This window comes from Scardinius erythrophthalmus (assembly GCF_964197995.2).
Source record: "Scardinius erythrophthalmus genome assembly, chromosome: 18".
NCBI classification, from domain to species: domain Eukaryota; kingdom Metazoa; phylum Chordata; class Actinopteri; order Cypriniformes; family Leuciscidae; genus Scardinius; species Scardinius erythrophthalmus.
This window is the reverse complement of record NC_138238.1, coordinates 2106361-2175697: the sequence shown is the minus strand read 5'-3', so window position 1 is coordinate 2175697 and position 69337 is coordinate 2106361. Positions and strand designations below refer to the sequence as shown.

General features: G+C 37.6%; 3 protein-coding genes and 3 long non-coding RNA genes across 9 annotated transcripts in view; all 6 read right to left on the bottom strand.

Annotated features, from left to right (window-relative positions):
- Positions 1-6436, bottom strand: part of dlg5b.1 (discs, large homolog 5b, tandem duplicate 1) — a 64381-nt gene extending 57945 nt beyond the window's left edge. For all 4 annotated transcript variants that reach the window (XM_081393610.1, XM_081393612.1, XM_081393611.1 and 1 more), the window contains exon 1: positions 5781-6436. In XM_081393610.1, the coding sequence (XP_081249736.1) occupies positions 5781-6075 (295 nt within the window). In that variant the 5' untranslated portion in view covers positions 6076-6436. The remainder of the gene's footprint in view (positions 1-5780) is intronic.
- A 3607-nt stretch (positions 6437-10043) lies between these two features.
- Positions 10044-26751, bottom strand: anxa11b (annexin A11b). The gene is made up of 15 exons (XM_081393617.1): positions 26611-26751; positions 22146-22455; positions 20550-20584; positions 20278-20436; positions 18768-18855; positions 18563-18657; positions 18366-18479; positions 16487-16577; positions 16308-16387; positions 15330-15386; positions 15137-15230; positions 13571-13666; positions 12531-12589; positions 12184-12306; positions 10044-11306 (listed from the first exon to the last, which is right to left on the bottom strand). Exons 2-15 carry the CDS (start codon positions 22444-22446, stop codon positions 11247-11249), a joined length of 1452 nt encoding a protein of 483 aa, XP_081249743.1. The 5' UTR covers positions 22447-22455; positions 26611-26751; the 3' UTR covers positions 10044-11246.
- Positions 26752-28091: 1340 nt separating this feature from the next.
- Positions 28092-33468, bottom strand: LOC308707289. The gene is made up of 4 exons (XR_014032150.1): positions 32772-33468; positions 31392-31552; positions 28280-30425; positions 28092-28243 (listed from the first exon to the last, which is right to left on the bottom strand). It is a non-coding gene; the product is annotated as an uncharacterized lncRNA (long non-coding RNA).
- A 3612-nt stretch (positions 33469-37080) lies between these two features.
- Positions 37081-40856, bottom strand: LOC308707291. Its single transcript, XR_014032152.1, has 3 exons — positions 40807-40856; positions 38907-39055; positions 37081-37924 (listed from the first exon to the last, which is right to left on the bottom strand). It is a non-coding gene; the product is annotated as an uncharacterized lncRNA (long non-coding RNA).
- Positions 40857-53694: 12838 nt separating this feature from the next.
- LOC308707288 (zinc finger CCHC domain-containing protein 24-like) lies at positions 53695-59380 on the bottom strand. Its single transcript, XM_081393622.1, has 3 exons — positions 59240-59380; positions 57407-57571; positions 53695-54704 (listed from the first exon to the last, which is right to left on the bottom strand). Exons 2-3 carry the CDS (start codon positions 57545-57547, stop codon positions 54588-54590), a joined length of 258 nt encoding a protein of 85 aa, XP_081249748.1. The 5' UTR covers positions 57548-57571; positions 59240-59380; the 3' UTR covers positions 53695-54587.
- Positions 59381-65116: 5736 nt separating this feature from the next.
- The window catches only part of LOC308707292, a 10815-nt gene continuing 6594 nt past the window's right edge, over positions 65117-69337 (bottom strand). The window contains exon 3 of the long non-coding RNA XR_014032153.1: positions 65117-66003. This is a non-coding gene — a long non-coding RNA (uncharacterized lncRNA). The remainder of the gene's footprint in view (positions 66004-69337) is intronic.

The window sequence follows — 69337 nt, the reverse complement described above, 5'->3', positions numbered from 1 at the left end:
TTTGTGTTCTGCAAAGGAAAGAACATCCAAAATGTTGCACAGCTGTAAAAGTTTTGTCTGTCTTGTGTTTATCCAGACACGTCCTGATCCGGTCTGATGCGCCGTCCACCTTACCAGCTCTAATCAACTCTCGTTCACACACACACACGGGAAATACAACGGAATATTAAAATACTAATAATCATTCAGGACAACAGTATTAAATATTACACTATGACTGCACTATGGCACTGCACTTGTTTTGTAAGGGATGGTGATGGAAAGAGAAACATGCACTGAATGTACCATAGTAAAGCACACCCATGCTGAGAAATAATTAATACATGAGAGTTAATTAACACCTGAAGTTAATGACAATCGTCACGTATGCGAGGTGTGACAAGGCTCAGCGTTACTATAGCGACGGATCCAGACAGGCTGATAGGAACTGGGTCAACAGACGGGGAACAAGCAGACTGAGAGGTGATGCTGAACGTGCGCAAAAGATTGACTCCTCAAGCGTGCTTCTAAACACACGACGAGCCGGTCTGAGTCGGGCCTGACCAGCAGTCGCTACCAGTACCAGCAAACATTTCATGGTTCTCAGTAGCAAAGCTCTAGCCTATTTTGAAGTTAAAACATATTAAATAAATTAAAAATTAGTTAATCAATGTCGTTTTCGTTAACTAAAACTAAAATAAAAAAATAATTATTTAAATACAGCTGAAATAAAATATTAGATGAAAAACTGAAATATGTTTATGCGGAAGTGCTAAAATTACTAACTGAAATATAACCATCAAAAACTAAGACTAATAAAAATGACAAATCACATTACAAAATTAAACAAAAATTAAACAAAAATTTTAAAGACTTAAAATATAGAAAAAAAGTGTGTGTGAGTGAGAAGAGAGCGAATGTGTGTGAGTGTCTGTGTGTGTGAGTGTCTGTGTGTGTGTGTGTGTGTGTGTGTGTGTGTGTGTGTGTGTGTGTGTGTGTGTGTGTGTGTGTGTGTGTGTGTGTGTGTGTGTGTGTGTGTGTGTGTGTGTGTGTGTGTGTGTGAGTGAGAAGAGAGCAAGTGTGCGTGAGTGCCTGTGTGTGTGTGAGTGAGTGAGTGTGTGAGTGAGTGTGTGAGAGAGAGAGTGTGTGTGTGTGTGTGAGAGAGTGTGTGAGTGCCCTGTTTGGCATTTAAACATAGCGCATGAAGCTTGGCAAAGTACAGACCCTAAACTGGACTTCTCTTTAATTCTCTCTCTCTCTCTCACACACACACACACACACACACACACACACTCACAGCTGTGAGCCGGACAACGGAAACTTGGACCTGACAGAGAAAGGCGCTCAATCTGTTGAGCCCTCTCTATGTGTGCCAGACTGCATGCTGGGTAGAATCTCAGTGTCCTTCATTACTCACAACCCTGAGAAACTGACTCCTCCACCAACTGGACAGAGTCATGACAGCTCATCACACTCACACACACACTTCATTACAGGTCATCTTCATCCGCCGAGACTAATGCGCTCTATATGACTGAAGCACTCGTCCCATCAATCACTACAAATCACATAACTGCATAATCACAAACCATGGTTAACAACTGACAAGGTTTCATATGTTAACATTAATTACCTAACAATGAACAATAGTTTAATTTAAATATTGTCTGTTAAAGGCACACTATGTAACTTCTCACCACTAGAGGGCGTTTATTCAGAACAAAGGCGTAGCTTGATGACGCCGTGATTTCACTGAATCATGGGAGTTGTCGCCACTACAGCCGGTGGAGAATATCATCATAATCATAGATGACCGGTAATGTATTAAAGATCTTATAAAAGTTACGAAAGGCCGCTGGAGTGATTGCTAATGAGAGACGAGCACGAGAACAGGAGGTTCTTCCGGTCATGTGTGTGTGGAAACGCAGCGCTGCTTTATCGTATTATTATTGAGTGTGTTGAAAGTTATGTTACTGCTATGCTATATGAGACACTTGTTGCACACTGCAGTGAGCAAGGTCGATATTAGGCACGGTAAAAACACAGTACTCGCGGTAAATCAAGAAAACGAGATTTAAACAAAAAGATTGTGTTGGGCTGTATAACAATGATTTGTTTTCTTCGATGAATGTATCCACAGTTGCTCACCTGTCTAATAAAACACATCAAATACTGTGTGTAATCGAGGGTAACGAGGGTATGATGTCATTGATAGGCGTGTCCTAAAAACTGCTGGGTAAAAACTGCTTATTTCTCTGGATTTAAACATTCTTAGAAACATTTGTGATAATGCAAGTACACAAGTCAACAAAATATATAACATTGTTCTAGTGGTGTTGGGATATTCTGATCTAAAAATCTTACATAGAGTACCTTTAATTTAAGCCAATGCACTGTGTGTGTGTGTGTGTGTGTGTGTGTGTGTGTGTGTGTGTGTGTGTGTGTGTGTGTGTGTGTGTGTGTGTGTGTGTGTGTGTGTGTGTGTGTGTGTGTGTGTGTGTGTGTGTGTGTGTGTGTGTGTGTGTGTGTGTGTGTGTGTGTGTGTGTGTGTGTGTGTGTGTGTGTGTGTGTGTGTGTGTGTGTGTGTGTGTGTGTGTGTGTGTGTGTGTGTGAACTAACGTGAAAAATGTTATTAACTAACAAAAATGCTGTAAAATGTATTATTAGTTCATATGATCAAGTGTTAGGACTATTAACTAACTTTATAAAAATTATCATTATAGAAGAAAATTTCAGATGGCACTTAGAGGCTTTTGCATCTGAACTCTTCATATATACAGTATATATATATATATATGTATGTATGTATATGTATATGTATGTATGTATAATATTAATATAGTGCTGTCAAATCGATTAATCGCATCAACATAAAAGTTATTTTTTCACACATATACATATATATCTGCTTTGTCCTCAATTATGCAACTCTTCCGGGTTACAGGTGGTCTAGTTTTACCCAAGTATTTGATTATTAAACATGTTTTTAATAACCTCTCACTGAACCTCAGAGCTCATGGCAGCTCTGCTTTGAAAGCTCTATATGTTATCGCTAAAAATCAATGGGCGTCTGTGCTTACGTCACGTTCTATAGGGGTTTATATAAGTGAGCGGTCAGCTGGCCTATTGTGGACACAATCACTCAGGACGAGAGGAGTAACAATATATCGCAATGCAACAAAATGTTTCGTGGATAGTGACAATATTATGTATTGTGTATAGTTCACCCAAAATAAAAATGACTGTGCAAGAAAAAAAAATCAAGTTTACAGAGTTTTAGTGTCAGTACTACATAAAACTACTATACAAAATATTGAATATAATGTATAATAATGCAATGGGGGAATATTTGTGGGTCCTGATAATGCCAAATATCTTTTGTTACCAGTAAAAAGTGGCCTACATTATTTTAAATATATCTAGTGAAAGCACATTCGTCTAAAATAATTCTGTTTTCAGCTTCAGAATCATGAATATTGTTATTCTGGTGTCTCTATTGTCCTGTGCATTGGTTTCCAGCACCAAGTCCAAGACTATTCACTTGTCACACACAATTTAGCATTTTAATCAACAGTACATTTTATTATATGTCTCTTGAGTATCGCAATAATATCGTATCGTGAGTTCAGTATCGTGATATGAGGGTTGTTACACCCCGACTCAGGACCCTATTTATTTAATTGAAGCACGATTAAAAACTGCCCAGAGTCATGGAAACACAAGTGATCAGAGACATAAATCAAGCTAAACAAACCCAACAGAACCCTGCTGTGCTTTATATCGACCACCATCATAGATCTCTAACTGCTCTAATTGATCGGCGATGCTCTATTTAACAGACAGACTCTTATGGAAGGAAAATAATGACAAATGTTTCTGAAAAAAATATGCATTGCATTAATAACCCTACTTGCATTTTAATGCATTGTATTTTCAGGGCTTGCATTTTTATGGGCTGAAATTCAACATGGTTGTAATATTTAAGCTGTGAATATTTCAATTCAAATCAAAGTTTTCATTCTTAAAAATTCAATAATCCATATTCACCTTTCAGATCTCACTTCAAAAATGTTCATTCTATTTAAAAATACAACCTATAATATTCGACAGGCAATTTTCGTTCCATTTTATTGCGCTTTACAAATTAAAATGCAAGTAGGGTTATTAATGCAATGCATATTTTTTTCCAAGTAGTGCAATTCAACAAGCTTTTTTGTTTCGAAAACATTTGTCATTATTTTACTTCCACAGACTCGAAACGTCTGGAACGGCTGCCCTGGTCCAATATCACTCACATGTGTTTCTATGTCATCCAATCATATTCCTGTAACACGGGTTTAATGGCTTTCTAGGTAATGTTATTTGATCCAGCTTTAAGCTGCATTATTTTATAGACGGCAGCTATTTCTGGCTTATGGCAAAATCCCTGCACGTCTGATGAGTTTTTTTGGCCGCAGGAATCTGAGAAACATCTGTAACACATTTACTGTACGATGTTTCGCACGGCAGATTTACACAACAGCTTTGTAACGCTTTCCTCACCGGCGACGGGTTCATGTTTTCTATCAGGACATCTCAGCATCTGTCCAGTGCAGAGAGCCAATACTTCTCATACAGTCAACAGAAACTAGATATACAAAATATACACACAATACCACCAGATATTACAAATGTGGCTCCATCCCCTGTTAGACATTACATGTCATGACATCAATAAATGACAGTAATGTGACAAGCTAAAACTATTTAACATTCTTAACATATTTATTCTGCACATCAAGCCTGTATTTATTTGATCAAAATATTAATTGCAATATTATTACAATGTAAATCATCTGTTTTCTATGTGAATATATAGTAAAGTGTAATTTACTCCTGTGATCAAAGCTGAATGTTCAGCATCATTACTCCAGTCTTCAGTGTCACATGATCCTTCAGAAATCACTCTAATATGAGGATTTATTATCAATGTTGGAAACAGTAGCACCGCTTAGTATTTTTTATAACCTGTGATCCTTTTTCAGGATTAGAATATAGAAATATAAATCTTTTGAAACAATATACACTACCGTTCAAAAGTTTGGAGACAACAATTATTATTTTCTATTTGTTTTTAATGTATGTTGTATTGACTGCCATTGTGTTTTATTTAATTTCACTTATTTTTATTTGTTTTTAATATATGTTATTTTGTATGTACGGACTTTGCAGTTGTCCAAGACAAATTTCCCAGTGATGGGACTAATAAAGGATAAAGTAAAAAAAAGTAACAGTGATAGTAAAGATTGCTATTGTTGGAAATATTTCTATTTTAAATATATGTTGTTCTTTTTAAACTATATATTCAGACAGAAAACAGCTATTTTAAATTGTAATAAATGCAGCCTTGATGAGCATAAGAGACTTCTTTCAACAACAAAAATTAAATAGTAACTTTTGACCAGTATTGTATACATATAGAGACCATTTTGAATATTTCAACTCAAAATATAAGTGTGTGCTGCAAAAAAGTAAGGTACCTAAAAGTTTCAGAATCAGATGCAGACATACTGATGTTAAAAACGTCAAATTGTGGCATATATTATTATACTCATATATGAATGTAAATGTCCCTAGTGTTGAAAATAGTTCAAATCAATATTGTTGGTTCTTGTATTGTTGGTCCTGTTAGTAGCCAGGTTAAACAACACTTCTCTGGATATAATGCTGGAATGACAACAAACTAAACTGAGGTGTTTTGAGCAGTGACCCTGACTGGAGGAGTGTTGTGAAAGTTGTCCCAGTGGATGTGTGCGAGTTACCCGTGTTGTTGTGGTTGTTCGCGGGCAGCAGAGCGCTGAGCAGCACCGGGTGGGTTTTCTCCAGAGCCCAGCAGAACTCCTGGAAATGATCCCTCTCCTTCTTCTCCACCAGAGTCTTGAGGAGCAGATGGACCTTCTCGGCGGAGCTGGAGCAGTTTCTGTCGAGCTCCGCTCGCTCGGCCGGGCTCAGACTCCCCGACTGGGCCAGCAGCTCCAGAACCCGGTCCACATCTGTGACGGACTCCGACAACTTTTCCTGGCACTGCTCTAACAACTCTTTGTGCTTGGGATCCATCACACCCGGTCCGCCCGCTACAGAACGACACAAAGCGCTGAAAACAACGACGCTCCTGTTAAAGAGTTTTTTGTGTGAGATTGAAAGAAGCAAGAAGCCATATTTGCGACTTTAGGAGAGACTCCAACGGTTTTTTTTTTCTTCTTCTTCTTCGGCTCCGGAGAGTCTCACATCTTTGCCAGTTCTCGGTTTCAAATCGATTGACGGTGGTGTGACGGCGCGCGTAACTTTAACTCGCTTTCGATCATTTTAAATTTGTTATAAAGTTTGACAGTTTATCACAAATTCTCGCCGTAACTCCAATGATCAGAGGTGCGGCGGAGCTCCGCCATGACTCCACAACTCCGCAGCTGCTATCATCTGCCAATCAAAGCCTAGCAGAGGGAGGGGCACGGGGAATGGGGCGGGGCTCCCGCCTGCCAATCAAACCGGTTCAACGAGAGGGGAACGAGAAAGGGGCGTGGCTGCTACATGCCACTCAAGGCGGTTAAATGGGAGGGGAACCAGAGAGGGGCGGGGCTTCTGATAAAACACCTAGGCGTTCACTGGCGAGATTATTTCATTATTAACAGATGAGTACAAAGTAACAAAGCACTTTCATGTTGTTGTTTTTTTCTTTTATGCTTTTCCTGTAATCGTCAACTCTTAGATAATGATGTCATCTCTATAAAACTGTTTGAATATAAACACGTGTCCGAATGTTCATATTAAATGCCTGATTATTATTCATTTAAATTTCACTCAGGAAAGATCTGTGACATGCTATAATTCATCTAAAACTATTTTAAAGTTATTTTTACATTTGTACTGTTTAAAAACGGATTAACTCAAAAACTGTATTTAAAAATGGTGGAAAAGTGTATAAAATATAGACATGCATAAGGTGTGTGTTAATGTTAACCTAGAATCCTGGTGTTAAAAATCCGCAAATCCATATGTTTATAAGATCAAGCTGAGAAAATAAAACAACCATTGCTCACAAAACAGAGATTGTTTCCTGTTGCCAAGGGTTATTTGGCATTTTATCTGGTTGTGGTTTAAACAGTAAAGTCCACAAAGCACAGAATATGATATTTAGGACATGATGCTAGATCTAATGTTTGATTTTCCATTGTTAACTCTTGTGTTGTGTAATGTGTAACCTGAACACACACTCACTGTCCACATAAAACACACAATAAAATAAGCATTGCAGCTCATAATAAACCATTAAAGCAAAAGGAAGTATTTTAATAAACAGATTTTAACTTATAAGAAACATATTGACGTTAGCAAACGTCAGTTTGAAGTCCATTTCCATATTTTTTACTTTTTATATCTTTTGAAATATATTTCAAAAATAATATCTTTGGTATTTAGATATTATCAAACTGATCCACGTACTTTGATCAAATAGAGCGACACAAATCAACAAACAACACAAAACATCACAGAATCCATCGAATTCTTACTGATGATGTTGGTGCTGCTGCTGATTTCCCTCCAAAATGATGTCACTTCCTGTCAGGTGATGTCATTAAGGAACTGTGATTTTACAAAAAAAAAAAAAGACTAATGGGATTGAATGCGATATTGAGGACATGGGAAAAGTATACCAATTTAAAAAAATATATATGTTTCAATTAAGGATTTGATTGATTCCATAATTTATTAGTTTTGCATTGATGAAGTTCATTGTGTAGCGCAGCATACAGTGACAAGACAAAAATGAACATCCACTCAAACACAAGTAAAGAAATGATTTCAAACGTTAATATTTCCATGAAGGGACATGAGATTGTAGTTTAGCTCATGGCAGGATTGATCCAGGTGTAATTTGAGCTCACGCCTGAGATAAAACAACCTGACATATGTGCGATGAGGACCTGAAAGGAGCAGTGCTCATGTGAATGTGTTTAGAGATTACATAACCTCACAATCTCACCGGGTGTTTAATTTGAAAGCTCAACGGAGTCTCGACTCCCAGCCTGACTCATGTGAGAGGAGTTTTATTAGCTTTAGCACTGCTGGAACCAACCAATCACAACAAAAATGGCGAGTCCGGGGCAAGTTGTCACACTATTTACTCAAGTGAATACTTCTCAGTGTAGGTTTAAAACATGAATTTCAATTTCTGTACAGATACAAACCTTAAAGTCTTGAGTCTTAAACTGCTGTTTATTGATATATTTATAAATACAGCTAAAGTACAACAAAAACATATCTACGCATTAGATATTTAAATGCTTTTCAGCAAAATAATTATAAAACAGCACAAAAATGTGTTGGCAACTGATACATACTTACAAAAAGCACTAGAAATAGTTTCTGAACACTTTTAAAATGATACATTTATATCAAACCATTGTTTCGGCCAATGTAAATTGCAATAAATCAACTGGCCAACGCTTGAAAGATGTGACAACTTGCCCAAAACAGACTTAATTCTCCTGATCTGGGAACTCAGCTCAACTTTTCTGTCCTCTTTTAAAACTGTAGTTTGTACTGTATTGCATCATTCACAGTGGATTCATCTAAATCCCTGCCGCCACTGTAAACGGAGGCAGAATCTGCCTGATTTGAGAGGATTTGTTGATTATATTTATATTATATTAAGCTAAAGCTTAGAGGAGCTCAATGTGTGCATTGAATGTTTAAATCTGAAACTCAGATTACAGAATCTGCTTCACATAATCTCCATACAAACCCAGATAACAGCGATCGAAAAAGACTGAGTATATGCCTGATCCCAGATGGCATTTGGGAATTGTGTCAGGCAAATGGATTCAAATGATTATAGCCAAAACACACAGATGATGTCACTGTACACTAATGGAGCAACACACACACAATGGAAGGCCTGAGGTCATGAACTCTTGACCTGTTTGTCCAATCAAATCACTTGTTTCACACCAGAGAGAACATCAGCATTGACCAACCAGGGTTTATGTGCTGATAATGGATGGAGAAAATGCCCTGAAAAATTAACGAATGAAGATGTTATCCTTCTTTGTTTATGCTTTGCATCGATGAAAGTGCTTTTGAAATGCAAATTCAAACTATTTTTATGCCACTTGCAAGCGCACACTGCTACAGCTTGCACTTTTAAATAAGCAAGCACGCATAATAAAACATGGAAGCCTTACAATAAAGTAAAAGTTTTTGTTCAAAATTATATAAATAATGAGTCAATCCATCATCAACGATTCTTCCAAAACGTGTTTTTGTCGTACGCTGATCCACAATGGTAAGCGTTTATTTTAAAGAGATGTCGGGGTGGTTTTCGCGGGAAATCGCGTGCATAGGTCACCCGGCCCGTGCGTGTTTCGTCATATCCGTAAACAGAGAAAAGTTGGTCCGGCTGCTTTGAAGCATGTCTGGTGTGGCAGTGACAGAGGTTCTTCCTTGACTTCTTTGACTCTTTTCAAGGAAGTACCGTGTCTATTAATAGCTAAAGTTAAGGTAAAGTCTTCAGCTCTGTCAGCTTGAGATCCTTTCAATCTAAACTATATCTTAAACCTAATAGTTAACGTTTTATGAGCAGTAGGAGAATCATATTCATCCGCACAGTCACGCAGAGACGAAGCACAACCAAACCAATGTTCTTCCGCAAAATGCATACAAGTTTTGTTTCTTTATCATCAGAGGGGTTACAGTGTGAGTTACAGTGTGTTAAAGGTATACATTTAACATGAACTATGAAAAAATACTTATTATTAAGAATGTATTAATCTTACTAAATATGAATTTCAACATTTACTAATATATTACTAAAAATTAAAAGGTGTATCTGTTAACATTAATGGACCCGAGCTAACATGTACAGTAATAAACAGTTGCATTTTTATTAACTAACGTAAACAAAGATTAATAAATACTGTAACAAATGCATTTCTTATTGTTAGTGCATTAATTAATGGGACATTTTGCATACTGTTACCCAAAACACAGCAATTAATCAATCCAAAGTAAGAAAAGTAAGGTGTAGCTAGTCATTCATGAGGTGTTTTTATTAAACAGACACAAATGTTACTAGACAAGATTAGTTGGCTGAGTGAACACATTAAATCACAGGCTAGCAAATCCCTGAAAAAAGTGTAGTCTTCATGTTAATAAACAGTACAACATCAACAGGTTAGAATATCCTGTTAAACTAGTGATTATCAAGATGAAAGATTGGTCACTTTACTGCCATCTACTGCTGCAGCAAAACATATTCATGCTAAAAATAAAAGCATGCGCTCACAAAACTGCTCATATTTCACCCCAAACTCAAATAGTGGAAATATGAAATTAAATTTTGCATGAATAAGAAATAAAGTCTATTTTAGAACCATAAATATGCATTACCATGTTGCAAAAATATTACAATTGTAAAAGAAAATTCTAATTGTATGTTTTTTTTTTATATGTGATGTTAGAATTTAATATTTCATGTATTTTTTTATTACTATAAAACTGCAAAAAAAATATTGTATTGCAGTACTAAGACTTGCTATACAGAATAATGGGAATTACTACAAATGTTTAGATGCGTTAGTCATGGAAATGTAGGGGGAAAACTGATGGGAGAAAAAATGTAATAATGCAAAAAGATCTTAATGTTTCCAAAATAGGCTTCACTTTTTTGATGCAAAATTAATTTCTTGTTTTTAGGGTGAAATATGACACGTTTACATGAGCTTCACTCAACGAGACCTTCATGATGATTGACAGTTTGAGAACTCTTGCATAGAGATCTTAAAGCTCACAATATAAAAACTATGGCATATATTTCAGCACTTCAAGGCATTTGAGATTTCAGTGATGATGTTCATATTGTATTTTTGGTTTGCGAACGACAACCACAGGTTCTGATTCCCCTTTGGCATCAGTTACTGAAGACACTACATGTATATATCGATGCATCAACAGTTACAAAATATATATATTCTCTAGATATCATGCATAGTCTGATTAGATAGCAAAATAAAACAAATAATAAACTATATTATAATAATGATAATGTCTCTAAGGCACAAATGAAATGCTATTTTGGCTGTGAACTTTATAAAGCTGCTAAGAGAGAGATTACTGTATTAGTTAACATGACACTATTATCTGACATTTTAATGCTAATATATATGGGCAGGATTAATATGACAACGCCACATATCCAGTCGTCATGATACGGTGTCTGTCGTCCCGGTTCTTCAGTCACTTCCTCCACACAGCTTCAGCAACAGTTTCTTATAATCACCAGATGTGTCTCCCTGATAAAAAAAAAATACTTCGGTTTATACCAGTGTGATATATTCATAATATTCTATTTCTAGCTACAGGACAAATAAACTCTTTAATTTGCCAATTGATTATACTTAAATATGTATAATATACTCCTCCTAAAATTAAATGACTATAATGTTTTTTAAAAGAGGTATTATATGGCTACATTCATTTTATCAAAAATTGTGAAATAATATTACAATTTAATATAGCAGTTTTCTATGTGAATATATAGTAAAGTGTAATTTACTCCTGTGATCAAAGCTGAATGTTCAGCATCATTACTCCAGTCTTCAGTGTCACATGATTTGATGATCAAGAAATATTTATGATAATTGTCAAATTGTGTTCATATTTTTGTGGAAACTGTGAAGACTGGAGTAATGATGCTGAACATTCAGCTTTGATCACAGGAGTAAATTACACTTTACTGTATATTCACACAGAAAACAGCTGTTTTAAATTAGAAAAATGTTTCACAATATTACTGTTTTCTTTTACTCATATAAATGCCCCCTTGATGCAGCAGAAGAGTAGCCTGGGGAAACCCAGACAACTTCCGGAAAATTTAGATTTGCACTGCAAGTAGTCTGCAAGTAGTCAATGACGATCGCTCTGATTGGTTTTAGGTCTATCCAATTGCGCCCAGAGGCATTTGAGCGACGCCCCTTTGGAAATGAGTTATTAATGAAGCTTTGCCAGACCATAACTCAGTTACTACTGAGAATGGTCTGGTTTTAACCAGGCTAGCAGAAGAGGCTTTTATTTAAAACAATGCAACATTATTCTAAACTCTTGATCTGTAGTGTATGTGCGTCTTATGAATAAAGCATAAGGATAAATGCAGTATTGTGTGTGACTTACAGAGATGGCTGTGTAGAGAGACTTCCCGAACTGACGCAGATACTCCTGTCTGATGTCCAACATGTCCACCTCAGCGCGGGTCACCATGATGCGGATCAGAGTCCTGTCTTTGGTGCCCGCACCCTAAAACAAAGACAAATATCATCATCATCATCATCATCATCATCATCATCGTCATGTATGCAGTGCCACTTTTCTAACAGGGTAAGAGGAAGTGCTTGTACAATATATAATGCTAAGAAAACATAAACATAACCCACAAACAGCCACTTCCGAATGACCTCATACATACATTATCATAGCAAAATATGCCTTTATATATGTATATTTATCAGCACGTTCTTCACCTGCATGGCCTTGTGGAGACGTTCAGCAAAATAGGCAGCGGTGTTTTTAATGCACTTCACTGAAACACAACACAGACAGAGCATGATTATGAGCTTAAACTAAACATTACCTCATATTCTACACAGAGGAATACTTTAACTGATTAAATGTGTTATCATCACTGATAATATTTACAGAATATACATTTGATCATAAGCCTCCAATTTTACAATGTTTAGGAAGTTTTTAAAATCAAAACTTTAACACATGTACAGTATATGGTAAAATGTGGCTAAAAACATGAAAATGTCTTATTTGCATGTTTTTTAGCCAGATTTGACAATATACTGTACATGTGTGTTAAAGTTTTGACAAGCAGCCACAGGTAAATATTAATACAAATCACGACACATTTCCCAGCTGAATTATCACAGTACAATAAGACAATTGTTTTGTATTACAAGGTTTCTGAAATGTTGTTTAAATATGCAAATTAGGCATACTTGCATTAATTATGCACTCATTTGCATAATTCCCCAGAACACAAATCCGAACATTGGATAACGGCAAGTTCAAAATTCTCGTTTCATTTTGTTGACGTGGTATTAGAGTTAAGGTTTTCACAGAGCAAATCTTGGAAATCTCTTATTATCACTCCATAAATCAGTAAATACAGAACAAAAACTGTAAAGTTTGGTGTATGTAAAGCTGCTGAAGTGGAGATTTCTGACTAAAACTCACCACCTTTCAAGATAAGTACTGTTATTGAGATCTACAGATGCAAATGGTCAAAAACAAGCACTAACACATTATAAAAAGACCAAAATCTCAAAATTGACCAGTGCATGAAAAACAATGATTTTGCACACAGTCATATTTGCATATGTAAAACATTTAGGTATTCATATATCATAATCTGCATCTTATTCAAAGCAAATGACTCAGTCTTGATCCTATTCCAGTGCTGTGATTGGCTGTTTCTCGCTGCTCCCGGCTTCATCTGGATCAGCCATTGGCCGATAAGTTTTTTGCTCAGGACCAATCAGAGTTCAGCACTCACCGACTGCCACCATGCCGTCCTCCACGTTTCCAGACATCTCCCTGCAGATGCTCTTCTCGATGTCTCGGCCACACATCTGCTGGTACTCATGAAACACTGCAAGAGACACCAGGAACCAACGTTACTGTCAAACCTGCTGCAGTGCATCACTACATCCACATCATCAGAGAGTAATGCCTTCATATTCAGTCTGTTCCTCGTGCAAAGCATCATATGTACTATAACAGAGGACTTCTGATGTCTCAAGCTTCATTTATAAAGCACTTACAAAACTACCAAGGCACAGAGAAAATGAAATACTTACAAAAAATCAAAGTAAAAACAACTAGCCTAAATCATAACACCCAAAATTACAAAACAGTATTCAAACGGCCTTAATGTCAGCTTTAAAAACATAAATTTGAAGTCAAATGGAAGATTTCTATGATGATCCTAAATGTTTTTTGAGCTTGTAGACTGGGGGTTTAACTTTAGCGCATCCCAAAAAACAGCTTTGGAGTAATATGACTAGGGATGCACCGATATGAACATTTTGGCCGATCCCTATAATTCTTTATACTTGAAAGCCAATAACCGATATAACTTGGCTGATAAAGCTGAATCTAACTTTAGATATCATTTTTGAGTGCCTGATTACAAAAACAAAAGTTTCACCATTAAAAGCCACGTCCCAAACACACAATTATAATATTCTCATTATAATGTTATGTAGCCGATGCGCTGCACATGTTGCACTGAACTGTATTTTCCCTTTTTGAAGTGATTTCAATCATATTTCAAGCTACTCAAAACCATCATGTTGAACATCTAAAGTGTCTCAGCAGAAGGAAATAATACATTATGTATCTGCTTTAATATATCGGCCAAATTGTCTTATTGAGCCGATAGTGATAACATTAAAAATTAAAGCTGCAAGCAGCATTTATTGGGGTTCAAGCAATTAAGGCCTTTAAGCACAAAAGCATCAAAAGTTATTAAGTTTTATTTAGCAAGCATGTAACCACTGACATAATAGATGGAAAAGACCATTTACAGCCGATACAGGCAATTTACCATAGGAAATATATGGTTTTAAAGCTTTTTTGTCCGCCTTGAGCCAGGGATCACAGTGGTGTAAAACAGAGTTATGAGCAATTTTGTACTTTTGGTTGCTGTAGCGCCACCTATTGGCCAATCGGGGTCATACTCTGATAGGTTGTCCCCAAATTGAGGCCTACCATCTGGCCAGGTTTCAAGTCTCTAGGCCTTACGGTTTGGTCTGCACGATGCGTTTTACAAATCCTTACAATTACAATAGGGTTTCAGCATTTCATGCTTGAACCCCTAATAAACGATAAAGATATGGTGGATGATATATCGTGCATCCCTAAATATGATTTAGTGATTTGTGCCAATTTTGGTCTAATGAAAAGCAAATAATGCAACTGTAAATAATTCACATCTGCAGAAGAGGATGTTTTCATAGTGTTCATGAATCTTTCTCTAGATGACTGGTGTTAAACACACTGTCCTAGTTCAGAAACCAATGATAGTCCCCGTGTAACCGCAGTGGGCTTGTGGTTTTACCTTGCCTGAGATGAGGTTTACTGCGAGCGCACAGAATCGCATTAAACTGAGACTCATCCGTGCCGACTTTATTCTCTCCTGCGGCGTACAGTTTCTGCAACACACAGAACATCCCACACACGTTCAGCAGCCCAGAATACACATGCACAATAAAACATTAATTTGTTTAAGCAAATCAAGTCTTTTCTCCAACCTGAGCGTCCTGTTTGGCCAGAGAAACATCCACAGTCTCTCTCTCGTCTCGATTACCCTGAGAACACATAATCAAAACTGCTTCATCCACACAGCTGTGATTTCACTTCCTGTTTTTGAAGGGAAACTGATATTTTGTGTTTATTAATTAAAATTGTAGCAGTATTGCAAATGTGTTTTTGGTACTTGAAAATTATGACACTTCAGTTTATGGTCCACTTCTGACTATCAACTATTTCTTATTATCATGCATATTGCTAGGATATGGGCTGTGTATTAGTACTTATAAAGCACATATTAATGCCTTATCCTGCATGATCATATTCTACAGGTGAAACTCGAAAAATTTAGAATATCGTGCAAAAGTTATAATTTTGATGATTATGGCTTACAGCTTATGAAAACCCCACATGAATATTACCTAAAACCAATAAAAAAACAAATACTACATTTTCACAAATATGGATGGATGATAGATAGATAGATAGATAGATAGATAGATAGATAGATAGATAGAACGATAGATAGATAGATAGAACGATAGATAGATAGAACGATAGATAGATAGATAGATAGATAGATAGATAGATAGATAGATAGATAGATAGATAGATAGATAGATAGATAGATAGATAGATAGATAGATAGATAGATAGATAGATAGATAGAACGATAGATAGATAGATAGATAGAACGATAGATAGATAGAACGATAGATAGATAGATAGACAGAACGATAGAAAAATAGATAGAACGATAGAACGACAGATAGAATGATAGAAAGACAGATAGACAGATAGAAAGACAGATAGAAAGACAGATAGAACGATACAACGATAGATAGATGGATAGATAGATGGATGGATGGATGGATGGATGGACGGATGGATGGATGGACGGACGGATGGATGGACGGACGGGCGGGCGGGCGGACGGACCGACGGACAGACAGACAGATAGATAGATAGAACTCCTGTACCTGAGAGAGAGAGATGAGCAGACGCCGGAAGTGTCCTGAAGTGTCGCTGCTGATGGCGTCCTCCAGAGATTTACCGTAATCTAAACAACAAACACTGATCTGAGTTGGTCTCTCTCTCACACACACACACACACACACACGCGCGCTGGGGTCTCATGAGGTCTGCGAGAGCGACTCACCTGCCTTATACACCCTCGTGATCTCCTTGATTTCAGCATTACTCCGAGAGGACAGAATCTCGATGAGACAAGCCTCATCCGTTCCTGCACCCTGAAAACACGGAGAACCATCATCATCATCATCATCATCATCATCGTCATCATCACAGCATTTCCTGGAACATGAGCATCATCTGAACTGTGCTGCTGCTTATTTGAACCTTTCTGAACACAGATCTGTAGGATAATGGCTGTAATACAGGAATACAGGTTCTAAAACGCTCAGAATATTATTGCAAAAAGGGGGAAACATTTTTTTTTTAAGTTGTAAAGCAAATGTACTGAACTAAAAAAAATTACTCTATACAAAATAATTTAGACTCTCTAATTGATAGAAAATCTAAGCCATATGTCTATCCATGTTGTCTTCCAAATCTGCAATGTTTTAAAGATTGAAGTACATTAGTTATAAAAAAGAAAAGAAAAAAGGAATCGATTCTGAACTGAAACGAGTTGTCAGTAATTCCAGTCTCACTTCCTGCTGAAGGTTTGTAACTAATTTGCATAATGCCAGCCTGTGCTCTTGATTGGCTGAACAGCGTCTCTAAGCCCCGCCCTCAGAGACTGAGACTGGAAGAGTTTGGCTCGTGTTGTTCATGTGGAGAAGACGCTGTTTTCTGAGATTGAGACGGTAAAACCCACACCATCGTTACTGTTCGTATCACTGTGATCAAGAGCTGAGATTCAGATATGATAATGAGCACTTCGATTCCGACCAATCAGAGCAGAGCAGCTCTCAGAGAGGCGGGGTTCAGAGAGACTGAATCTGCAGACGAAGCGTTTCAGACACTGAGAGAAAAGAGCTGACGCTGCAATGATTATTATGAGAAATGAAAGTGTTTTTGACCTTGAGTTCATGTAAACCTGTTGTTGGAGACTCCAAAACAACATTAGAAGCTTCCGAATTATATGTGATGACGGGGAAAGGCAATAAAAAAAGCGTGCCAGGTGACACACGCTTGGCCAAGTTAACAGGAGGATTTGTAGTGGATTGAGCAGAATTGAAATACACGTTTATAATGTTTGTAAAGTTTTGTTTTATTTACCTGTTGTTTTTAATACAATAAAAATGTGACAAATGCAACTTTTTTTTTTTTTTTACTTGGTGCGACGTATACGGTTCTTCCTGATAACCACAGCTGGGAAACAAGAAGTGTTTTTATTTGCTGAAATCCTTGTGCATCCTTATATTCACAGCCTGATAGTTTATCAGTGAGTTTTAAAACATGTGTCAACAGGTTTCTTTCCTTTTCCCCACAGCGAGGGACGATAATAATCACAGACAGCGAGTCTGGCAGGATTTCTGCTCTCTACTCTGTAATTACCTGCCCGTGTTTCATTAATGAGCTCTGTGTAACACAAGCACCAGCGTATGAGATCTGTGCTGTAATGCATGCTAGACTGGGTGAGTGTGTTCGCATGTTTCCCTGCTAGACTGGGATAAAGCGCTATTAGCATTACATGAGGATGTTCCAGATCAGTCACTTATGAAGCTGCATTTCAATTAGGATGAAACAGAGACATTTAAAATCATCATGAAATCAATTCTTAATTTTAATGGAATACTGCAGTATTAACTTAACCTTGATGTGGGCGGGGCAACCTGTCACTCACATGAGATCCACCAATGGCAAACCACAACCATCCAATCAATTCCCCACCAACAAAATCAAGCCCCGCCCACATTTGCTCTTGATCCAGAAGCCATTTCGGATATACGCCTTGTCGCCTTCCACAACTTCCATTTCATGCCAACTTTAAATACCTTAGCAAAATGTCTAGTATCTCAATGGATTTGGACACATTTTCCTGGAAAATCAAGGGAAAAATAAAACCTCACCGCAATGGCCTGCTTCATTTCATAGGCATCGAGTTGTGCCGGAGACTTCAGCATGTTCAGCACCAGATCTTCAAAGTTTCCCGTCAGCTCTGACTTCAGGTCCTTCACCAGATCCTGGAAAACATCATTACGAATGCAAAGTTACACACAATGGCAGATCTTCCACATGAATCTGATGCTTTGTTCCTCATGTTCACCTTGCCGTAGGTGGTTTTGTACGCCGCCAACAGCGGCACACGCTGCTTGATGGTTCGACTGCCAAGAAGCTCGACGATGGCGTTCTCATCGGTTCCTGTGAGCAAAACAGATCCAGTCACTATCAGGACTCGGTATTTAAAGATGTGACTGTATGCAAACATTTCTGTGCTTCAAATGAATCAAAGTCAATCAATGTCTTCTCACCGAATCCCTTCATGGCTTTCCGTAACACCTCGACATCTTTGAGAGGGTCGGCGCCAGGAAAGTCCTTCATGGACCCACGGTATCCCTTCTGAACACACACATCACAGGAAACAGTTCAAAGCAGTTACACTTAAGAATGCTACAATTTAAAAATTGCAACATTCTTAAATCTAGAAATGGCATATCTGTATATGCATAGTTCTGTCTATAGTGTATTTTCTATATTTGTATTACTGTATCATATTATATTTATTTATTAATGTGTTATATTCCTATTTATAGCTTTTATCCCCATGCATGTCTATTTTCAGCACTGGAAGTCGCCAACACAAATTCCTTGATTCTGAAAAGATTACTTTTTTAGCGATTAAAAAAAATAACTAAATATTCAAATTTAAAAAAATATTCGTTCTTGTTTTCATGTAGTGAAATAAATACACATAGTATATATATACACACACACACACACACACACACACACAACCGTTCAAAAGTTTGGGGTCAGGTTTTTCTTTTAAAGAAATTAATACTTTTATTCAGCAAGGATGCATTACATAGACAAAGTGACAGTAAAGACAATTATAATATTACAAAAGATTTTTTATTTCAATGCTGTTCTTTTGAACTTTATATACTTCAAAGAATCCTGAAAAAACAAATTTATGATGGTTTGCACAAAAATATGAAGCAGCACAACTGATTTCAACATTGATAATAATCATAAATGTTTCTTGATCATCAAATCATCATATTAGAGTGATTTCTGAAGGATCATGTGACACTGAAGACTGGAGTAATGACGCTGAAAATTCAGCTTTGATCACAGGAATAAATTACACTTTACTATATATTCACACATAGAAAACAGATATTTTGAATTGTAATGATATTTTACAATTTTAACTGTATTTTCGATTAAAAAAAATGCAGCCTTGGTGAGTAGAAGAGACTTTTCAAAAACATTAAAAAAAATCTTACCAACATCAAACTTTTGAACGGTATGCAAATGTTTAAACATTATTTTATATTAATTTTCACACAAAATATGTCATATTGTGGAAGTAAATGCATAGTGAAAGCTATTTCGCATTTATTTTTAACTAAAGACTGTAAAATAAAAAAGAACATTGCGTGTCCAATTTCCTGTTTCAACGGCGAGTTACTAAACCATCGAGAGCAAGTATTATTACTTCAGTTTCCTGTTTTTTTTTTGTTTTTGTGTGTGTGTGTGTGTGTGTGTGTGTGTGTGTGTGTGTGTGTGTGTGTGTGTGTGTCTTTCTTGTGGAAATTAGCCGTGAAACTAGGCACATTCAGAGAAATTTATTTTTAATGTCAGGGTTTTTTACACTTTATATACTGTTTATACATTTTCTTGACAATTTGTTCCTGGATTTTTCATTGTGACAAAGCAATTCTAGATGATGAAACTGTGATTGTGGGAATCATGAAAATCTAAACCGAACAGAAGCGGACAAGCTTATATTGGCGGATAAAGCGGGCAGTCTCTCACATTGACAGCAGGACCGGCCGGCGCTGTTGGTCCCGCAGGAACGCCGCCTCCGTACCCGGGCATTGACGGGTTTGGCGCCGGGGCACCTGGGTAACCTGGCATGGGCTGCTGTCCCGGCGCTGGCATCCCGGGGTAACCCTGAGGCATTCCTCCTCCAGGCTAGAAGATCATGCACATGATTAGTTTCATCAAGTTCTGTACTTCTGCATTTAAAAAAACACAATATAACTGATCATGCACAATAAAAGAGTTAGAAATAAAGGGATACTTACAGCTCCAAAGCCAGGTTGGCCGCCCCATCCTCCTGCTAATAACATAAAGAACAACTATGACACAATGTCTATCACAGGACAGATTCAGATTGTTTTATTTAGTGCCATGTCAGCATTCAAAGCTATTTTCATAGCAGTAAATTCAATTACAAAAATACAAATATCATATAAATACAATAAAAACCAAACAAACAAAAACAGCAAGTCATATTATACAAGATTTTTTAAATGAACATATCAATCACAGGACAACAAACACATGAAAGTCAAAACACAAAGAATCATGCAGCTATAGATGTTTTTACAAAAGATGCATAATGCATGAAAAGCAGAAATGTGATGTGAAATGCATCTTTTATGGCCTTATGAAATCAATTCCACCTCCCCAAATATTTTTAAATATAAACCGTTTTAATGGATTAATTAAATGTAAATAATCCAAAAGAATGTCTAAGCAAATTAGTTCACAAAACTTTAATAATTTAAACACTTTCAACACCAATATAATTTTTTATCAGCATGAAAACAGATTCATTGTCAAATTAGAAATTATATATATTTATATATATATATATATATATATATGAAGAGTTCAGATGCAAAAGCCTCTAAGTGCCATCTGAAATTTTCTTCTAGAATGATCATTTTTATCAAGCTTGTATATTTAAATTCAGTAATTTCACTTAAATTACCTATTCATTGTCATTTAAGTGAAATAACTGAACTTAAATATACAAGCTTGATAAAAATGATCATTCCATAAGATTTCAGATGGCACTTAGAAGCTTTTGCATCTGAACTCTTCATATATATATTATAGCATATTCATATTCAAACACTTTCCCCTCCAATACTGATTTGTATCAGCATGAACATTCATCATCATCAAATCAGAACGTCTTATTTTTAACTGCCAATCCACTTCATAAGTGCTCAGCTTTTCAGACGCTATGATCAGTTGCCCACAAATGACATTAGCGCCTCCAGAAGAACACACTGTACAACAGACACTAGTCTCTGCTACGATAGCGCACGATAGAAAACAGAACGCGGGTCAATATATTGTGTTTTTTATTAATTTGGTGCCATTATGCGCAGCTGAGTGAACAACACAGGTTTACTGTGTGTCATAAGCTAGCTTTCTGCTGCTTGCAAAACTCTCTTGAGGAGACAGTGGATTTCCATTCATTTGTTGCCCTGATTCAACGCGCTATGCGCAAATACACTGCAGACTCACTCTCGCTCATATCCAAGGTAAATCATCAACACTATCATCCCTTACATGCGTTTTATTTAACTAAATACATCATAATCAGCTACAACGCATGCGCAGGTTACTTTACTTCCTGAACAAGCGTGCACCCGAATCCGTGTTGCTTTCACATTCACGCGAACCACGACACAGTTTGAGTGCAACCGAACTCAGAGTCTCGGGTTTGGGACCCCAGTGCGCACCCGGGTCCACATGAGAGCGTTCACATTAGCGATGTTTCATGCGAACCGTGCCCCGTTCCGAACTAAACTACCAGGGTGAAAGCACCCTTAGATGTATACTCTCAGTGTATTCTTTAGCACCCTCAGAGTAGCCGGACTCACCTGCGGGGGGCATGTTGGGGTAGGTCCCGGGCTGGGCGGCCGGGTAACCTCCAGCCTGTGGTGGGAACCCTCCTCCCGGGGCAGCTGGGTATCCACCGGCGGCCTGGGGGGGGTATCCGCCGGCCTGGGGGGGGTATCCGGCTCCGGGGGGGTATCCGGCTCCGGGCTGAGGCTGATAGTATCCCGCCTGGGGAGGATAGGCTCCGGGTTGGGGGGGGTATCCAGCCGGGGCCTGTTGTTGATACGGGCCGGAGCCGGGGGGGTAGCTTCCACCTGCGGGAGGATATCCGGGGTAACTCATCTCTGACACCTGGAGAACATTCACATGGTTATATTAAAATCACAGTCACATGCAAAAGCAGAACAGATTCAGTTTTCACCAGAGCAATTCTGAGGCCCGTTTCTGAAACAGGAGTGAGTGATTGAGGGAGTCGTTGAATCATTCATTAGAATGATTCATTCAAAAACGTGGATTCATTCGGCAGTGGAACTGAAACCGTGATCACGCAGTGACTCATAATGTTTGGAACTATTTTTGTTGGCAAAATAGATGAAAAACAGACAATATTGACAATACTGGGTTTGAAAGGTAAGTCACCTATTAGCCTATTAACTCACTGTTCCTGAAACTGAATTGTTGTATAAAATCAATGAGTGCGTTTACATGGGCATTCCTAACCTGATTATGCTCAACCCAGCAAACCCAGGACGTTGGCACAGCGTACCCCAACCTTCTAACAACGCTTTAAAAACATGGCTAAAGGTTGCGGAAGTGCAATTTGATTACCAGTTTTAATGAAGTTGAATTAACGTAACTTTCTGTCATTTTTCTCTTTCAAAGTGTACACTTGCAGGTGTTGATTATAATTTATTTACAGTTAGGCCCATTAAATAATAATAAGGATAAACGATATTTAAAAAGTATATAATTATCTAACGAATTAAAAAATTAACCTCAAAACATAACATGCTGAATGGGGGATATCTATATCTAGCATAAAAAAATAAATTGTCAGACCGTCGCGTCTTACAATTCTACGTTGTTACAATGTTGCACGGAGACACGTAGAAAGCTACTTTGCCATAGTAGAAATGCAACGTGCCATAGACGTCGCCACAACGCAAATGTGTGTGCTGGGAATAAGCCGACAATGCATGTGATTATGTAAACGCGTTAACATGTTTTTCTTTATCGGAGTAATAAACAGCTTAAACATAAACCGATCGTCACAGCTAGATTTTTGCCCCATACCCCGGGTTCACCCATCACGTGAACGCATTAACCTGTTCTTTGAGCTTACTGAAGTGCGCATGCGTGAGAATGACAGGAACACATCCTTACTGTGCATTTAAACACATCCAGACAGAGCGAGGAAACATATCACAAACTCAGACTCTTTCTTGACACAAGAAATTATAAAAATGTGTTTCATCTCGTGCAGAAGTGCCACAGACAAAATGCTGCATCTGTACATATACCGAGAGGATAATATGCGAGTTTGTAAGTTTCCCGCTGACATGTAGGAAAACTATTCCGTTTTTAATGCTTTATTATTAATTATTACGTGTTGACTTCACTACTGGGAAATAAGGATTTATTACTAGCCTTGTAAACGCGCTTTAGGCTATACTTGCATTGCCGGGCTATTGGCATTGCATATAAACCGGGACAACGGGTTATTTCAATAAACTCATTTGTGTGAGTAATCAGTGCATGTAAACGAGGCCATCACATCACATTTGTAAACGTGCTGATATTCGCGGGGGGAAAACACTTTTGCTCGTGTGATATTGCATATAAATATTAAGACAAGAACTTATACAGAGATTTTTTTCTTGGTTTTTGGAAGCATTATTATTAATTTCGGTGGCATTTTTGCTTCAAGCCTACGTTAATTTCCGCCCCTGGTGTGTGTGCGTGCGTGCGTGTGTGTGTGTGATGGTGGGGGAAGGGCCGCTTTTGTTCTAGTGAAACGGATTGAGCAAAGCAAAGCCTGCTACTGGTCTTCACCAACAACACCACATCACTGCCATTCTGGTGAACATGCATCAGCAGCAACTCAGATGTGATAAATGATGTTGATAAAACAACATCAGAGGACAAATAACCATAAAACTTCAAATGATTGCAGTTCAGCGCTCTACTGTATTTCAGTATATAAGTAATTTCATGCTATCTTAATTGCAATGCACTTATCTGTGAACTAAATAAAGCCTGCTGGAGGCATGAACATGATTCAGCTGTTCAGACGTGATTCTTCATCTTACTGCTAAAATCCTAGAGTCCAGAACAATCATCTTTCTTTAATTCATTCACTTTGGTTGACCTCAAAAAATATTCAATACTATAGATGGATAGATGACTGACTAGATAGATAACCCTTTAAAGAAATATAAATATATTTAGAACTTATTTTTTATCCCTAATTGCCGTTTTTGTTTGTTTACAACTGGAAAAATCAGGTCCATCGGAGAAGTCCAGCCGAATAAACACCACGGACACAGTGTAAAACTATATGCAAAATAAGATACACCGGTGTTTTGCCAGATGAGAAGTTTATTCTATATATCATCTTTTTACTTTAATTCATTTTACTCTAATTAATGTTATAACTGTATTATTTATCTCTTTTAATTCCTTTTATAACCGTTTTAATTTCCCTTGCTTTTATTTTCTGCTTATTTTCCATGCAAAGCACTTTCAATTGCCATAGAGAATGAAATGTGCTGTATAAATAAACTTGCCTTGCCTTACAAAGAAACTGTTTTTATTTATTAATACACTGAATTACACTAAATATTTAAAAACTCAAATATATCAATGGTCTATGTTCCTATGAATTTCTTTTTAATGACAATTCCCAGAGCCGGGGCCACCCTGTCTGTGTTCAACATCTCAACACACGACTCCTGGATCAGCATGATCAGAAACCTTAGAGACTGCGAGGAGTGAATATTGCATCATTGCAATCATTGAATATTGCATCATTGCAATCCAACACGGATGAGTGTGATCCCACTGAGCAAACAAGTCTCCGTGTGGAGCAGCAGGTTTATCAGGTGTGTTATGTAGGCTATAGGTTGACAGAATAAGAATAAGTTTAAGTTACAAAGTTGTTTTTTTAGAAGAATTTCAAGTATTTCTGCATGAATTTGATCAAAGATAAAAGTAGATCTTAGAGCAAACGAAATTGTCATTTTGACCATCCCTCTATAAATAAGAGGATTACTCAAATATTCATCCATGACATTTAATATTTTGGTTTTCATCAGTTTGTCTTTCGTCAGAAAATAAAAAATAAGAGCCAGGGAAGTTTCTGAAATTTGGTTGATTTAACACTGAATGACTGAATGAGCATTTAAATATCATCTTAGTAAGACGTATTATTGGCAGATATAGAGTGACAACTGATATTTGCATGCATTTTACACTCGGGCGATAACTTACACAAAAGTGAACCTGGAACTGCCCCAGGGAAAGCTTTTGTACCTCTTTTTCTGAGAGAATAGAAGGATCTCTTTGATTACAAGCATCAGAATCTTATGTTTTGTCCATATACATATCAGCATCTGCACCGAAATGCTTAATTTTACTCAGTTTGAGTCTCTGAATAAAATTGAGGTGGGTTTTCTTCCACAAGCTCAATATTCTCACAATATCATATAAAACACCTTCCTTATAATTAAATCTTTTTAAGTAAAAACTTTTACATTCATTTGCAATTTTTAGATTTAACTTACAAATCTAGTGGAAACGCCTCAGAACTGCATAACTAGAAACACATTTGATAGGAATTTCAACTAATTGTTTAGGATACAATTTTAAAAATCCCCTTATATTTCCTTTTTTTAAGGGCTAGAAAACACATGCGGTTTAGTATTTGTTTAATATGGTTATTTTTGTATCTGGTTCTAGGACTTGGACATTTATGCACAGGTTACTTGTTAAGGGTTCACTAACTCTCTGTGACTGCATGCTGTAGTAACCACTAACCAGTGGTTTAATTCTGTGTTAAAGCCAGTGATCAGTGGTTATCCTGCTTTTACTAGAGTAATGCAGCTTTTCTCTTACACATCTCATGTCTGAACTTGTACTGATTAACTCTCAGTACGACAATCGTACACTACGCACACTACTACACACACTACACACGGTTTGACCATTCAGCATCGCTCTCTGCCTAAAGAAAAAAAATGGCAGCCAAATATTTCAGATTTCACGACAACACACCCTGAAAAATTCTGAACCAACACACATCTTAATCCACAAACACTTAGAACATTCGACAGAGTTTTCGATGACAAACATCTGACGGACATTTTAACGTGGATTAATGCGGAATGGTTACATTGTATCACGCGCGTTCTGTAAACACGCGCGTCACAGTGAAACCCGAACAAACGCGCCAAACACTCGATACATTGTTGTTTTAACGTACAAAACGATTGTAAAGGCAACACTTACTTAGATGTGTGATGTGATGTGAGGAATGGATCTCGTGAGTTTGGGCAGAATGAGGAAGTGAGGGAGGGCGTCAGTCTGTCACAGTGGGTGTGACTCGATCCTGTCCACAAACAAAACGCAGGCCTATCCCTGTTCTCCAGCATATATGACTCCTATCCTATAGTATACATGCTCTTCTTCTAAAGTAAATCCAAGAGGCGTGTGTGCATGCCTTGAATAATGATTTTGTTTGGGTTGTTACCAGGGTTGTTGGGTTGTTTTGTTTTACTACTTATATATAATTAACTATTTTACTATCCCTACAGTATTTGTTTTCAGTTTTTAATTAGCCTACTAAGTAAACTAAAACTTACTACTTTTAATATAACTATCCAAATTGTGACAAGTAACTTCCAGTCTAGTAAATTGCAAATATAATATAATATAATATGATATTACAATATCATGTAATATAAAATAATTAGTGCTGTGAAATCGATTATTCGCATCTAACATAAAAGTTTTTGTTAATATTATATATGTGTGAAAAAATAACTTTTATGTTTATGCGATTAATCGATTTGACAGCACTATATTAATATTATACATACACACACATATATATATATACACACACACACATATATATATATATATATATATATATATATATATATATATATATATATATATATATATATATATATATATATATATAGTGTATATATGAAGAGTTCAGATGCAAAAGCCTCGAAGTGCCATCTGAAATTTTCTTACAATACAAAATGTCAGATATTCTGAAGGCTTCTTACACTGAAGGACATCCATTACTAATGTATTATGATTTTACAGTAGTATCTATGGTATTTTGCTGGAAGCTATGGTTATGGTACAGTTTTTGTAAGAATTTAGACATCTGAATGAGTTATAGCCTAATATCTGTTTAGTTTATGTAGATCTTTATTAGAGTTTAATGAGTGCAAAGGTTTGTGTGTCAGATGTAAAGCAACGGAGAAAAGCCTCTTGGTTTCACAGGACAGTTTCTGACCTTCACATTGAGTCTGAACGCTTGTGTACATCACAGTTGTCCAGTATAAACAAACAAATAATTTGCATGAAAACGACAGAAGCTTCTCTTCCTCCTGTGTCACGACAGACTTTTCAACATGTTTAGAAATGTAAGGGTTTGGCTTCAGTAGCGAACAGTGGAAAAACTGGTCATGTTCACGTCAGGTGCGTCCTGACAGGTGAATGAACATTATCAACTTACAAATAAAAGAGGGAAACACCATTACTAAGAAATGTCAAGGCTTGCCCTGATCCTCACACAACTCTACTATACTAAAACATATCTCAGATTTCATCTCTTCCATGTTTCTTACAATATGAAATACGATTTATGTTAATATGTAAATGTAAATATGAAATACTATTTATGTTAATATTTAATGTAAATATGAAACAGAAGCTGTAAAGGAAAAGCAAAGACACACACACACACCCACATGAGAGGTTTTCTTTAATCAGCCTGTAATGGACTCACATGAGCAGCAGAGGGCAGAATCTACACCTGATCACGTGATCTCAACACACTTACATAGACATTTATAATCACTATCATTTAAGGTTTCACTATCATTATGTAGATACATTGCTACACAAAGTTTCATTTGTGTAGCAATGTATGTACATTCTGTCAAAAAGATATTGAATCTCAGGAACATCTTTGTTGTTGTTGTTGTTGTTGTTTAAGTCCTTTTGGGACAGATTGTATGAGTGGTAAAAGATAAAAAAAATGCAATACCTGCCTTTGACAAGCACCTTTTCCAGGCTTGTTGGATTTGAATTGTAATTTGGGCATTTATAAATACTAATTTGCATGGTTTATTTTTAAATGTGTGTAAACATTTGCGCATTAAGAGGAATGTAAGCTGTTGTGGTATCTATATTATATTTGAATGTTGCCTATGCTATTATGCATGTTATGCTATCTAGCTATATTTGAACATACATGTATCAGAAGACGTTTATGCTCATCTAAGTGTCTTGTAAGTTAATGTACTTCTATCGTTGTTGTTTTTGCAGTTTTACACCGCTTCCATTAAACGCACTTAAAGTCAGCTCTGTCTTGGGTAGTTTTTGGAGGAGTGTTAAGCTGGCTATATAGCTGTATCGGTACATGTAGTGAGGGCAGTAAGAGAATGATGATTGTTTGGGTCACTGCGATCATTCAGGTGTCTGCAGGAACAGGTACACGCCTCTAGATGGCGCTGCAATAACTGTTCAAATCAAAATCTGTCAAGCGGCATGCATGTTAATTAGAATATAAAAGGTACATGCACATTAACACTGTTCAGAGAGATATTATATAGGCTATATATATATCACAGCACATTAAATGAGAATTGCAGGCCAGTTTGTTTGTTTTTTCATAATTTCGTGTTCTGGTTGATGTAAGGAGGAGATCCAGTCGGATGATTAAATCAAATGTTATGTCTGAACAGCAGACAATCAAATAATAAATGAAGAGTAAAATAAATTCACCCATAAGCAGGAATAAAAGTTTAATAAATAAACATAAAACAAACAGTTAAAATAACTTCTCTAATTTAAACACTCTGAGTATAATATTCTTAGCCTAAAGATAATTAAAGTTGGTCCAAGCTATAGACTGACCTGTACAGATATTAATCTTCCTAAAAGTTGCTTATTGAAACAGAGCAAAGTTTCTCTTTTCAGAGTAAGTGTGCTACTGTATCGAAGCAGACACAAACATATCTAGTTTTCATGTTTTCAGACTCTGAGGTGTTAGCCCGAACACTGCGAGATGTTTAGCTTAGATAACATTCGTTACACTTTATTCTGAGACATTGTGGTCTGTCTATTGGAAACTTACAGACTTTTGCCCTCATTTAAATAACAAGTACAAAAGTTCACCCTAAGCCAATCAGCTGCAGTTGAGGCATAAAACTTCATAAAAGAAAAGCATTAAACATACATTTCAAATGATATGAATGATTAATGATAAAACATAAGCAAATGATAAAACATAAGCATCTCTAATTCATCAGTGGTGTTTTAATTGTGGTGCTCCATTTACTTTAAAGGGGTCATCGGATGCCCATTTTTCACAAGTTGGGATAATTCTTTAGGGTCTTCATGTAAAGTTTGTAACATACTTTGGATAAAAATATTCAATGGTTGTGTAAAACAGCACGCTTTTTACCTCCTCAAAAACAGCTCTGACCCGACCCGTTCTGGTGCATGTCTCTTTAAATGCTAATGAGCAACTGCCCCCCCCCCTTCTCTTCTAAGGGGCGTGTCACAATATGATGTCATATTGCTCAGAAAATCAAAACGCCTTGATTAGTGAGAGTGTTTAGGCTTTTTGAGGATAAAAAATAAAGGAGTGAATGTATTTTGTCATTATACGGGGGTTGTGTCCACACACTGCAAAGACACATTTACATGCAAACACCGTATAAAAGTGAATTTTGCATCCGATGACCCCTTTAGCAACCACAGATTCATTGTTAAAAATATATATTTTCTGTGGCAATCAACAATGCTGCTGACACCATTTCAGTTTCATTTACTCAGAGTTCTGCTTCAAATCAGGAATCAGTGAATATTGTTCAGATAAAGTGGAGCAGATTTTAGCACAAGGTGTATATATAGAGGGTGTATCTGGGCGTCTTTAGGATGCCGGGGGTCAGCGTTCACCACCCAACTCGACCACAGTAGCGTCCCATCTTCTTACACTTCTCACAGAGATGCTGAGGATGTCTTTTGCTCGGGTCCGATGCGTCCAGGCCGTCGGGTTTCTCCAGAGGACGCTGCAAACACAGAGGAAAGATTTTAAATCCTTCCACTCATCCCTAGAGAAATATTTCTCTCTCCACTCTAAGCCATGTCTACCTGGGCCTCGTCTACAATTGACGTCCCAGAACGTCTACAGTCAACGTTAGTTTCCAAAAATATATACTACCTGCATCCCAAGAAGGAGGGGTTGGCGATTTTAGATCTTCGAAGCTTAGTCAAGGCGCTCAAGTTTAAGAAGCTAACTATCAAGATGATCATGTTGCAAATTCAACATCAAGACTGGTTTGTCACGATTGATCTCAAGGATGCGTACTTCCATATAGAAATACTGCCACAACACATGGAGTTCCTGAGGTTCGCTTTCGGGGGGCGAAGCTTACCAATATCGGCCTTCCATTCGGCCTAGCCTTATCACATGGATGGATGCAGCGCTGGCTCCACTGCGACTCCAGGGAATACGCATTATGAATTATATCTACGATGGGCTGATACTTGCACAAGAGCTAGCGTTTCTCTGGGGTTGAGACTCAACGACCACAAGAGTGTTCTCTCTCCAACCCAGAGAACAACATACTTAGGGGATTGAATGGGATTTGATCATGATGCAGGAAACAGCTGTCTCCCGCTCGAATCGAGACCATTCACAATATCCTGAGCAAAGTCAGGCTAAGCCAAGATCTTACTGTTCTTCAGTATCAAAAAATGTTAGGTCTCGTGGCATCTGCGTCCACGGTGATCCCTATGGGCCTTTTGCACACAAGACCGTTCCAGTTGTGGCTAATCAGTTTTTTTTTACCCAATTTTTAAAGCAGAAACTTCACTGCGTTTTGTTAGGTTTACACTTTAAATAATTCAGCAATATATCATTTAATTTCGCTAAAGTATCTTGTTTCAAGGATGTTAAGATATTGAAACCAGAAAACAAACTCTAACCTGATGGCAGAAATGCTGTTTTCAGTCTAAAGTGAGCGTCTGTTCACCTGTTTGTGAGCAAGGACGTTGATGTGGCAATTCTGGCACTCCTGCCCCATATCCGCCCATGAGTTTCCACTCATCCATTTTCTGTTGCATTGGGGACACTGGTACTCCCCGAAACACCTCCTCTTACCTTTATACGGCATTAGACCTCTTTAGGACGAGCCTGGTAACAAAACAATCTTTAGTTCATCAGTAGACTTACAAACGAGAATCGTGACTCGACTAAAAATAATTCACACACTGAAAACATTTCAGTTCCATATCAAAAGTTCAGGATCATTTCAATCTTTAATAATGTTTCATTTTATGTTTTTGTGGAACCCCAGCGCTGTATTTGTCGAACTGTTACAGTATTGCGATGTTGCAGTTCTTAATGTAAACAGTGTTACAGTTGTTGCATTAGAATATTTGATGTTACATCAGTAACATTCTGAACTGTGGAATGCAATTCAAGATGTCTCATGTTGCAGTTTAGATGTTGCCAGAAGAGGCACTATAGTGAATATCAGTGTAAAGTAAACTGTCTTCTATTTTGCATACATCCATTCACACAAACATACGCAGGTCTGTTTCAGATTTAAAGGACTGGTTTGTTTGAATGAAGCTTTATAATCTGCGCACAAGCTTCTGTGTTTGACACACTCAACATGTCTTTAATCTCTTTGCTCTGATGTGGTTATTATGTATTATATATTATGTAACTAGTCCAATTTCTTATCTTACTATACAGTAGAGTTTTATTAAAAATCTTACAAGTAAAATAAAAAATCTTAGTAACATCTGGAATAAATACTAGTCTCTAGGTCCTATATATAACGACCAAGTACTAGTATGTCTATTGAATAAGTACTAGTATCTTAATAGGAGCTAGTTTCTAAAAAATAAGTACTAGTACATAATGAATAACTACTAGTATCTAATAAATAGGATCACAAAACCAAGATCACACAACTAGAACAGGGGATCACATGACAGTCATGAAACAAAAGCATGAAACAAAGCTAAAACAAGATGTCACTACAGAACTGAATAGTTGATATCATGACAGATCCACATAGAAGTCAATGGCAAAAAAAATTGATATGTAACTAGTAACAAAAGAATAGTTACCAGTCACTATCGAAATAAATACTAGTATCTAATGAATAAGTACTAGCATCTAACAAATAACTACTAGTATCTTTTAAAAAGGTACTAGTATCTAAAGAATAGGTATTAAGAATAGATGCTAGAATCTAAAAAATAATAAGTACCAGTAGCATGAAAATAGAGACTAGTGGGTTTTAAGGATTAAATGTTAAAACGGCTTGCCATAATAAGAGAGCAAACGCACAACATAGACATTTCTAAACATAGAAAACAATTGTAAAAGCAAAACTTACTTGTATATGTGATGTGATGTGATGTGAGGGATGGATCTGGAGAGTTTGTTCTGGATGAGGAAGGGAGGCGTCAGTCTGTATATATACGCTCTTCTATCCAAGAGGCGTGTTCCTTGAATAATGATGTTGTTTGGGTTGTTACCAGGACGGTGCTATAAATATTATTAATGCATTTTTTGTTTTGTTTTACTACTTATATATAGTATACTATTTTACTATGCCTATTTCTTTTTAGTTTTTAATTACTAAGTAATCTAATACTATTAGTATAACTATCCAAATAGTGACAAGTAACTTCTAGTCTAGTAAATTGTTGTTGTTGTTTTTAGATCGGTTTCGTTTCACTTTAGTTTCGTTTTCCCGTATCGTATGAAACAGAAGTTGCAGCTCTTATCAGCTGCACAACATTTCACTTTCGTTTCGTTTCGTTTGTCGTTGGATGTTTAAGTATCGTTTGTAACAGAAGTTGCAGCACAACGTGATGGTCACACCAGTCTTGTCGTCCATTTGGTTGCAGTCTGGAGATCTACTTGCTAAAGTGTGGCTCTTGTCCAGGTCATTTTCCCCTTCAACTTCATAGAAGCCAGAGTTACGCTAGATTTGAATGCCGAGGGTGTGGAGAAGAGATGAGTCCCAGAGAAGAGATGAGTCCCAGCTGAGGACCCCAGTGTGCCTGATCTGATCTAAAGCTGTTCTCACGATTCTTATTATAAATCAATCAAACTTTAATTCCAATATTGACTAGTACATTTTTAAATTATTACTAGTAAGTATTCATTAGATGCTAGTATGGCAAGCTGTATTTGCATTTAATCCTTAAAACCTAGGCTACTATCTATTTTCATGCAACTAGTACATATTTTTTAGATACTAGTATCTATTCCATTACTTGTGCTTATTTTTTACCGTACTAGTGCCTATTCTTTAGAAACTAGTAACTAGTAGTTATTCATTAGATAGCCTACTAGTTCTTATTTTTTTAGAAACTGGTACTCATTCATTAGATACTATTAAATAGACACTAGTGCCTCTAAATATTCTAATATATGAAAGTCATATATTCAAACGCACATAACTATAGAACCAATATTTAATGCACATGTGAACGCCATCAGCGTTTTTCACAGGTTCGTTTAAAGTCTGTGTAGAGAGAATGGTGTCGTCTTACAACCCCAATGATCGTTGCGACGGAAGCGAATCAATCAAATATAACTTTAGCTGAAAAATTACTTTATTAAAGAACCGCTATAAAGCCAAAACAATCTCTGTTACCATAAATTATACGTTTATCTCTGTAAAGCTGCTTTGAAACAATCTAGCCTACATTGTTAAAAGCGCTATATAAATGAAGATGACTTGACTAGTAGCCTACCTATTAAATAGACACTAGTACTTATTAATTAGATTCTAGTGCCTATCAAATGGATACTAGTTCTTCTTCATTATACTAGTACTTATTTCGATAGTGACTAGTAACTATTCTTTTGTTACTAACACATTTAAAAATTTTGCCATTGACTTCTATGGGGATCTGTTATGATATCAACTATTCAGTTCTGACTAGTATGTATTCCAACATCATTTGCATGAAAACAACAGAGGCTTCTCTTCCTCATGTGTGACGTGACGTCAGTCCTTTCCCCTGGAATAAAAACTTATTTAGAAATGAAAGGGTTTTGTTCAGAAGCGAACAGTGGAAAAACTGGTCATGTTCGCGTCAGGTGCGTCCTGACAGGTGAACAAACATCAACTTACGAGAGAGAAAAACACCATTACTAAGAAATGTCAAGGCTTGCCCTGATCCTCACATACCTCACATGTTTCTTACAATATGAAATACTATTTATGTTAATTTGTTAATGTAAATATGAAATACTATTTATGTTAATATGTAATCTTAAATATGAAACAGAAGCTGTAAAGGAAAAGCAAAGACACACCCGAGCTCTTCTTTAATCAGCCTGTAATGGACTCACATGAGCAGCAGAGGGCAGAATCTACAGCTGATCACGTGATCTCAACACACTTATATATAGACATTTATAATCACTATCAGTTAAGGTTTCATTTGTGTAGTAATTCATGCACATTCTGTCAAAAAGATATTGAATCTCAGGAACATCTTTTTTTGTTGTTGTTAATTGCAAATACACAAAATGCAATACCTTTGACAAGCACTTGTTGCATTTGCATTGTAATTTGGGCATTTACAGTTACTAATCCTTTACTAATGGTTAAATTTTAAATTTGTGTAAACAATTGCGTATTAAGAGGAATGTAAGCTGTTTATTAAAATATATTGGAATGTTGTCTATGCTATCATGTATGGTATGGGAGAGAGCGGGGCATGTTGTCACATTGACTAACATTTACTGAGCGCCACACATCACAATGGTATAAATGTCATACCAAATGAAAGAAGGACGTCTTGGGCACATATGTTGTATTCATAGCATCTTCATATCTTATCTCATTATGGAGTTGTAGACTGTTGAATAGAGAGTGTGCACTTGTGATAGTTTGCCCCATTGGTGGAGTTGTCACACTAGATTATCCAAAAATAAGAACACAACTACTTAATTGTGAATATTGCAATTGTGAATATAAACCAGAGCTGGAAATATAAACAATGTTCAGTGGTGACCCCAGTTTCATCAACATTCCAAATGTCTCCTGGTCCAAACTCATATTTGCGTAACACTTTTTTGCATTACCAGCATTACCATTCTCTCTCTTAAAGCTACTTGCCCTGGTTTCCTCTGGCTTTCTCAGTGACAGCGCTGTATGCCGCTTTAAGAAGCCTGTAAAACACTCTTTGCTGGCCTTGTGCTGGCCACGTGCTGCCCACAAAGGCACGAACTTCAGCTGGTGTTCCACTGCAAACATGTAGGCAAGCTTTCTGACCTCACTTGGCGACAGACCAAAATACATGTCAGCTGACCTCGTAATATACTCAAGCTGCTTTTCCAAATCAGCTGAAAAAATCTTCCGTGGCGTTGTATAACCAGCCATTGTTGTTGGCATGGCTGTCTGACCTTTAATTTCTTCTCTGGTAATCTTTGGACAATCCAGAGTCAGAGTACGGTAATTTATGTCAAAATCCTTCGCTGTACTTTTGATTGATTTGTTCTGCAACCTTACCTGCCTTTAACATTATGTCAGGTGGTGTTCTGCCATGCTGCGTCTTTCGTTGATCATTTCTAACCATCTTCCTTCCTTCCTTCCTTCCTTCAAAAACCTAATTGCAATTACAAATAAATTACAATATCACAATGTTTTTTGAGCATGTTCTATGTGTTTATTTGTACAGGGGGAAGTTTTCACATGTGACGACTTGCCCCAAAGTCATTGAGACAACATGCTAACGTTGGATAAATCTCAAGGTTAGCTCAACATAGCACTTTAGCTTGTGCAAAATAATAATTTTTTAACATTCATACCTAACAAAGTTGTATTTCATAAAATCTAAAGTGCAATTTTTTTACTTTTTTAGCAGAAAAATAAGAAAATTGTGCTAACCTCAGATTAGAGTGATCTTGACCACATGTGAACAGGAAGTTGACTACAGAAGAAGTCACACAAAGTGGCTTTTTGATTTTTGAGATAGAGCCTCTAGTGTTGGAGTTATGAAGAGTGTGACAACTTACCCCGCTCCAAAGAGCAGATTATCATAAATCATATTTTTACTTGCTACTATTATAAAGCATTGGAAGCAAAAATAATGTAATGCAGTGATATAGAAATTATATATTTTTATTTATGACATTTTAATATTTTAAATATACATGGTATACATGGATATTATAAATTTGTATTTTATTTATTTTTTTATCAATTTCCTATCAGCACCTCTTTCCAAATTATCCTTGGGGTAAGACAGAGAGGGGTTGAAACAGTAAAAACAAATGTCTTTGTTCATTTTAAAATATCTTGGATTATTTTAAATCCTACAATTCACAGCAACCTGATAACCATTCAGCACCATTAACCATTGAGCCATTAACCATTAACCATTGAGCCATTAACCATTGAGCCATTAACCATTAACCATTAACCATTGAGCACCATTATATATATGAAGAGTTCAGATGCAAAATGATCATGATCATTCTTCTAGAATGATTTTTATCAAACTCGTATATTTAAGTTAATAGGTAATTTTCATGGCCATTTAAGTGAAATTACTGAACACAAGCACATTAAATCACATTATCTCACATCAAATGAGAATTGAGGGCCAGTTTGTTTGTTTTTTCAGAATTTTGTGTTTGAGTTTTGTGGTTGATGTAAGGAGGAGATCCAGTCAGATGATTGAGTCAAATTTTATTTCTTAAAAGCAGACAATTAAATAATAAATGAATAGTAAAATTAATTCACCCATAATCAGGATTAAAAGTTTAATAAAGAAAAGACAGGTTGCGAAAGAGCAAGAGTCCAAGGTTATAGACTGACCTGTACAGATATTAATCTCCCCAAAAGCTGCTTATTGAAACAGAGCAAAGTTCCTCTTTTCAGAGTAAGTGTGCTACTGTATCGAAGCAGACACAAACATATCTAGTTTTCATGTTTTCAGACTCTGAGGTGTTAGCCCGAACACTGCGAGATGTTTAGCTTAGATAACATTCGTTACACTTTATTCTGAGACATTGTGGTCTGTCTATTGGAGACTTACAGACTTTTGCCCTCATTTAAATAACAAGTACAAAAGTTCACCCTAAGCCAATCAGCTGCAGTTGAGGCATAAAACTTCATAAAAGAAAAGCATTAAACATACATTTCAAATGATATAAATGATTAATGATAAAACATAAGCATGATTTTTTTTTTTTCTAATTCATCAGTGGTGTTTTAATTGTGGTGCACCATTTACTTTAACAAACACAGATTTATTGTTAAAAATATTTTTTTTTCTGTGGAAATCAACATATTGCATAAATGATGCAGACACCATTTCAGTTTCATTTACTCAGAGTTCTGCTTCAAATCAGGAATCTGTGAATATTGTTCAGCTAAAGTGGAGGAACTTTTAGCACTGGTTATGAGGTGAATGAGGGTGAATCTGGTCTTTAGGATGCCGGGGGTCAGAGGTCACTCTCCACAGTAGCGTCCGAGCTTCTCACATTTTTCTGACTGTTGGGTTTCTATTAAGGACGCTGCAAACAAAGAGGAAAGATTTTAAATCCTGCTGCTCATCCCTAGAGAAATATTTCTCTTATAGAGCACCGATTCTGCTTTCTTCCATGTTCATCTTTCTTAAGTATCTAATGTTTGAGCATGAAAAATGTTTCAGAGTCCCTCCAGCGGGAGTTCTTCTCTATATCAGTGTCAGTGTTTCTGAACTCCTGAACACTGTACTCTTGAGTTTCTTCCGGGAACGAACACGTCACAATATTCCTCATTATAATAATTAATGCGCAGAATAAAGGGGCTGGGCCTGGTTGAGTTAGTTAGTTGTGTGTTAAACTGGCGGTTATGAAAAGGGGCGGGACATTTCCCAAACACACTAAGAGCTTTGCCAATCACAACACACTGATCCAGCCGACCAATCAGAGCACAGTGTGCTTTTCAGAAGGAGGGGCTTCATAGAGACAGGAAGTAAATAGAGCGTTACTGACAGACTGGGAAGAGAGGAGCCGCAACAATGGAGAATATGAAGAGAATAATCAACATTCAAGCTGGAAAACCTGTTCTAGTAGACTCAAAATCAAGACTTTGTAAAAGGGATTAACATGGCCTCTTTAAAATATTTCCTGATTTTAAAAAGCCAAAAAGCAGCCATGATGTCTGCATAAATCTTAAAAGCAACATTTACAATACAGAAGAACATCTGGTGAACATTACAAAAAAAAGGGACGTCAGGAGCGTTAAGGAGAGCAGATCCGACTCGATCAAGTGTTTTCTACCCAGTTCATAACTTCATAACCTGCCAAACACACTGCAAAGTCCCTCATGAAAGCTTTATCTTGAGCAAAAGACCTCTATTACATCAGTGTCTCCAGTTTCTGAAGCCCTGATTAATAATGAGCAGATGTTCGCCAACTTTTTACGGTTTCAAGTCCGTTTAGATGAATTTAGATGTTCTTTAGCGGCTCATTTTGTACAGATGCTTCAATAAAGAAACTCCAGAAAGCTTACAATTGTAGGATAGACGTTGACTTTGCATTGCTTGCACATCTGAGGCACGTTTGGGTGTGAGTGCCCAGCTGTCCATCTTCTCCCGCAGTTGCGACACCGGTAATCTCCGAGCTTACCCTGATACGGCATCAGACCTCTTTAGGACGAGCCTGCAACAAAACAATCTTTAGTTCATCAGTATTACAAACGAGAATCATGACTTGACTAAAAAAAATTACTGAATCACACACTATTCACTATCAAATGATCAGGGTCAGTGAGAAATTAATATTCAGCTTTGATCACAGGAGGAAATTACATTTTAATATATATTTAGCTACATAGAAAACAGCTATTTTACATTATAATAATATTTCACTGTTTTTACTGTATTTTTGATCAAATAAATGCAGCCATGTCTTGATGAGGATAAAAGATGTCTTTCAAAAACATTTTAAAAATTGTAATTATTCCAAACTTTTGAATGGTATAGTGTAGGCTACATTGTTTTGTAAATATGTGTCATAGAGGTTTTCAATCTTTAATAATGTTTCATTTAATGTTTTTTGGAACCCCAATATGAAATACTATTTATGTTAATATGTTAATGTACATATGAAACATATGTAAAGCTGTAAAGGAAAAGCAAAGACACACACCCACAGGAGTTTCACATTTCACAGTGGTTTCTTTAATCAGCCTGTAATGGACTCACGTGAGCAGCAGAGGGCAGAATCTACACCTGATCACGTGATCTCAACACTCTTATATAGTCGTTATCATTTAAGGTTTAATTTGGATTGTCAAAAAGATATTGATTTATTATTATTATTATTATTATTTACAATAGTACTATTGTTAAGTCCTTTTTGGTGTCTTTTTTGCCAAACAAAGAGATTGAATTTTTGTTTATTAATATGTTGATCGTGGCCAAATTTTATTTACACTGTAGATTTCTTAAAGTTCCTCCATGTTTTGAGGCATTTTCATTTTATTTCAATCCTTAAAACTTCTAGAAGAAAAAAAGAATGCCTTAAACTCTCTAAATTACAGGCCACATACATGGATTAACTCCTGAAATGTATTTTAATTTGTGTTTTGGTTTTATTTTCATTTTTATCATGACAAATCTTATTTTGACATAACTCGCATTCTCAGACACAGATTAATATTTCAAATTTTTGATTGTAAGGAATCATGAATGCTCTCCAAAAGTCCCAATCTCTGGGTATTATGGTTGTTTGGCTGGTGGGTATGAACCGGTTTTTGGATCTACTTAAAGGAGTAGTTCACTTTTAAAATGAAAATTCTGTCATCATTTACTCACCCTCATGTTGTTTCAAACCTGTATGAATTTCTTTCTTCTGCTGAACACAAAGGAAGATATTTAGAAGAATATCAGTAACCAGACAGTTTTTGGGTCCCATTGACTTCCATAGTTGAAAAAAATATATACTATGGAAGTCAATGGGACCCAGAAACTGTCTTGTTACTGACATTCTTCTAAATATCTTCCTTTCTGTTCAGCAGAAGAAAGAAATTCATACAGGTTTGAAACAACATGAGGGTGAGTATATGATGACAGAATTTTTATTTTAAAAGTGAACTACTCCTTTAACTGTTGTTTGGATTTTATTATTGGCAGTTCAGTCTTTATTATTATTATTAATAATAATCTATAATAAATAAAAAGTTCAGTCTTTATTATTACTCTGACTATGTATTCCAATTGTTACTAGTATGTATTTATTATTTATTCATTAGGTACTAGTACTTATTTTTTAGATACTACCTATTTATTAGATACTATTTATTCCAAATGTTACTACTAGTAAGATTTTCAATTGAACAGAGCAAACGTGCCAAACACTCGATACATTGTTGTTTTAACATAGAAAACGATTGTAAAGGCAAAACTTACTTGTATATGTGATGTGATGTGATGTGAGGGATGGATCTGGAGAGTTTGTTCTGGATGAGGAAAGGAGGCGTCAGTCTGTATATATACGCTCTTCTATCCAAGAGGCGTGTGTGCATTCTTTGAATAATGATGTTGTTTGGGTTGTTACCAGGACGGTGCTATAAATATTATAAATGCATTTTTGTTCTGTTTTACTAGTTTACTATTTTACTATGCCTACTTGTTTTTAGTTTTTAATTACTAAGTAACCTAGTTAAAACGTTCTGTTTTATTAGGATCGCACAGTAGGAAGCGAGGTGGGAGCGAGAGAGGGAGACGGGATCGGGAAAGGTCCACGAGCCGGGACTCGAACTCGGGTTGCCTGAAGCTCAACGTCACTACATGTATAACACTGAAAAACCCAACAAGTTAACTCAACTCAAACCGATTGAGGAAACTGATTGCGGCAAACCATTTAAGTTTAAAAATAAATACATATGAGTATTGTGAACTTATATATATTGAGTCATCAATATAAGTTCACAATACTCATATGTATTTATTTTTAAACTTAAATGGTTTGCCGCAATCAGTTTCCTCAATCGGTTTCCTCACAATATGAGTATTGTGAACTTATATATATTGAGTCATCAATATAAGTTCACAATACTCATATGTATTTATTTTTAAACTTAAATGGTTTGCCGCAATCAGTTTCCTCAATCGGTTTGAGTTGAGTTAACTTGTTGTGTTTTACATTAGTGCTGTCAAATCGATTAATCGCGATTAATCACATCTAACATAAGTGTTTATATAATATATGTTTGTATATTTAAATGTCTGTGTGTGTAAGATAATTAATTAATATAACTAATTAATATAAATGAATATAATGCAAAATGTCAGATATTCTGAAGGCTTCTTACACTGAAGGACATCCGTTACAAATGTATTATGATTTTACAGTAGTATCTATGGTATTTTGCTGGAAGCTATGGTTATGGTACAGTTTTTGAAGGGATGCCAGACATTTGAATGAATTATCGCCTAATATCTGTTCAGTTTATGGAGAACTTTATTACAGTTGTTTTTAAAGTGTGTAAAGGTTTGTGTGTCAGATGTAAAGCAACAGAGAAAAGCCTCTTGATTTCACAGGACAGTTTCTGACTAATGTCTTTGTTGTCCAATATAAACATAAATAACTTGCAGGAAAACGAAAGAGGCTTCTCTTCCTCATGTGTCACGTCTGTCCTTTCACTCGTATAGACACTTATTTAGAAATGAAAGGGTTTTGTTCAGAAGCGGACAGTGGAAAAACTGGTCATGTTGGTGTCAGGTGCGTCCTGACAGGAGAATGAACATCATCAACTTAAAGGTAAGACAGGAAAAACACCATTACTAAGAAATGTCAAGGCTCGCCCTGATCCTCACACAACTCTGCCATACTAAAAGCATATTAAATCTCAGATTTCATCTCTTCCATGTTTCTTACAATATGAAATACTATTTATGTAATGTAAACATGATGTTAAGGAAAAGACCCACACACCCACAGGAGTTTCACATTTCACAAACTTCAAGAGCTTTTTCTTTTTTTTTTATCCAAAATATTTTTATTAAATTTTCATTATTACAAATAAACATTGTACAGTGTAATGTATATGTATCAACATCTGAAGTGTACAGAAAAAAAAAAAAGGGATAAAACAACATTGTCAGCCCCAAACCCATACCAGCCGAAGTGATTATGGTGTAGCCAGTCCCTATTCCTGGATTACAACAAAAACTAAACAGCTGGAAATCGAGTTGAACATTAAAGAGAAGGCAGGACATAGAAATATCTTTAGCTCAATTGAAAGTGATGGAAGTAGTTCAGAAAAGGTCCCCACACAGTAAGAAATTTCTTGTCGGAGTTACTTATTGAGTAGCGAATTTTCTCAAGAGTAAGGCAAGACATAACATCTCTGAGCCATTGAGTGTGGGTGGGCGGGGCAGCATCCTTCCATCTGACCAGAACAGCACGCTGAGCCAACAAAGAGGTGAAAGACAAAACACGACGTTGGGTTGGTGAGAAGTGGGTACTAGCCCCCCCAGTGGTACCAAAAATGGCAACCAGAGGGTTGGGCTTTAAGTCAATCTTAAGGATTACAGAAATTTTCCAGGCTTGGACATGTCCAAAACATATGAATGAGGGAAGCCTCATCGCTCAAACATCTATCACAGTGGGGGTCCACATTTGGGTATATACTCGAGAGTCTAACCTTAGACCAGTGAGCTCTGTGTACAGCCTTAAATTGTAGCAGACGGTGGCGGGCGCAGAGGTGTTTAGGTCATGTTCCCAGGCCTTTTTGATCTTATCAAGAGGGGCTTGTCTGATTTCCACCAGCTTATCATAGATGATGGATATGAAGCGTTTGCGTGTTGGGTTTAGAGAGAGAATATCATCGATCATGCTTGCATCATTTGCATTGGGGAAGTTGGGCAGCTGAGTGGCAAGAAAATGTCTGATTTGTAGGTATCTGAAAAATTTTTCTTTGGATAAATTGTACCGTGCAGAGAGTTGTTCAAATGAGGGAAAACAATTGTTAATAAAGAGGTCTTTAAAACGCACCAAGCCCTTTTTTTTCCACTTCTCGAAAGCAGTGTCTTGTAGAGAGGGCTGAAACAAGATATTTTTATGGATGGGACTGAGGATTGAAAAGTCAAGGAGGCCAAAGTGTCTTCTAAACTGTGCCCACACTCTCACAGTGCTTTTAACAACCAAGTTAGATATGGGAATATTTGGTGGTAAAGGGAGTGGGGATCCAAGTAGTGCAGGGATAAAAACGTTTTCTGAGGAGTTAAGCTCCATCTTAACCCATGATGGGCAGCCAGGTTGATAATCTTGGAACCAAAAAGTTAGACACCGCAAGTTAGCCGCCCAATAATAAAACCGAAAGTTGGGCATTGCCAGTCCTCCCTTATTTTTGGATTTTTGAAGGTGGGCTTTATTCAATCGAGGGTGCTTGCCTTTCCAGATATACGATGTAATAACTGAGTCTAACGTCTCAAAAAAAGATTTAGGTATGAAGATTGGCACAGTTTGAAAAAGATATATAAATTTAGGGAGAATATTCATTTTAATGGAATTAATTCGGCCAACTAGGGAAGTCGACAAGGGTGACCACTGCGTCAGGGCATGTCTTGTCTTATTTAACAAAGTTAGGAAGTTTTCTCGGAAAAGATCCTTATGCTTTCTTGTGATTTTAATACCCAGGTAGGTAAAGTGGTGTTTCACAACTTTACAAGAGCTTTTCTTTAATCAGCCAGTAATTGTCATGAAACAGAAGGATTCACACAGGTAAAGTAATCAACAGGTTTATTTGCAGAAGTATGTGATATCAACGATGGAAGTGAGAACTGATGAATATAGTGTGTTCAGGATGGATGTCTGGATGATAATGGTCTTATCTGTTGCAGGTTCTGAAATGTAATGAGGAGGTGGTGACTAGCTGGTGACCGTAACAGTAATGGACTCACATGAGCAGCACTATTGTCAAGTCCTTTTGGTGTCTTTTTGCAAAACAAAGAGATTGAATTTTTGTGTAATAATATGTTGATTGTAGCCCAGTTTTATTTACACAAATTCTTAAAGTTCCTCCATGTTTTGAGGCATTTAAAAATGATTGTAAAATTGTATTTCAATCCTTAAAACTTCTAAAAAAAAAAAGAGGGGTACCTTAAACTCTCTAAATTACTGGCAACATACATGGATTAACCCCGGAAATGTATTTTAATTTGTGTTTTGGTTTTATTTTATGTTTTACCTTACTGAAAAAAATAACTTTTATGTTCGATGCAATAATCGTGAATAATCAATTTGACAGCACTAAATTAATATAAATGAATATAATATAATAAAATATAATAAAAAATGTCAGATATTCTGAAGGCTTCTTACACTGAAGGACATCCATTACAAATGTATTATGATTTTACAGTAGTATCTATGGTATTTTGCTGGAAGCTATGGTTATGGTACAGTTTTTGAAGAGATGCCAGACATTTGAATGAATTATCGCCTAATATCTGTTCAGTTTATGGAGTTGTTTTTAATGTGTGTAAAGGTTTTTGTGTCAGATGTAAAGCAACAGAGAAAAGCCTCTTGATTTCACAGGACAGTTTCTGACTAATGTCTTTGTTGTCCAATATAAACATAAATAACTTGCAGGAAAACGAAAGAGGCTTCTCTTCCTCATGTGTCACGTCTGTCCTTTCACTCGTATAGACACTTATTTAGAAATGAAAGGGTTTTGTTCAGAAGCGGACAGTGGAAAAACTGGTCATGTTGGTGTCAGGTGCGTCCTGACAGGAGAATGAACATCATCAACTTAAAGGTAAGACAGGAAAAACACCATTACTAAGAAATGTCAAGGCTCGCCCTGATCCTCACTCAACTCTGCCATACTATGTATGCTTACTAGGACTAGATGTTAGAATCCCCTGATAATCAGCAAGCGCTGTTGTCGTCGATGTCCTCTTGGGTAGGGTTGGATTGGGGGATGACCGCCTGGTGCCTCCAGTACGACACATCATCAGTTGTACACCCCGGCCTCATTGGGTGTTTCGGCCTTTTATCACAATACACCCTCACCCGAGGCAGGCCCACCACAGGCTGATCAGACCTGGGTGTGTGTCGCACCGGAGGCTCCATGAGGTCACTTGGCAGCCCATATCGTCTCCTTCTGCTTCAGCCACAACCAGTGACTGCTTCTTTCGGCAGCAGTTGCAAGGTCTTTGATGGTCTTCCGCTGAGCCTGTCCTCTGATTCCAACCTCCTTAAGTAGCCTTGTGATGGAACTAGCTACAAAGCCCCTGCAGCCCACTTCCACTGGACGCACGTTTACCTTCCAGCCCCGGCCCTCTGCTTCGGCAGCCAACTCTGCATATCGCAACCTCTTCCTTTCAAATGCCTCATCGATGGCTTCCTCCCATGGGACTGTCAGTTCCACTATGAAGACACATCGACAGCATTTGGACCAAAGGACCAGGTCTGGGCGCAGGTTGGTCACTGCTATTTCAGGTGGGAAGGTGAGCCTCTGATTTAAGTCTACTCGCATTTCCCAGTCCCGGGCTGCTTTCAGTGGGCATGAGTCTGGAGGCGATCGATTGGTCAACCGTTTCTCCCCCTCCCGAACAAAGGATGTTGGTTGCCGGAATGTAGTCTGGGCTTCCAGGGGCATGGTGTTGATGGTTACCCTCTTGCTCTTCAGTGTAGCAGCCAGGCATTTCAGCACTTGATTGTGGCGCCAGGTGTATCTGCCTTGCGTAAGACTGGTCTTGCAGCCCACCAAGATGTGTTTCAGAGTTGCTGGGGCAAGACACTGGAGACAGGCTGGATCTTCTCCGAACCAGAGGTGTAGGTTGGTTGGAGAGGGCAGGACATCATACGTGGCTCTGATGGTAAAGCTCAGCATATTGGAGTCCATGTTCCACAGTTCGCTCCAAGTGATCTTCCTTCTCTCCACACCTTCCCACCTCATCCAGCGGCCTTGCTTGGCTTGAGACACCGCTCTGGCACACCTGTTCGCTTCCTCCTGGTGGCGCACCTCCTCAACCACCAGGCGCCGGCGTTCAGCTGGAGTAGCCTTCTGCCATGTGGGTGTTGTTGCCCCCAGCCCTAGGCCCCCTCTGCCTTGTTGGACTTGGCCCACTATATCCTGGTGTCTAAGGGCGGATTTTGCCTGTGCCACTGCCACACCTGGCTTCCACCTCCTCCCTGTGGCTAAGGCGGGAGCAGTCCCTCTGACAAAGGGATCCCGGGATTCTGTGAGGGTCATATCAAGCCTTGCTTTAGAGCATTTGTACTCCTCCACCAGACTTGAGATTGGCAAAGAGAGGGCTCCATTGCCGTACAGTCCTATGGTGCTGAGGCATCTGGGTAGTCCAAGCCACTTTCTCACCTGCACGTTTACCAATTGCTCCAACCGAATGGCGTGGGATAGGGTGACCTCATAGATGGACATTGGCCACATGAGGCGGGGCAGCAGTCCAAACTGGAGGCACCAGAGCTAAAGCATATTAAATCTCAGATTTCATCTCTTCCATGTTTCTTACAATATGAAATACTATTTATGTAATGTAAACATGATGTTAAGGAAAAGACCCACACACCCACAGGAGTTTCACATTTCACAAACTTCAAGAGCTTTTCTTTAATCAGCCAGTAATTGCCATGAAACAGAAGGATTCACACAGGTAAAGTAATCAACAGGTTTATTTGCAGTATGTGATATCAACGATGGAAGTGAGAACTGATGAATATAGTGTGTTCAGGATGGATGTCTGGATGATAATGGTCTTATCTGTTGCAGGTTCTGAAATGTAATGAGGAGGTGGTGACTAGCTGGTGACCGTAACAGTAATGGACTCACATGAGCAGTACTATTGTCAAGTCCTTTTGGTGTCTTTTTGCAAAACAAAGAGATTGAATTTTTGTGTAATAATATGTTGATTGTAGCCCAGTTTTATTTAAAAATGATTGTAAAATTGTATTTCAATCCTTAAAACTTCTAAAAAAAAGAGGGGTACCTTAAACTCTCTAAATTACTGGCAACATACATGGATTAACCCCGGAAATGTATTTTAATTTGTGTTTTGGTTTTATTTTATGTTTTATTTTACTGAAAAAAAATAACTTTTATGTTCGATGCAATAATCGTGAATAATCGATTTGACAGCACTAAATTAATATAAATGAATATAATATAATATAATAAAAAATGTCTGATATTCTGAAGGCTTCTTACACTGAAGGACATCCATTACAAATGTACAGTATTATGATTTCACAGTAGTATCTATGGTATTTTGCTGCAAGCTATGGTCACCATGGTACAGTTTTTGAAGGGATGCCAGACATCTGAATGTATTATAGCCTAATAATATCTGTTTAGTTTATGGAGAACTTTATTGCAGTTGTTTTTAATGAGTGCAAAGGTTTGTGTGTCAGATGTAAAGCAACAGAGAAAAGCCTCTTGATTTTCACAGACCTTAAGGCGGGCGTACACGGTGCGAGTTCGGACCAGGATCGGACACTCGGGAGGTCGTGAGATATTGCACACGTTGCGAGTCAGTTTAACTGATAATCGCGTCAATGCAGCTGGTACACGGCACGACTGTCCTGCACGAATTTTATCAGCAATCACGTGAGCTTTCGCGCTAAACACAGAGACCGTCAATATTGCATGCAGGCAAAGCTTCAGATAGAAAAAATGACAGAAATGTGTGTGCAAATGATTTGTTGTAAAGCAGAGAACAGTAGCCATTCAACATAAAAACTAGAGAGAGAGAGAATTATTATTTTTATTTTATTATTTTTATTTAATATTATTATTATTATGTTCTGTAGTACAATGTTCAAAATAATTTTCTATGCTGTGTTGATGCTTTGGCAATACAATTGTATTTTTGTCATGCCAATAAAGCTTTATTGAATTGAACAGAATTGAATTGAGAGAAGTGTGTGTGTGTGTGTGTGTGTGTGTGTGTGTGTGTGTGTGTGTGTGTGTGTATGAGAGTGTGAGAGAGGGAGAGAGACAGTGTATGCGCACGCTGTATGGTTGCTGCCACTGAGGTATAGCCCCACGTGGTTGTGTATAATTTGGAAATAGGGGACAGCTGGTGAAAATCGGGCCGACTCCCCGAATTTTTTAAACATGTTTAAAGATGATCGGAAGGTCGGGGAGGTGCTTATAACGTGCTCGGCTCGGCTCGTAATTCCTCTCACACGCTGCGAGCCGCGACCATGCGAGCATCACCGATTCCACTCGATTTCTCCCGAGTGAAAAAAATCATCTGCGAGCTCGTAAAAACAGCAAAAATCGCACCGTGTACGCCCGCCTTTATTGAGTCTGAAGTTCTCTGAACGCTTGTGAACAATATAAACAAATGAATAATTTGCATGATAACAACAGAGGCTTCTCTTCCGTGTGATGTCTGTCCTTCCACTCATATAGAAACTTATTTAGAAATTAAAGGGTTTGTCTTCAGAAGCGAACAGTGGAAAAACTGGTCATGTTCGCGTCAGGTGCGTCCTGACAGGTGAATGAACATCATCAACTCACAGGTAAAAGAGGAAAACACCATTACTAAGAAATGTCAAGGCTTGCCCTGATCCTCACACAACTCTACCATACTAAAACCATATTAAGCTCAGGTTCCATCTCTTCCATGTTTCTTACAATATGAAATACTATTTATGTAAATATGTTCATCTGAATATGAAACAGACAAAGCTGTAAAGGAAAAGTAAAGACACACACCCACAGGAGTTTCACATTTCACAGTGTTTTCTTTAATCAGCCTGTAATGGACTCACGTGAGCAGCAGAGGGCAGAATCTACACCTGATCACGTGATCTCAACATACTTATATAGACATTTATAATCACTATCATTTAAGGTTTAATTTGGATAGCAATGTACATTCTGTCAAACAGATATTGAATCTCAGCAAAGTTTTTTGTTGTTGTTGTTGTTAAGTCCTTTTTTTGGGACAGATTGTATGAGAGGTTTAAGATACAAAATGCAATACCTGCCTTTGACAAGCACCGTTTCCAGGCCTTTTCATTCACGTCCTGTTGCTCTACATGTTGTCTCTTCTTCTTGAGTCTCTCCATCATTGTCCGAATCCAGTTTAAACATAAAAGACAAAACAGTTTCTGTCATTATTTAGTTCTTGAGCTCTTGAAGAAGCTTCGCCTCCTGTGCCGGAGGCAGCAGCTCATTTGCATTTAAAGGGACAGCCCACGTAGTGGGCCTAGTTCATCTTTGAACACCTCTGAGCACGAATCTAGCACCTCTTCAAGGGACTTTGCTTGATGCACTTGACTGACATATTAAATTTTTTTCCAGTTTAAGGTGAGCTTTTGTAGCCAATTTCTGCCACACAGAGCTGGCCCCTCCCCTTTTACTACTATTACGGTTAGCAATTCACATTGTTTTTCATAGCTCACATTAGCTTGAATCTGTCCCAACACAGGCATAATCTCTCCTGTGTACCTTTTAAGCTTGACTCCGGCGACCTCTAGTGGCTCTTTTGAGAACGCAGCTTGGAATAATTCCTCAGAAATGAAACTCACGGCCGCGCCGGTATCAATTTCCATCATAATTTCTTTGCCATTTACTTTAAATGTCCCTATGAATGACGTTTGATGTTCTCATCACTAAGTAGCGAAAACATGGGCAACTCTGCTTCCTCTACCCTCACATACTTAGTGTTTTTCTCCACATAACGTTTACTTTTCCCAGCTTCCATTTTTCCTCTGCAAGCTCTTTTGATGTGGCCAGTTTTTCCACAATTATGGCATTTTGCATCCTTGAAATGACATACCTGAGGGCTGTGATCTTTGCCATGACATCTATAGCACTTTTTCCCTCTCTGTTCGGAATGTTGCGCTGCTCGCGCCCGCGCATCCACTTTATGTACTACACCCGAGCGCAAGTCAAGCCCTCGTAGCGAGATGGTCCTCAATGCAGAACATGAAATCCACAGGGAGGAGTCGGATCCAGATCCAACTCCTCCCACCTTACATACCTAAACCTACCAATCTCCACCCCCTGATCCCTAAACCCGACCCTAAACCTACCCATCTCCACCCCTAAACCTACCAATCTCCACCCCTTATACAAGATCCGACTCCTCCCCCCGGATCTTGTGTACTGCATTGAGGTGCTACTGCTCGTAGCTGCTGCGTGTCCTTCTCTGCCGTCTCCATACTCAATGCGATCTTAAAAGCACGTGCAAACTTCAGATTAGATTCTCACAACAGTCGCCGTCCAGCGTTGCTCCGAACTTAACAACTCACAGCGCACTGTTTCAAATTCTCGCGCAAATTGGGACTGGTTTATGTCAGTGGATCTGAAAGACGCTTATTTTCAGATAAAAATAGCCCAGGCCTTTCTTGAGATTCGCCTTCGAGGGTCAGGCTTATCAGTGGGCTACACCGTCCTTCCATTTGGCCTGTCCTTAGCACCTCGTACATTTACGAGGTGCATGAACGCAGCGCTCACCCCCTGAAACAACGGGGTATGCGAATACTGAACTATTTGGATGACTGGCTAATTCTAGCTCAGTCAGAGGCAGAACTGATGACGCACAGGGCTTTATTACTCATCCATCTTCTAGAGTTTTTGGGTCTCAAAGTCAATAGGGCCTAGAGTTCGCTATCTCCCAGTCAGAAAACATCTTTTCTGGGAATAGGACTCGGTGTCTATGACAGCGCGGCTGCCGTCACAACACGCTCTGTGCATTCAGCGCCTGGCGATGTCATTCGAAGTGGGCAATGTCACTCCTCTCAAAAAATTTCAGGGGATTCTATGCCTCATGGCTTCAGCCTCAGCGGTGCTTCGTTTGGGTTTGCTTCACACGCGCCCGTTACAGCACTGGCTAAAGACGCGAGTCCCGCGTCGGGCTTGGGCCTCCGGTCGTTTACGTCTCAAGGTAACTGGCATTACTGTGTAGATCTGGATTTCAGGTACACAGGTACTGTGTCACAGCTCTGGAGCCCTGGAAGGCGACCGACTGGTATCAGACAGACGTGGACCTGGGAGCAATCTTGAAACTGAAAGTAGTCTCGACAGATGCCTCCAACTCGCAACCTGCATCCACAAGATTGTGGGGTAAAGGAGTTTCTCTTTCCTACAGGAGCTTTTGGATGAGGGCAGGTCCCCATCCACGCTCAAAGTGTATGTATCGGCCATTGTGGCGTCTGTCAGATATATGCTCGGCCAGTCACTGGGTAGGAACGACCTTATCGTCCGCTTCCTCAGAGGAGCTAGAAGGATGAACCCTCTTCGACCCCTGTCGGTTCCCTTATGGGACCTTTCCTCGGTCCTAGAGGCCATGAAAGGTGACCCTTTTGAACCATTACAGTCTGTGGAACTAAAGTATCTTTCGTTAAAAACCGCCTTCCTGGTGGCTCTCGCCTCAGTCAAGCGGGTGGGTGACTTGCACGCGCTCTCTGTTAGCACGACGTGCCTTGAGTTTGGGCCTAATGACTCCAAAGTTATTCTCAAACCAAGACATGGTTATGTCCCCAAAGTGCTTGCTACTCTTTTCAGAGCGCAAGTCATTTCTCTGTCAGCCCTCTCTGGATCTGACAGCGAGAGTGACGTGAGTCTTCTTTGCCCAGTCAGGGCGCTGAGAATTTACGTGGAACGTTCTGCTGCCTTCAGACAGTCAGAACAGCTCTTTGTTTCTTTTGGTGGCCGCACTAAAGGGCTAGCTACCTCGAAACAAAGCCTTTCCAGGTGGATAGTGGATGCTATCGCACTAGCTTATACATCTAAAGGCCTTCGTTGTCCTCTGGGTGTCATGAGTGTTGTGGTTGATTCTTAGCACGCACGGCGCTTTACATTGGGTTCCCGTAGCGTAAGCTAGCTTATGCAACACGAGAGTACTCTCGTAAGAGAATGTCTCGGTTACTAACGTAACCTCGGTTCTCTCTAGATGAGGGAACGAGTGTTGCGTAACCCTGCTGTGCTTGTGCTACCATCTGTTTTCGCTTCAGTCGATGAAAACCAAGGCACATCCTATCGAGTTCTGGCTTATATAGGCATAGCCACGCCCATTCTGGCGGGGCGTGACGACTGAGGGCGCCAGTGCCCTCATTGGTCCTTACGTCACGAGCAGCCTCTCGATAGGTTGCAGCAGTTGCCGCAGAGCAGCCAATAGGCACGCGAGCTGCCTCGCCTAGGTCTGCTCGCCACAGCAAATGCGTTTTACATTAATACAAAATTATACGGATAATTTTTGGCTTCAGTATTCTCGAGAAAGAGGTTTTTCCCGTAGCGTAAGCTAGCTTACGCAACACTCGTTCCCTCATCTAGAGAGAACCGAGGTTACGTTAGTAACCGAGACGCTTTCCGCTATCAGCAATGGCTTTGGCTCAAAATTATTCTTTAAAGTGTCCACAATATCTTTGTAAGACTTATCCTTTGTCTTCTCTGGTTGTACCAAGTTCCTTAGTAAACTGTAGGTAGTTGCTCCCATCACACTCAACAGGGTCGCAAACTGTTTCTCCTGGCGCATGTCGTTCGCCTCGAAGAAATGCTCAAGCCGTTCATTATAAGCTGACCAAGACTCTGCTTTCGCAGACATGCACGCCCGTACATTTCCCAACATTCCCAGCACTATAGCTACGGAATCTCTACTGTGTCAGATGCAAAACTTTCAAGCATACAATACATCACAACTTCTAAAGCATAAAAAAAAAAAAACGATAGAAAAGAAGAAGCGAAAAAACTCAAGCACGAGTCACTACTCACGCTCACACTCCCAACGCTCCACTCACTCCCAGCATGCACTCCGACAGAGAGAGAGAGAGAGAGAGAGAGAGAAAGAGAGGAGGTAAAGAGAGAAAGCTCCAAAAAAGGGACCCAGAGAATAAGAAGAGAGGCAGAGCAACTGTTAGAGGATCTTTTATCCCTTCCGTGACCATGTGACCGAAACCCATATGTGAGACAGTCAAACTGACCAATCAGATAATTACAGTTTCCCCCATTGTACTAAAGGTGTGACAATTCGTAGACCCCCCCGATGTACACGCATTTAGGCCTACAGGCCTGATCACTATCAGCACCTCTGTGCCTAGGAATTCCAAATTATATGTTAATTTTCAAATATCTTGGATTATTTTAAATCTTACACTTCACAGCAACCTGATATCAAATAAAAGGTACTTGCACCATTAACACTATTCAGAGGGATATTATATATATATATATATATATATATATATATAATATATATATATATATATATATATATATATATATATATATATATATATAATATATCTCACAGCATATTAAATGAGAATTGAGGGTCAGTTTGAGTTTTGTGGTTGATGTAAGGAGGAGATCCAGTCAGATGATTAAGACAAATTTTATTTCTCAAAAGCAGACAATCAAATAATAAATGAAGAGTAAAATTAATTCACCCATAATCAGGATTAAAAGTTTAATAAAGAAACATAAAATGAACAGTTAAAATAACTGCTAATATTTCTAAGTAAGATATAATAAAAACACTCTGAGTATAATATTCTTTGCTTAAAGATAAAGTAGTTTGAGAGATCTCTCTTTAAAAAGAGCAAGGTCTGAGTCCAAGCTATAGACTGACATGTACAGAAATTAATCTCTCTAATAAACAGTTGCTTATCGGAACAGATTTAAGTTCCTCTTTTCACAGTATATTGTATCGAAGCAGACACAAACATATCTAGTTTTCATGTTTTCAGACTCTGAGGTGTTAGCCCGAACACTGCGAGATGTTTAGCTTAGATAACATTCGTTACACTTTATTCTGAGACATTGTGGTCTGTCTATTGGAAACTTACAGACTTTTGCCCTCATCTATAACAAGTACAAAAGTTCACACTAAGCCAATCAGCTGCAGATGAGGCATAAAGCTTCATAAAAGAAAAGCATTAAACATACATTTCAAATGATATAAATGATTAATGATAAAAGATAAGCATGAAATATTTTTTTTCTTTTTCTAATTCATCAGTGGTGTTTTAATTGTGGTGCACCATTTACTTTAACAAACACAGATTTATTGTTAAAAATATGTTTTTTTCTGTGGAAATCAACATATTGCATAAATGATGCCGACACCATTTCAGTTTCATTTACTCGGAGTTCTGCTTCAAATCAGGAATCTGTGAATATTGTTCAGATAAAGTGGAGCAGATTTTAGCACAAGGTTTATATATAGAGGGTGTATCTGGGCGTCTTTAGGATGCCGGGGGTCAGAGTTCACCACCCAACTCGACCACAGTAACGTCCGAGCTGCTTACACTTCTCACAGAGTTCCTGAGGATGATGTTTGCTCAGGTCAGATTTGTCCAGGCCGTCGGGTTTCTCCAGAGGAGTCTGCAAACACAGAGGAAAGATTTTAAATCCTGCCGCTCATCCCCAGAGAAATATTTCTCTTAAAGAGCACCGATTCTGCTTTAATTTCCATGTTCATCTTTCTTTAGTGTGTAATGTTGCTGTTTGTTTAATGTCTTGTTTTCTAGTAAAAAAAAAAAACATCTTTAAAACAAGAAGCATTTACAAAGTCAGATTGCACAAAGTGAATCCATTTATTCTTTTACCCAATTTTTAAAGCAGAAACTTCAATGAGGTTATGTTTACACTTTAAATAATTCAGCAATACATCATTTAATTTGGCTAAAGTATCTCGTTTTAAGGACGTTAAGATATTGCAACCAGAAAACAAACCCTAATCTAATGGCAGAAATGCTGTTTTAGATTAGATTAGATTAGATTAGATTAGATTAGATTAGAAAATCTTTATTAATCCTGTGATAATCCCAATTTAGACCAGACAGCCAACAAACACAATACACAACTAACAGACAGATAAATAATCCTGCATTAAGAGACTATTAAAACCTGATTAAGAACCAGTGAGACATTATTAATAAAAAGATTCAGTTTCACAATTCAAAAGTGCAAAATGCAAAGAAATGTAACAATTAACAGTGTTTGTTGAAATATCGGACCGCTGCAGGAACAAAATACCTTCTCATTCGCTCACTAGAGCACCGAGGCATTACCAATCGCTCACTGAAAGAGCTTCTGAGTCCTTTAAAAACATTGAGTAATGGCCTTCAAAAAGCAAGATTTTTTTTAGTTTTGACCTCATCCTCTTCTCCACAGTAACCTCAAGTAACTCTGGGGTAAGACCAATAACTGAACCAGCTCTCTTGATCATCTTATTTATCCTATTTTTGTCATCAACAGAAATGCTGTTGTTTTTTTTTTTTGTTTTTTTTTTGTTTTGTTTTTTTTGTCATCAACAGATATGACTCTGTCCCAAGGACTAAAACAGAAAGGGTATTTATACATAGACACAAACAATGTGATAGGGAACAGCTGAGTGCAATCACGAGTGATGAGAACAGACAAAGGATTATGGGAAATGCAGTTCCCGAGTGAATGGTGACAGTATGGGGAAGAGACCTCTAGTGGACACCCGAGGAAACATAAACCAGACACTGTGACAAATGTTTGTTAGCAAACCTAACAAACTGTGGTCGTGATAAAATAAAGCAATCCGCATCGTGCCTAACAACGCCCCTTAGCTGTTCTAAATCCACTGTAAAACACGACTTCAGTGTTAAGATTAACTGGACTACAGTCCTCAGAGCTGCTCAGCCTAAGATTGGAGAGAACGTCTTTAATCCTCTCTTTTTCATCACTGTGAAAAGCAGCTTTCTTCTTATTAATAGCAGCTATGTACTTCTCTGGTGACCCATGGTTTGTTATTGGGAAAGATTTTGATTTGTTTACACAGAATTAAAGACTTGATTGACACAGTAAAGTCACTTTCTCAGAGATCCTGTTCAGATCACTGTCCATCAAAGAACACAGACCGGTCTGTGCATTCAAAGCACCCCCTTAATGTTTCACAAGCATCCTCTGACCAGATGTGCACAGTCTTTGTAGTCGACTGTTATCAGAATGTATCACCGGTGATAAATATTTGGACATCAAGGTTATCAGGTCAGATTTACCCAGCGGAGGAAGCAATTTAGCAACATAGCATCCTTAAAGTTCGTATAAAACAAGTCAATAGTTTTGTCACCCCTCGTCACCATTTGTTTAAGAAAGGGAGAGAGAGCAGTGATTAAAGGGTTAGTTCACCCAAAAATGAAAATTCTGTCAGTAATTACTCTCCCTCATGTTGTTCCAACCCCGTAAGACTTTCGTTCATCTTCAGAACACAAATTAAGATATTTTTGATTAAATCTGGGAGCTGGATCACTTCTCCATAGGCTTCTAAGGCATTATAACTTGCTGGCCCAGAAAATGTATTAAAGACATCGTTAATATAGTCCAAGTGACTACAGTGGCTCAATCTTAAGTTTATAAAGCGACGAGAATACTTTTTGTGCGCAAAAAAACAAACAAAAATAACGACTTTATTCCACTATTCATTTCCTTCTCTCTGGGCCTCGAGTCTTTTCACGTAATGTTTTAGCGCAGCGCGTCTGTGTTGCACATCACACGTAGGCTCACTATTGGCCGACACTGGTCATGTGTGTGATGTGTGTGACGTACAACACAGAAGCGCTGTGCAGTTATACTACGTGAAAAAACTCGAGGCCCAGAGAGAAGGAAATGAATAGTGGAATAAAATCTTTTTTTTTTTTTTTTCGCACAAAAAGTATTCTCGTCGCTTGATAAACTTAAGATTGAGCCACTGTAGTCACTTGGACTATATTAACGATCTCTTTAATAACTTTTCTGGGCCAGCAAGTTATAATGCCTTAGAAGCCTATGGAGGAGTGATCCAGCTCTCAGATTTAATCAAAAATATCTTAATTTGTGTTCTGAAGATGAACGAAAGTCTTACGGGGTTGGAACAACATGAGGGAGAGTAATTACTGACAGAATTTTCATTTTTGGGTGAACTAACCCTTTAAAGTCCCCATTTAAAATAACCAGTGCGTCTGGAGAGGATTCTCGAAATTGTCTCAGTGGCACGCTTGACGCTTCCCATTACCCGATGGAGGAATATACACCACCATCAGTTTATTTTCAGTCTAAAGTGAGCGTCTGTTCACCTGTTTGTGAGCAAGGACGTTGATGTGGCATTTGGTGCACTCCTGACCCATGTTCGGCCACGAGTTCCCACTCATCCATTTCCTCTTGCAGTTGGGACACTGGTACTCCCCGAAACACCTCTTATTATCCTGATCCGCCATCAGACCCTCTCCTTTAGGGCGAGCCTGGTAAGAAAACAGTCTTTAGTTGTGATGTGAATGGAGAGCTGTGTAATAACAGTGTCACGTGATTGAGATCGGCCCGCGAGTTCTGAGCTCGAACGAATAGCGCAGTTTCAGTTTCATTTTCGTTTCGTTTGCCGTTGGATGTTTGAGTTTCGTATGTAACAGAAGTTGCAGCTCTTATCAATTGCACAACGTGATGGTCACACCAGTCTTGTCGTCCATTTAGTTGCAGATTGGATCTACTTGCATAAAGTGTGGCTGTGGCTCTCGTCCAGGTCCTTTTTCCCTTTAACTTCAGAAGCCAAAGTTACTAGATTTTAATGCCGATGGTGCCGGTGTGTAAAGTGTTGAGTCCCAGAGAAGTGATGAGTCCCAGTTTATACTAAAATTGCAAGAAAAATGTAGTGACATATAGGAAACTAGTGTTTTGATTCATCTCCCCAGGTGTGCCGCTCCAAATGTTAATTTTGTTTTCTTTAGCCTTTTTGCCTTTGACTTGTGTAGGCCTATTTTGAAGTAGCTCCCCCTCTTTGGTTTGTTTTTTGTTGTTTTCTGTTTGGTTAAGCCTTATTGACAACATTTGTATATACGAATACGCATGTATATTTTCTTTCCCCTACGTGAGTTTTGTATGTTGCTGTTTTTGTCAATAAAAAAAAATAAATAAATAAAAATAAAAATGAGTCCCAGTTTAGGACCCCAGTGTGCCTGATCTAAAGCTGTTCTCGCGAATCTTATTATAATCAATCAAACTTTAATTCCAATATTGACTAGTATATTTTTAAATATTACTAGATTCATTTGATTTTTTAATAGGTAGGCTATCTAATGACCAAGTACTAGTATCTATTGAATAAGTACCAGTATCTTAGGAACTAGAATCTAAACAATAAGTAGTACTACCGAATAAATAACTACTAATAAATACATACTTTAACTAAGACGAGGTTGCAGAACCCGAGTGCAGTTTAACAGTAGACAGAACAAGATCAAATATAAAACAAAAGCATGGCGTGGTGGCATGAAACTCAAGACTTAAACGTGAACATAAACATGGACATAAACTTCCCAACAGTGGTTACAGGCACTAGACAAACATGTTGTAACAATACTAATGACTAGACAAGGCACAAGGGACATCTGTGAACAATCAAGACAATAAACCAGGATCACATAACTAGATCAGCGGATCACATGACAGAAATGAAACTAAAACATGAAACGAAACCAGACGTGACAACAAGTCAGAACTGAATAGTTGATATCATGACAGATCCACATAGAAGTCAATGGCAAAAAAATGTAAATAGGCTATGTTACTACTAACAAAAGAATAGTTACCAGTCACTCGAAATAAGTACTAGAATCTAATGAATAAACTAGTGTCTATTTTATACTAGTATCTGAGTAGCAGATCGAAGAAAATAAGAATTTGCTTCTAATAAAAAATACTAGTATCTTTTAAAAATGTACTACTATCTAAATAATAAGAACTAGTACTTAATGGAATAGATAGTATCTAAAAAAATAAGTACCAGTAGCATGAAAATAGATACTAGTAGGTTTTAAGGGTTAAATGTTAAAACGGCTTGCCATAATTACAAACGCGCATAACACTCGATACATTGTTGTTTTAACACAGAAAACGATTGTAAAAGCAAAACTTACTTGGATATGTGATGTGATGTGATGTGATGTGATGTGATGTGATGTGATGTGAGGGATGGATCTGGAGAGTTTGTTCTGGATGAGGAAGGGAGGCGTCAGTCTGTATATATACGCTCTTCTATCCAAGAGGCGTGTGCCTTGAATAATGATGTTGTTTGGGTTGTTACCAGGACGGGATAATTCGGGAATTTTACTATGCCTATTTGTTTTTAATTACTAAGTAATGTAATAGTTAATAATTTTAGTTTAACCATCCATATAAGTAACTTCTAGTCTAGTAAATGGCAAATATATAACATAATATAATATAATAATACAATATCATGTAATGTAATATAATATAATTAGTGCTGTCAAATCGTAATCGCATCTAAGTTTTTGTTTATATAATGTGTGTGTGAGTGAGTGAATTTATATATATAATGTAATGTAATATAATATAATAATACACTATCATGTAGTTTAAAATATTATAATTAGTGTTGTCTGTGGTAGAGTGTTTATCTTTCACACCTGACTCAACATTACCTGGGGTGTTTCCAGTCGACACTCCTTTTGAACACTAAGATCTATGGTATTTTGCTGGAAGCTATGTTTACCATGGAATGCCAGACATCTAAATATATTATAGCCTAATAATATCTGTTCAGTTTATGGAGAACTTTATTACAGTTGTTTTTAATGAGTGCACAGTCAGATGTAAAGCAACAGATTTCACAGGACAGTTTCTGACTAATGCAGACTTGAGTCTTGACCATGCCAGTTTTACAATATAAACAAATAGGCTACATCATTTTCATGAAAACGAAACAGGCTTCTCTTCCTCATGTGTCACGTGACGTCAGTGCTTTCACTCGAATAGAAACTTAGAAATGAAAGGGTTTGGCTTCAGAAGCGAACAGCTGAAAACTGGTCATCCCATACAAAAAAGAAATATATTTGAAATATATTTTCAAAATATATTTTGAAATATATTTTAGGAATATGCAAATATTCGAAATTGGCCCAATAAATATATTTTAGTTAAATATATGTAAATATATATATTTTTTTTGAAAATATATTTTAGTTAAATATGTGAATATATTTATGTCAATATATTTACTAACAACATATATGTTCATATATGTTTTAACCTTTGCAGATTGTTTCATTTGAAATATATTTTGAAATTTAAAAAGTTAACATTTTCACAAACAAACAACACATTTTCATTTTTTTTTTTACATTTTTATTTATTTCATTTAAAATCTTTTTATTGTTTAAGTGTACTTCACTGTTGGAGTGTCACTGTTATACTTGCATCATAAATATTGTGCATATTTTCAATATTTAAATGACTTCAGGAAAGATGTGAATAAAACACAACAATAAATCTAATAAATGCACTTAGTGTTAGGTACGTGCCACCTAATATGGCCTAATAGTCCTAGGAAAGCAACTATCTGTCATTTTACATTGCAGTCATTTAAATGTAAGTACAGCATTTATTATAGCTGTGTGTCATAATACAGTAGTGAAATATGGTAGCCTACTGTTGTGTATTGGGGAAAAGGTAGAGGAATTACTATGATCAAAATACATTTTCGACCCTTCTTTAGCAAGCTAAATATTTTATGACCATATATTTTGTCATATATTTTACATTACATGTTATAAATGTAAATATATTTCACACTTAACATCATATATTTTTGTTATATTTCAGAATATATTTCAAAATGATAAATATAAGTGAACAACAATGCAACAATATTTCAATGTATTTGGAATATGTGCCACATATATTTTTGACACTTTAAAATATATTTCAATATATATATTTTTTCTGTATGGGATGGTCGTGTGTCCTGACAGGTGAATGAACGTCATCAACTTCCAGATAAAAGAGGAAAACACCATTACTAAGAAAAGTCAAGGCTTGCCCTGATCCTCACACAACTCTACCATACTAAAACCATATTAATCTCAGATTTCATCTCTTCCATGTTTCATCTCTTCCATGTTTCTTACAATATGAAATACTATTTATGTTAATATTTTAGTGTAAATATGAAACAGAAGCTGTAAAGGAAAAGCAAAGACACACACACACACCCACATGAGAGCTCTTCTTTAATCAGCCTGTAATGGACTCACATGAGCAGCAGAGGGCAGAATCTACAGCTGATCACGTGATCTCAACACACTTACATAGACATTTATAATCACTATCAGTTAAGGTTTCATTTGTGTAGTAATTCATGCACATTCGGTCAAAAAGATATTGAATCTCAGGAACATCTTTTTTTGTTGTTGTTAATTGCAAATACACAAAATGCAATACCTTTGACAAGCACTTGTTGGATTTGCATTGTAAATTGGGCATTTACAGTTAAAAATCCTTTACTAATGGTTTAATTTTAAATTTGTGTAAACAATTGCGTATTAAGAGGAATGTAAGCTGTTGTGGTATATTATACTGGAATGTTGTCTATTCTATCATGTATGGTATGGGGGAGAGCGGGGCATGTTGTCACACTGACTAACATTTACTGAGCGCTGGACATCACAATGGTATAAATGTCATACCAAATGAAAGAAGGACGTCTTGGGCACATATGTTGTATTATTCATAACATCTTCATATCTTATCTCATTATGGAGTTGTAGACTGTTGAATAGAGAGTGTGCACTTGTGATAGTTTGCCCCATTGGTGGAGTTGTCACACTAGATTATCCAAAAATAAGAACACAACTACTTAATTGTGAATATTGATTTTAATTTTTAAATTCAAACCAGAGCTGGAAATATAAACAATCGTGCCTGGAGAATCTGGAAAAACAATTTATTTCAATCCAAACAATACACGTTTCAATCAAAACACATTAAGTAGCAAGACCACTTTACTTTGACTTCAAACGTACAAACTGAACTAGTTTCAAACGTTCTCTGGCTTGCACATTGAGAACACTCGCTTAACCGCACATGTTTAACCTCTGAACAAAACAGACGCCCTGGATCTGACTAATCAGACTCATCTTCAGAGTCACAATTCTGGCACACATAAATTGCAAGCATCATATGCCCAATTGTTGCATTTTACACATTTTACCCAGGTCTCCTTTGGGCGACTGTTTGAAAATGTCTCTACACAGACGAGGCAGAAGCACTCTTCATCATCTGATGAGGACTCTTGTATGATTTTTCTTCTTTTAGCTGCCTTGTTCTTCGTAGGTCCGTAGGTGTTCTTAGAAGGGTGAGCTGGTGATAGCAGAAGCATAACTGGGCATGCTAGGCAGAGTAGAGTTGGTGTTATGATCTGACATGTTGGTGCTGGAGCCTGGCAGAGCACAGTTCTGAATGGTCCAAACTCGGTTTCCAGAAATACATCTCTGTTGTAAGGTTGAACCCCAATCTCCCTAAAGCCAGCCTGAATCTTCAAGGGGGTTGCAGCCTGAGGATAGGCAATTGCCACAATCCCAGGAATGTCATAAACTGACATTGTCTTCCCAGGGTTGTTCCTCATCCAGGCATCACACACGCTGTTGATGTGCCTCATTAGTGGCCCGTATCAGACCTGTCTAATAGAGCCGATGAGAGCAGTGGGGTGGGAATGACAGCATGATTGAGTCCATCAATGGACAGATGAGACTCGTGATTGTCCAAAAGGACTAAACAGGGCGTCTCCTTTGAGCACTTTGTATGTTCACTGAAATGTTTCAGGAAGTCAACACAGTGCGTGTCTTTCATCCATCCAAAGGGATTTGCCCCTCCTCTGCTGCCAGGTGCCTGTTGATCAGGAAGTGATTGCGGAAGTTGACACGGGGGAAAATAAAGTATGGAGGTATACTATTCCCTGTGGCTGAGACAGGACAGGCCAGTGTGACAAGGGTTCCCCTTTCAGCAGAGGTCAGTGACCCTACTTGTTTGAGTCCACGTCTGGCCACCATTTGATCTGGTTTATGTTCAGTGGTGACCCCAGTTTCATCAACAATCCAAATGTGTCCTGGTCCAAACTCATTTTTGTGTATCACTTCCATTACCCTTCAAATTGCGCAAATTGAAATTGCGAATTGAAAATACGCCCAATGGAAACACGGCAATTTCGCAAAAACTCCCATTTATCGCAAAAAAGTTTTCCCGCTCGCATGAGGAGGGTTTTCAGGCAGTTCGAAAAAGAAATATTTCGCAAAACTGCAATGGAAACAGTTTTTGCGCATTTACAGTCACCTGACGTAGATGATGCGGTGTGTTTGGACAGAATACGAGACAGAGCTCTTTATTAAACTCATAAAAGACAAAAGAATTACAGGAATACTGTATTCTAAACCTCAAATAAATGCCACGATCAAGACCTCGAAGCAGATCTGAGGGAGAATCACCCAGAAACTCCTCATATGAGCCGCTCACAGTATAATAAGGGTCGTTCCTCACCATTAATGCTTGGAAAACACACATACGTATACGTCTCCTTCCATTAATAATAATGGCTAGTGCAGTGGCTGGGATATAGTACATAAACCCACCAGCGTCCATTGCCATGATTTTTGGAATGATTTTACTTTCCAAAAAAAGTGAAGTTTTAGTCGCATAACACCGGTTAATAGAAACGTCGTCATTTTTTTTGTCATTTTTTTTTTGTCGACATAAATCGCAAAGGTTTTGCGCAAATCTGTAATGGAAACGTGCTTACTTTCTCTAAGTTGTCAAAGAAAGCATTAACATTCTCTCTCTTAAAGCTACTTGGCCTGGCAAGGCTAGTTGCCTCTGGCTTTCTCAGTGACAGCGCTGTATGCCGCTTCAAGAAGCCTGTAAAACCTGTAAAAGAAGCCTGAAGCCTGTAAAACACTCTTTGCTGGCCTTTTCTTTTTCTGCCCACAAAGGCACGAACTTCAGCTGGTGTTCCACTGCAAACATGTAGGCAAGCTTTCTGACCTCACTTGGCGACAGACCAAAATACATGTCAGCTGACCTCGTAATATACTCAAGCTGCTTTTCCAAATCAGCTGAAAAAATCTTCCGTGGCGTTGTATAACCAGCCATTGTTGTTGGCATGGCTGTCTGACCTTTAATTTCTTCTCTGGTAATCTCTCTGACAATCCAGAGTCAGAGTACGGTAATTTATGTCAAAATCCTTCGCTGTACTTTTGATTGATTTGTTCTGCAACCTTACCTGCCTTTAACATTATGTCAGGTGGTGTTCTGCCATGCTGCGTCTTTCGTTGATCATTTCTAACCATCTTCCTTCCTTCCTTCCTTCCTTAATTCCTGCCTTTCCTTCCTTCCTTCAAAATTTGCAATTACAAATAAATTACAATATCACAATGTTTTTTGAGCATGTTCTATGTGTTTATTTGTACAGGGTCACATATGACAACTTGCCCCAAACTGACATGTGTGCTAATGTTGACTAAATCTCAAGGTTAGCTTAAAATAGCACTCTAACTAAAGTATCAAAAGACACATTATTGTCTCCTCTATTTTGTGCAAAATAATCATTTTTTAACATTCATACCTAACAAAGTTATATTGCATAAAATGTAAAGTGCATTTTTTTTTTTTTTTTACTTTTTTAGCAGAAAAATAAGAAAATTGTGCTAACCTCACATTAGAGTGATCTTGACCACACGTGAACAGGAAGTTGACTACAGAAGAAGTCACACAAAGTGGCTTTTTGATTTTTGAGATAGAGCCTCTAGTGTTGGAGTTATGAAGAGTGTGACAACTTACCCCGCTCCAAAGAGCAGATTATCATAAAATATTTTTACTTGCTACTATTTTAAAGTATTGGAAGCAAAAATAATGTGAGGCAGTGATATAGAAATTATATATTTTTATTTATGACATTTTAATATTTTAAATACACATGGTTTCATATTATACTTTTTTTTTTATATATTTATATCAATTTCCTACAGGCCTTGATCACTATCAGCACCTCTTTCCAAATTATCCTTGAGGTAAGACAGAGGGGGGTTGAAACAGTAAAAGAAAATGTCTTTGTTCATTTTCAAATATCTTGGATTATTTTAAATCCTGCAATTTACAGCAACCTGATAACCATTCAGCACCATTAACACTATATATATATATATCTCACAGCACATTAAATGAGAATTGAGGGCCAGTTTGTTTGTTTTTTCAGAATTTTCTGTTAAAGTTTTGTGGTTGATGTATTAAGGAGGAGATCCAGTCCAATGATTAAGTCAAATTTTATTTCATTTCTTAAAAGCAGACAATCAAATAATAAATGAATAGTAAAATTAATTCACCCATAATCAGGATTAAAAGTTTAATAAATAAAAGACAGGTTGCGAAAGAGCAAGATCTGAGTCCAAGCTATAGACTGACCTGTACAGATATTAATCTCCCTATTATACAGTTTATTGAAACAGAGCAAAGTTCCTCTTTTCAGAGTAAGTGTGCAGTGTGCTTTTCAATCGAAGCAGACACAAACATATCTAGTTTTCATGTTTTCAGACTCTGAGGTGTTAGCCCGAACACTGCGAGATGTTTAGCTTAGATAACATTCGTTACACTTTATTCTGAGACATTGTGGTCTGTCTATTGGAGACTTACAGACTTTTGCCCTCATTTAAACAACAAGTACAAAAGTTCACCCTAAGTCAATCAGCTGCAGATTTTCAGAGTTGAACAGAGTTCACCACCGAACTCGACGACGACAGTTGTGCCCGAGCTGCTTACACTTCTCACAGAGACGCTGAAGATGTTCTTTGTTCGGGTCCGATGCGTCCAGGCCGTCGGGTTTCTCCAGAGGAGTCTGCAAACACAGAGGAAAGATTTTAAATCCTTCCGCTCATCCCTTGAGAAATATTTCTCTTAAAGTGCGATTATTCTATTATTATCTTCCTTGAGTGTGTAATGTTGGTGTTTGAGCATGAGAAATGTTTCGGGAGTTCTTCTCTATATCAGTGTCAGTGTTTCTGAACTCCTGAAACGCCTCCATTGTAGTCGAGTTTCTTCCGGGAACACGTCACAATATTCCTCATTATAATAATTAATGCGTAGAATAAAGGGGCAGGGCCTGGTTGAGTTAGTTAGTAGTGTGTTAAACTGGCGGTTATGGTAAGGGGCGGGACATTTCCAAACACACTCGAAGCGCTCGACCAATCACAACACACTGCTCCAGTCGACCAATCAGAGCACAGTGTGCTTTTCAGAAGGAGGGGCTTCATAGAGACAGGAAGTAAACAGAGCGTTACTGACAGACTGGGAAGAGAGGAGCCGCAACAATGGAGAATATGAGGAAATAATCAACATTCAAGCAGGAAAATCTGTTTTGTAGAGCCCAAAATCAAGATTAACTCTTTAAAATATTTCCTGATTTTAAAAAGCCAAAAAGCAGCCATGATGTCCGCATAAATCTTAATAGCAACATTTACAATACAGAAGAACATCTGGTGAACATTACAAAGGAAAAAGGGACGTCAGGAGCGTTAAGGAGAGCAGATCCGACTCGATCAAGTGTTTTCTACCCAGTTCATAACTTCATAACCTGCCAAACACACTGCAAAGTCCCTCATGAAAGCTTTATCTTGAGCAAAAGACCTCTATTACATCAGTGTCTCCAGTTTCTGAAGCCCTGATTAATAACGAGCAGATGCTCGCCAACTTTTTACGGTTTCAAGTCCGTTTAGATGAATTTAGATGTTCTTTAGCGGCTCATTTTGTACAGATGCTTCAATAAAGAAACTCCAGAAAGTTTGCAAACATTCGCTGAGTTCCTGAGCCGTAAGCTGTAATGCAGTTGTGTTTGTATGGACCAGGCGGAAAACTAAACACAGAAATTAACAGTCTGATGTGATCAGTATCTTTTCTTTTGTCTTGTTGTGTCTTGTTTTATAGTCAAAAAACATATTTAAAATAACAAGCATTTACTTGAAAAGTCAGATCACTGTAAAAAAATTCTAACCCTCCCAAATCAAAAATTTCAAGTGACCGATAACATCTAAATTTTTCAATTGGCCCAAGTGAAATTCTGTAAATTTCAATTGGCCCAAGTGAAAATCTGTAAATTTAATTTTATAATTTACAGAATTTCACTTGGGACAATTGAAAAATTTAGATGTTATCGGTCACTTGAAATTTTTGATTTGGGAGGGTTAGAAATTTTTTACAGTGATTGCAAGGTGAATCAGTTTATTTATGAATCAGCAGAAACTTCACTGAGTTTTGTTTGGTTTACACTTTAAAGCGGTAGTAAATGCCCTTTTCACAAGATGTAAAATAAGTCTCTGATGTCCCCAGAGTGTGTGTGTGAAGTTTTAGCTCAAAATACCCCACAGATATTTGTATATATCATGTTAAAATTGTCAGTTTTTGAGGGTGAGCAAAAACACACGTTTTTGTGTCTGTCCCTTTAAATGCAAATGAGCTGCTGCTCCCGGCACAGGGGGCGGAGCTTCAACAGCTTGCACTCACACGGACATGCACTGAACATTTCAAAAACTTTTAGCCTTTTATGTTCAAACCGGAGTCAGACAAAGATGGAGAGACTCAAGAAGAAGTGACAACATGTAACATTTCTGAATGATTACAGATGGTGGTCAACCAGAATGAGACTTTTACCGCCGCCGTTCCCGCGGCGGCAAAATTGGGATGTGTATTTGCTGCCTTTTACCGCTGAGTGGCGCTGTAATCACAGACTTTGAAAAGTGTCAGTTTATTCTCTTTATGACGTAATCTGCCGCGGCAGTAATCTGAGCTGAGGTCACAGATAAATTCAAGATAAATATTGTGGTTAAACGAATTCAAATTCATTAAATTTAAACAAAGTAGACACACGTTAACATTGTGTGCCCAGTTTTTCTATAATTTAGAAAGGCTATGTCAATAGGTTACTTGTCATTTTCTTCGTGTTATTTTAATGTGTTTGTAGATTTATTAACTGAAACATAACAGTGAAATAACTTAAAATAATTTACCGTGAAATTAAAACATTTTCAGGACTTGCAGCTCCTAACCGATGTAGTCGGTTTAAGCATTCTTTGTTATATTCAGAACTAAATAGCCTTACATGTTACAAACTTTTAAAACAGAGAAAATAGTAGACGTTGGCGATTCAGAAGGTAGCTCTGTGGTCAAAGCATTATCAATAGCCTCTCGGAGCTTCAAACGATCTGAGATCGAATCTCAGTGTAGCCGACAGTGTTTATGTTTTTCCGTTCTTGATGCTTAAATATGTATCTGTTTATTAAAGTCAATCATCTTGTTTAATTATCAATTGTACATTACAACATAAATTTGCTACATCCCCGCTGCAAAGACGACACATCTGATGAAGGAAGACTGTCAGCCGATTGCACCAGAAAATGAAGATGATTCGTCTTTAATCTGCTAAATTATTTTTTTTTGTGTGTGTGAATCATTCACGAGATTGAGATGACTGACAGTGATACCCGGCCATATCAACGGAAGACATTTTTCAAAACAGATCGAACAAATCAGAAAAATACTTTCAATACAGTATTGCTTTCAATTAAAAAATAAACAATGAAAATGTAAAAGAAAAATAAAATTAATTAAGTTTGAAAACCCATCGCACATTTTAAGATATGAATAAAGTGTCGGGACAGTTTATTTATTTAAACAGGGTTGCATCGATAGAGTTTATTCCCTTTGTGATGCAAAATAAGAAACACAGAATCTTAGGCCTATTCTTGCAACATTTTAAATTTCTATTGTCAAAGAAATTGCAGCTAAATTAAAAAATTAAAACGGTACAAAACGGAAAAAGTTCAAAGCAACATAAATTAAGAACAGGCGTTTTTCTTTGCCTCTCTCGCGATGGATATTTTTTTAGTAAGTTGGTCTCCCTCACTGCGCGCGGCGGGTCTTTCTCGAAATTAAGCATTTCAGCGTAAAAAAACACCATACAGCTGATAATACTGTATATGTCGCTGTGTGTCATCCACACAAATCACGAAAGAAAAAACTGTAACAAATAGCTTTTGTTCCTTCAAAGATACAACATGCCTTGCTGAATTCACCTTACAATAAAACGAGGTGGGTCGCCAATAAAAGAGTTCTGTATCTGCTAAATTTAAATTGTTTGTGGAAAACCTATACAATCAATAAAACTACAATATATAATT

Excerpts from the sequence above, each read along its gene's own strand:
- LOC308707288 (XM_081393622.1), bottom strand. The coding sequence starts at position 57,547 with ATGGCGGATCAGGATAATAAGAGGTGTTTCGGGGAGTACCAGTGTCCC. Across the intron at positions 54,705-57,406 it reads ACGTCCTTGCTCACAAACAG|ACTCCTCTGGAGAAACCCGA; the intron begins GTGAACAGACGC and ends CTGTGTTTGCAG.
- anxa11b (XM_081393617.1), bottom strand. The coding sequence starts at position 22,446 with ATGAGTTACCCCGGATATCCTCCCGCAGGTGGAAGCTACCCCCCCGGC. Across the intron at positions 20,585-22,145 it reads CCCCAACATGCCCCCCGCAG|CAGGAGGATGGGGCGGCCAA; the intron begins GTGAGTCCGGCT and ends TTATGTTATTAG. Across the intron at positions 15,231-15,329 it reads TGGCCAAACAGGACGCTCAG|AAACTGTACGCCGCAGGAGA; the intron begins GTTGGAGAAAAG and ends TGTGTGTTGCAG.